The sequence below is a fragment of the Eublepharis macularius genome, chromosome 4 (assembly GCF_028583425.1).
Source record: "Eublepharis macularius isolate TG4126 chromosome 4, MPM_Emac_v1.0, whole genome shotgun sequence".
Classification (NCBI taxonomy): Eukaryota; Metazoa; Chordata; class Lepidosauria; order Squamata; family Eublepharidae; genus Eublepharis; species Eublepharis macularius.
The window spans coordinates 157,011,898-157,083,395 of record NC_072793.1 but is presented as its reverse complement, the minus strand read 5'-3'; the positions used below and the strand labels follow the sequence as shown (position 1 = coordinate 157,083,395).

The 71,498-nt window shown below is 45.5% G+C and overlaps 2 protein-coding genes across 2 annotated transcripts; one reads left to right on the top strand and one right to left on the bottom strand.

Annotated features, from left to right (window-relative positions):
* The first annotated feature begins 17,459 nt into the window (after window positions 1–17,459).
* Window positions 17,460–30,589, top strand: NRM (nurim). The gene is made up of 4 exons (XM_054977186.1): window positions 17,460–17,625; window positions 24,416–24,618; window positions 25,916–26,092; window positions 28,286–30,589. The coding sequence occupies exons 1-4, from the start codon at window positions 17,475–17,477 to the stop codon at window positions 28,604–28,606; spliced, it is 852 nt and encodes a 283-aa protein (XP_054833161.1). The 5' UTR covers window positions 17,460–17,474; the 3' UTR covers window positions 28,607–30,589.
* Window positions 30,590–35,053: 4,464 nt separating this feature from the next.
* GNL1 (G protein nucleolar 1 (putative)) lies at window positions 35,054–68,159 on the bottom strand. The gene is made up of 12 exons (XM_054977079.1): window positions 68,017–68,159; window positions 52,930–53,098; window positions 52,657–52,793; window positions 50,409–50,560; window positions 49,705–49,776; window positions 42,385–42,583; window positions 41,523–41,618; window positions 40,901–41,098; window positions 38,631–38,809; window positions 36,979–37,141; window positions 36,724–36,864; window positions 35,054–35,839 (listed from the first exon to the last, which is right to left on the bottom strand). Exons 1-12 carry the CDS (start codon window positions 68,090–68,092, stop codon window positions 35,556–35,558), a joined length of 1,866 nt encoding a protein of 621 aa, XP_054833054.1. The 5' UTR covers window positions 68,093–68,159; the 3' UTR covers window positions 35,054–35,555.
* Between the last annotated feature and the right edge of the window lie 3,339 nt (window positions 68,160–71,498).

The window sequence follows — 71,498 nt, the reverse complement described above, 5'->3', positions numbered from 1 at the left end:
CCTCAAGTACCAACAAAACCGTTCTCAGTAAAATAAATAAAAATAAAAAGCAACCAACAAACTACAGAATATACGGAAGGAAACTGTATACCATTATTGTCCTAAAACCTGAATTAGTGAATTGTGTGAGATATTTTTAATTCAAACATAACTTTTCTTGCCACATATAATTAGGAATCAATCACATTCAATGTCTTTGTCACTGTACACAATAGATTTAAGATTCATATGTAAAAGAAATGAGTAAAGGACCAGGCTGTGAGGATAAAACAGGGAAGAAGACCCATGCTAGTCACTGTGGGCTCCTTGGAAGGAGGGAGGGAGAGCTACAATTTAAATGAATGAAATATGCCTTGAGCTACAACCGGAAACACAGAAACTGGCATTACTCTTCCACCCCACTTCTATTTCTGTTTATCATAGATGTGGAGGTGCCATGGTTCAGTGGTAGAGTATCTGCTTTATATGCAGAAGATCCCAGGTTCTGTCCCCAGCATCTCCAGTTACAACTATCAAGTAGGAGATGTTGTGAAAGATCTCCGATAGATGAAAGATCTAACAGTAGAAGGCTGCTTGGAAGCAGGGCTAGTAATAAAACTTGACAATCTTGAGAAGGAGGAGAGGATTCAGATCGACAGTTCTTCTCCTCATGAAGACAAGGACATACCTCATAAAGTCACAACCAAAGTTCATGAGACTCAAAATGGATGTGATGAATGCTATGGAAGCCACATGATGCCGCTTGAATGATAGGATGGTAACTGTCTTCCATAAATTACAAGCAGGGGTGCAGCCATGTTAGCAGTTTGAGCTGTCCTGCAAATGTGACTGCCATTATTTATGTAAAGCTTGAGGCCTGGATTAAATGTGACTTGAGGTGCGCAAAAAAATATTTTTTAAAAATTCCCTTTACAAATTGAATAAGAAGAAAACAAAGATAATGTTACTTTCGACAACAATAGAGGAACGTGAAAACATTGGAAACATAATGGGCTGTGCTATGACTACAAAGCTGATAAAATATTTAGGGATAAATGTATCATCACGAAATGAGAATCTCTACGAAGATAATTATCAAAACGTTTGGACAAGAATTATTGAAGATTTGCAAAGATGGGAAAAATTAAATATTTCATGGCTAGGAAGAATTTCAGCTGTTAAAATGATTATCTTACTCAAACTGAATTTTCTATTTCAAATGATTCCAATTTATATAGAACAAAAGATTCTCAACAAGTGGCAGAAAATAATAGATGACTTCATATGGAAAGGAAAGAAACCAAGGATAAGATTCAAAGTACTACAAGATGATAAAAAACGAGGGGGGACTTGAAGGACCAAATATCAAATTGTATTATCAAGCAGTGGCGTTAGTTTGGATAACAGATTGAATTATAAATCCAGGTAGCAGACATATCAAATTGGAGACAGTGGACACTAAAGAAGGCATTCATAATTATTTTTTAAAAAAGGTTAAAGTAGAGTCCCCTGTGCAAGCACCGAGTCTTTACTGACCCATGGGGGCACGTTGCATCACGACGTTTTCTTGGCAGACTTTTTATGGGGTGGCTTGCCATTGCCTTCCCCAGTCATCCACACTTTATCCCCAGGAAACTGGGTACTCATTTTACCGATCTCGGGAGGATGGAAGGCTGAGTCAACCTTGAGCCGGCTATCTAAACATGCAATACAACAAGGCAATACCCGGTATAGAACAAAATGTACACAATGAAGAATCACCCGGATATTAAGAAAAATATTCTATTATTATTTCCTAGCAAAAGGACAATCGTTATATCAAATATGCATGGAAAATTCATACAGTGTGCAAACAGTGCATTCATATACTTACATTATTTCTAAGAATGTCCTTTTCTCACAGTCCAATCCATGCAGGGAACTCCATGCCCCGCTCTGATCCTCTTTGGAACAAGGCAAGTACTCCACGGGCAGAAGAGGTGGTAAGTATGAATCACTTATGATCCTTAGTGTGTTTTATATCTTTTCTTCTCTTTTCTTTTCATACAGGTGTCTTCCCAGATATTTATGAATTTTCCACGCATATTTGATATAATGATTGTCCTTTTGCTAGGAAATAATAATAGAATATTTTTCTTAATATCCGGGTGATTCTTCATTGGCTATTTGAACCTGGCTTCCGCCAGGATCGAACTCAGGTCATGAGCAGAGCTTGGACTGCAGTACTACTGCTTACCACTCTGTGCCACGGGACCCCATCATAATTATTTATGGATAAAGAAATCATGGGAATCCATTCTCAAACAGGATGGGACCCATATTATAAGGGATGGACTGCTTAAAATATGGTTCCAATGCAGAAACAGAGTCCACTAATCTCCCCACTGATGTCGCCAATTAATGCTCACTATGACGCAGCCACGAGAAATAGAATTGATCGGCTCAGTTATAAATCAATGATGGATAAAGAAGATCATATGTGGTGGACATGTGAGGTAGCCAGGCAGTACTGGGGGGAAATAATAAGAGCAATAAGCAAGATTTTACAATTTCAAATTAATAAGAACCCAGAACTCCTGCTACTAAACTTGGGAATGGAGGGAATTCCAGCCCATCACAGGACGTTGTTATTTTATATGACAGCAGCAGCTAGACTTTTGTATGCACAAAAATGGAAAGTACAAGAAGTGCCAACTATTGAAGACTGGATCTACAAATTGCTGTATATGGCAGAAATGGACAAAATGACAAGAAAACTGAGAAACCTTGACCCAGGACAGTTTAACACAGACTGGGAGAAGCTGAAACAATATCTGGTGAAGAAATGGGAGGTGGGAGGTGAACTGTGGCAGTTTGAGAACTATTGAAATATAATAAAATGCAGGGGGGGTGACTTTACCGGGGGGGGAGAATAGGTAAACGTGAATTTCTAAGCAGCTAGGTTACTAGATTGACATATACAGAAAAATAAATAGAATATTGATAGAAAATATCTAACTATAAGGGTTAATTATAAGGATTGACTAACTAATAATATTTTCTTTCTGGTAAGATTTGTATAATGTACCAAACTGAATATGTTAACTGAAGATATATATGAGTCAAATTGATTGATATCATATGATGACAGATATATAGATTTATGAAGGGAAACAGAAATATTAATGAAACCAAATATAACTAAAATATAATTAATATAATTAAAATAGAAAGAAGAAGATAGAATGAGTAATATATACAGAGTATAAGTCAAAATGGCTGATCTACATGAATGTATGGTTCAAATGGTTTATGATCTATGGAAATAAGTGAAATGGGAATGATGGAAAATGGGATAAATTGTTTATCTAATAAGGAAAAAGGGACGTATAGTTAGGGTACAGAGTATTAAAAATAGTTAAAGAAGTATTGCTTAGAATAAAGGGAGAATATACATTTGTTAGATAGAGGAGATTAAAAAGAGTAAGGGAAAAGGGACAAAGGGTTGGAAAACTGTTGGAAGTCAATAAAAGGGGGGGGAAGGGAGGGGGTTAGAAATTAGGAATGGGGAGAATCGACTGTAATGTGAAATAAAACTGATCCTAACCCAATAACAAATTTTCAAAAAAAAAGTGATGGATAAAGAAGGAAACATAAACACCTGGCAAGAAATCCAAGCCAAAGGTAAAAAATATTCCATGGTGGATAAATCACCAAACAGTATCAAGACTAAAGGAATAAATTTTCAAAGAAGGAGGCAGGCTGAGAGAAAAAACACAGTATGAACTATTAATATCTGGAGATCTGAAGCATCTCTTGGGGAAGAGTTATAAAATCTTACTGCAATACCATACAGAAATGGAGCAAGTAATAATGTGTATGATAAAATGGATGGAAAACTTCAGAGAAACTATCCTGATGAATTTACGGGAAAATTTATGGATGAAGGACATAAAATTCACAGACTGTCAGTTACTGAGAGAGTATTGGTATAAAACGTTCTTTAGATGGTACACTACTTCTAAAGACATTGGCAAATTTTGAATGTATTCTTTACTAGTTCAATGTAAGTTTAAACGTAGTGCTTGTACAACTCTCAGAACTATTCTATATGTACTGTATATATAGGATTGTCAAAAAGAGTCCAGTAGCACCTTTCAGACTAACCAATTTTATTATAGCATAAGCTTTCGAGAATCAAGTTCTCTTCATCAGATGCCTGATCAAAACAGTTTTTGATCAGGCATCTGATGAAGAGAACTGTGATTCTCGAAAGCTTATGCTACAATAAAATTGGTTAGTCTTAAAGGTGCTACTGGACTCTTTTTGATTTTGCTACTACAGACTAACACGGCTAACTCCTCTGGATATAGGATTGTATAAGTCTCAACTTAATTTCTAATCTAGTATTTGTATAATCTTTTATTATGCACTTATTTCTCTTTTAAATAAAATCTTTTTTTAAAAATCCCTTTACAAGGTTCAGAACAGCTGGAGCGTCACGTTGAGATCAAGGCACTGGTGCTTAAGCATGCAACATTAATACACACTAGAGATCTATGGGCCAGGTGTCTGCTTGGCAAGTATGCAAATACCACTTGCGTAAGTGCTAGCAATACCAGTCATGTGAAACTGCCCACAAATTCAATGTTTTTATACATTTGGCTTAGCCTAAATCAAGGGCTTAGGTCATGTCGATGTTCAGCTATGCAGCGCCGAGCGCATCGCTTTGGCTCTGGGTGTTTCTTTGTTTTAGAGAGCTGGGGAAGACTCAGGTTCCAATCCCCCTTGGTTGCCAAAATTAGCCTTGAACAGTCCCTCTCTCTGTCACAGACCAGCCTCTCTTGCAGGATTGTTTGGAGGATAAAATATGGAAGAGAGAACCATGTAACCTGCCCTGAGGATAAAATGAGATAAAGATGAGACAAATTGATTATTATTAGGCATCCATGTTTCTCAATTAAAACGAGTACAACATGGTTACACATACCCCACTTCCCTAAGTGGTTAAGAATTGCCAGGGCTACACCTATCAGGTTGGTTCCCTTTGAAGGAGAGACTTCTAGAGACCTGTTTTTGTAGTAATTGCTGTCTGCCTCCATCTCTTCCAGCACTAGACCTGCACCTTCTTTTTATGCTCACACACACACACCTGTCTACTCTTCAGCTGAAACGGTGTCACCTCCATCAAGCCTTGAGGGCTTTGACCAGAGCCATTAAGGCCCATGAAGGAATGTCTACAATTGGTCAGAAACATTGCCATTCCTTTTCATCATGAAAAATGGACAGCACATGTGATCAGAACTGGTTAGCTACACTACCCCCTCTTTAGAGGAAATCTTGTCACTAACTACTGCATACCAGCTGCTTCCTGTACAAAATGAACAAGTCAACAAGATTTTTTTAAAAAAAACATGCAGAATGATTAATTACACATTACCAAAATATTTCTCCTCCCAATACAAAAGTTGCTTCCACACAGCAACTTTTCCACACATGGACAACAGGAAGCCTCCCTCCATAGTAAAATGAAGCAAGAGGACAATGTAGTGCCTGATATGAGGGGTGATTCCTCTAGATGCTCCCACATTGCCATCATGGGGAGGGAGGTAGAACTAAGCCCTCCCCATTTAGCCCTTTAAAAGGCTTTTTTGGTTTTTTGCGGAGCTATACTTAGCACTACAGAGTGGCTGGGGAAAAGAAAGGAAGAAAGCCCTTTAAAGGGTTGGTTGCAGGCAGGGTGATTCCCTTGAGTAGTCTTTACACTGAGCAAAGCCTTAAGACTGAATTTCTGACACGCTTAAGAGACTCAGGATAAAAAAATTCCTCTAATGTTGTCATGTTTGACTGTACCCATTCATCCATGCCAATAGTTCTTTTGTCAAGTATACGCTCAATTGCCATAACTCTGTATGTATAAGTATAATAACTTAGTATAATTCCACTTCCTGTTGCCAGTATTCTAGTGGGTTCTCACACGTTCCCAGGTGGCTGTCTATTTACAACTTCAAATCTTTCTTCCAGACTATGATGTGTCTTCTCCCTTCGTTATGTGATAGCACAAATATGCACAGTGTTCTCACATGGAAAGAACGACGACGAGTTGTTTGGGAATTGGGAGGGGGAAGGAGAGCCGGGTAGAGAAGGTATGTGTATTTCCTGTGTTGCCATTCTTGTCAAACTTCTCCTAGCCCTACTTAGCTACTTGCTCCTAAGTAGACCTTTGGACCTGAATATGGAAAGAACTGATTCCTGAAGAAAAGTCATTTAACCAAGAACCTGTGTCTTGCTATAATGAACCAGGGGTTTGTCTGCTGTATTCTGTCATCCAGAGCCTGACAAATGTATCCATAATAGCTGCAATCCAGAAAGAAATATGCTGGTTAAACACTGGACATTTCACAACTTTCTTTACCATCCCCATTGTTTTTTCAGTCACTTTGTGCTCCTGCATTCAAGCAACCCACAACAGTACAAGGCAAAAACCTTAACAATTACAACTGTATGTGAAATTACTTTTATCTAGTTTCCTCCCTGAGGCTTCCAGCACTCGTGGCTGTAAAGCAGTTATCAAAGCACGTATTTCCAAATGCATGCCAACCTTGAAAGCACCCAGGTTGTGTTTCTCTTTCTCCTGGGGTGATCTCCTCTACTTGCAGAAGGAGCTCCAGGTATATTTCCATTATGACCAAGTGGAATTTCCAGTCAACATGTCTCTCTCTGGGGCATGTTGTAGAAAGAGCCTGTCCCTCTTGCTGCTCCTGGATGGGTTCTCGGGCCAATCTAACAGCTCTGGTTCTAATCCAAACTTAACACTTACCTGGGCTGTGTTCCTTTGGAGGAGAGAACATTGGAGACATGATATTTTTGGTAGTATTTGATTTATTTGCAAATATGCAGATAGAACACAGGTGGAGGCATAAGGGCATTCCTACAGGGCAGCAGATCTGCCAACCCACACCATATCTCTAGGGAATGAAAGAGACCCCAAGGTGCTTCCACTAACTTCAAGCAGAATCGTTCTGCCTGTCTCTTCCATCGTCAGAACAACGCTTCCTTTCCACGCATACACACACCTGCTCACTCCCTTCTGCTGGGAGGGAGGGGGAGGTCACCTGCCTCAGCCACAGCAACAGGCACCCAGCTCATTAAAATACCTAAGACTTTCTCTGTCTTCAATAACAATCCTAGGAGGAAGGTTAATATTATACCCATTTTGACTTATGTGGTTTCTGCTGAGTTGATAGCCCATGGCTAATGCAATAATAATAATTTATAAAAAACCTTTCAGTGATAATTACACTCATTCCACAAATGGGAACCGAGGCTGAGAAAGTATTATTTGCCTTGTGAGCATATTGGTTGGGAAATGATTTGAATGCATAACCCACTGATTTATACTAAGGGCTGGTTCACATATTATAAAATTCCATGTGGCTGCCATAAGGGCTTTGGGACACATGTACTGTGCAGGGAGCTCAGGGCCCAGTTTGGATCAGTACCATGAAACATAAGGAGAAAGGGCTTAAGCTTTCCATGAGCCTTTTCCTGGCATGAAACACCCCTGGGGAGTCACTATTTGCCTGGAAAGGGAAATTTGTGTATACTAGCCATGAGTACATGTAATTTTCCCCTTTTTGTGGGTCAAAAGGTAGGGAGATCTCCAGGCCTCACCTGGAGGCTGGCAACCCATATTGGATCCTATACTGTTTTTTCACTCACAGTAATATTATTATTTAATTAAATGTATACTGCTCTCCCCACAAGTGTGCTCAGAGTAGATAACAGGGAACATAAATACAAAAAGATAAAAACATGGTAAGGTAAGATAAAATAAAATCAGCAGTAATACAGTTAATTAAAACAATCTGTTAAAACAATAGTGCACATATTGCACAACCCATTAGACATCAACAAAACCCGTGGGGTAGAGTGGCCAGCTGCCAGATGAACAGCAGAAACCAGGAGGGCAAAGCACACACACCCTGGTGGCAGGAGGCTAGTTTCATGGCTCGCCCGCTTCAGCCACCATATGCTTGGCAGAACATCTCCGTCTTACAGGCCCAGCAGAAAGATGGCAAGTCCAGCTTGGGTCCGGGTTTCCACAAACAGAGAGTTCCACCAGGTTGGTGCCAGGGATCAAAAAGCCCCGGTCCTGGTCAGGGCAAGGTGAACCTCCTTGGGGCCAGGGATCACCAGCAGGTGCTTGTCTGCTGAATGGAGCACCTTCTGGGGAACATACGGTGAGAAGGGGTCCCAAAGGGTTGCCAATTCCAAACCTCAAACCTGATCCAGAATTCCATGGGGAGCCAGTGCAGCTGGTGCAGAACTGGTGTTATATGAGCCTGAAACGGAACACACACCACTGCATTCTGGACCAGTAGCATCTATCGGAGCAGGCCCAAGAGCAGCCCAGCATAGAGTGAGTTGAAGTAGTCCAGCTTGGAGGTGACCATTGCATAAATCACTGCAGCTAGGTCGTGGGTCAAAAGGTAGGGAACAAGTGGGGTCCAGAGATCGTTTATTTAATAGAGGCTGCACCACCATTTCTTTCTATAGATGACTATAGTGGAAGGAGGAGCAGAAAGTTACTGGTTATGCAGCACAACTCTACCTACACCGCACAGGAGTCAAACCAATATTTCACTGTTGGTAAGCACCCTCCACTAAACATGCCACTTTGATTCTAAAATGGGCAACTTAATTCGGTAACATAGGGAACAAATGGGGGAGAGGGGAGAGAATTAAAAGGAGGGAAGGACAATTCTGAAATCCTATCCTACCTTTCGAAATCTTCCCTTTCTGGATTCTCGAAGCTCTGTGGGCCTTGAGCATCTTCTTTCCTCCCAAACTCCTTTTCTCTTTTAAATTACTCTCATCTGCTGTCAACATTCCATCCAATTGCTCTTAACATTCCTTGCTTCTGGAGCACTTTAGTTCTCACCAGGCTATTTTTAAGATTCCTTCTCCCTTTTTTGGTTAATTTACAAAGTAATGGCCTGCCACTCTACTAAACAAAGTTTGAAGCCTTCCTCCAGCTTAAGTGGTTCTTCCTCCAACAGAAGAGCCACTTAAGTTGAAGGAAGATCTTTTGGTGTAACTTCCTTCAGCCTATGGTAGAATGCCACCCAATATTTTTCTGCCCCCATGTAGGCAGAGATCCCTATCTTGTTCATGGGTGGCTTGGTTTTACTGCTTCTATCATCTCTACCAGGGCCACCCAAATTAGATATAGTAAGGGTTATGCTGCCAGATTAATCAGGGGGCACATCTTATAATAAATTAATCTAATTGATTCATTAACAAAACACTTCAACTCTACCATATATTTAATCCAGTTCACATGATACAGTCGCCTTGCTAAAGCTGAACAGGTCTGCAAGCCTGGCGATTGCCTAAGAGCCAAGCTACAAGTGACGCCTCACACAGGTTGGACACTTGTCAGCTTCCCTCAAGTTTTGATGGGAAACGTAGGCATCCTGGTCTTGCAGCTGTAATGGAGAGCCAAGCTGTAAAACCAGGACACCTACATTTCCCATCAAAACTTGAGGGAAGCTGACAAGTGCCCAACCTGTGTAAGGCGTCACTTGTAGCTTGGCTCTAAGATGTAAAACTCCCAAGGAACCCTAGTGTATACAATCACGAATTCCATGAGGGCCTGAATTGGAATATCAGTGTTATAAATTCTTATGAACAAAAGTAATAATAAGGGGAGGCAGATGGGTATGATGAGCCACGAATACACAAATAGCAGCTACATATAAATATGTCATTTTCCTGGTGACAGGAGACATAGCCATCCGCAGTTCTAACAAAAGAGCTCATTCACATTTGAATAAACAAGCCGTGTATTTCGCCAGACAACTGCCAAGTTAACCTGGAAATAAATAACTAGGGATTAGGATCCCTTGATCTCCTACTTTAAATTACTTCCTCTGAGCTCATGAAGCCTAATTAAGGTTCCTTTTAATTGGCTGACTGCTGAGCAATGCGCTTTGAGTTTCTCCGATAAAAAGAGCATCAGAATGGGTTGGTATCATTACTGTCAACTGGATCAGAGCAACTACTTAATATCTGGTTACCTCTCTATTATTTGGGTCCTTGGTTGTGCTTTTGTGATCAAGGCCAGTACTGCAGTTTCTGTAGATAAGGCCTTGCGGCTCTTACATAACAATAGAGCTCTAGGCTGGGAGTATGGCCATTACATTCTGCTCAAAGAATTTCTGTCTACACACAAGGTAGACTTGAACAAAACATAGGCACGCAACCAGCCAAGGGCTGCCGTCCATGAGTTGGGAAATTCCAGGAGAATTTGGAGGTGGAACCTAGGGAAGTCTTAGGGAGGGATGTGATGCCATAGAACCTACCCTCTGAAGTTGTCGTTTCCACCAGGGGAACTGTCCTCTGTAGTCTGAAGATCAGTTGTAATTCTGAGAAATCTCCAGGCTGCACCTGGAAGTTACAGGCTAGAGATACAAGATCTTCCATGGGGAACAAACATATACAAGTACTTAATTTTGCAATGTTCCATGAGGTAAATGAAATGCATAAAGTCAAAAGGAAACGTATATTGCAGTGTTGAAATTGAAATTGTTTGTGTATATCTGTGACATCCTTGAGAAAGATACCCTGAAACAGGATTAGAGCCAGCAGCCTGTTGGACATTCATGGAATCTAATCCTAGATTTGGCACTGTAGCAGCTTGGAACGCAGTTTGGAGAGATACAAACACTGTGGATCAGTTGGTCGGTCTGGCAATTGACAAGTGCATAGGTGTATTGAAACTGGAAGGACAGAACACACACATAAAGCAAGTAAGGGATTTAGTACTCACCTATACTGGTCATACCTTTGAATCCAGAGCAATACATTGGGATGTATTTCCAGCTGTCTGCTTGTAACTTGTAAGCACTTTTATGAGGAGAGAGAATTTTCTGTGGTCCTTAAAAACAGTGATTTGGGACTTTAAGTGTTGTAGGATGTGAACATATTTATCGGTATTTATTGTAAATATTTATTGGACATACTGTGATATTTATTGATCTGTATATTTATTCATGCACGAGCACTGTGCACTTTCATTATTAAATTAAGTACTTGTATATGTTTGTTCCCCATGGAAGATCTTGTATCTCTAGCCTGTAGGTTTGTGTCCACAGTCCCCTTTAAGAGCACTCTTCACCTGGAGGTTGGCAACCCTAATCCAACCTCAGGCCCTACAGTGTAAAGAGCCTTCCTCCAACTTAAGTGGCTCTATGATTGGAGGAAAAGCCACTTAAGCGTAAAGCTTAAATGAAAGCTTTACACTTTGCTCAAAAGACTGGTAGGATATAGACCATTTCTCAAACCAGCTTACCTTACTTTCAAGATCAAAAAGAGTCCAGTAGCACCTTTAAGACTAACCAATTTTATTGTAGCATAAGCTTTCGAGAATCAAGTTCTCTTCGTCAGATGCCTGATACAGAGACTGGTCAAATACAGAAGAGGAGGAGAGAGAAGAGGCAATTAGGGGGAGGAAGGGGGAGGGTGCAATCAAAACATTCCTTTGCTAGTATATGTAAACATCTCCTTTTAGTGTGTGTATCAGTTGGCTTCAAAGGAGTTTGCCCTGTTAGTTTGTAGCAGCCAAACAGCTAGACCATCCAATTCCAATGCAGTATGAGCCTTCGATAACCACAGCTCTCCCTGCCAGATGCATCTGACAAAGAGATCAGGGTTGGCTCAAGACATTATGTCCTCCTTCCTGCTGCCCCCTCCAGTTGTAATGTAGACCGCCGAAGCAGCTCCTCTACAGCCCACTTTGGATCCCAGCTAAGCGGCACTATCAGCTGCAGGGTGCGTGCGCCTTCTCCCATGTGATCCCTGCTGATTTGGTGCCCCAAGCAGCCACCCACAAGTCTCTTGGGGTTCAAAACAGCCCTATGTACAGAGTTGCTATAAAACCGAACATGCTAGAGACATAATAAACAACGGTGATATGAATCATCCCAAAGTTGAGCACCTTGAATATTGCAAATGCAATAGGAGTAAATGACATTGGATGCAGAAATGTATGATTCAGAAAGAAGCATGCATAGCATTGAAGTGCAGGACTGTAATGCTACACATACTTAGTTGCACTGAAAATAACAAGACTTACTGTTGTGCAACTACTTTGGGGATTATGTGAGCGGGGAGGCTGTGTTTACACCTAAAGTACCTCCATTGTTCTGTTCAATTAATACCATGCAGAAAACTGTAAGATGAATTTTGTTGTGCAGCAAAGGGTCATTGTACTGAACAGGAGTTCACACAAGCTTCAGTGAGGCTTTGTCGGGATTCAGGGAAGGACAGACAATTGACATCCTGATATTTAGAGCTCAGTACATTAGAATAAATCACTGGTGTTTGCCAATTCACACTTTGATGAACGTGCATTGATTAGCTGAATTAATCAATTGACCCACCCTCATATCTAATCTCAAACTTCATACCTGAGTGCCTATCAGTAGATCAGTGGAATGAGGCCACCCACGCATAAGATAGTGGTTTCTGCCTACTAAGAAGGTGCTCCAGTTATGAAGAAAAACAAGAGTGGATCAATGAAAAGATCCCTGGAAAACTGGCCTGATGAGTGCTGAGCATGTTCCAGGAGGCATGGAATTAGGGTTGCCAACTTCCAGGTGTCGGCTGAAGAGCTCCCAGAATTACAACTGATCTCCAGGCAACAGAGATCGGTTACCGTAAAGAAAATGGCTGCCTCGGAAGCTGGGTTCTATAGCATTATACCAAGCTAAGGTCCCTCCCCTCCCCAAATCCACCCCACAAATCTCCAGGAATTTCCCTGTCCAGAGCTGGCAACCCTGTGTTGAGGATCAGTTAAAGAAATGGAAATGGGTGGGTCAAGACCTGAAAAGCTGAAAGTACACCTAAGCTCCTAATAGCTTATAGCTATTATGCCACGGCCTTCATTTTGCAAGACCTGAGCAAGGCTGTCAATGATAGGATGTTTGGGAGGTCATTAATTCATACTGTTGCCGTAAGTCAAAAGTGACTTGATGGCACATAACACACATGCCATGACTCCAGTGAGTAAAGTTTGAAGTCTTTCTCTAGCGTAAGTGGCTCTTTGTCCAACAGGAGCATCACTTTAAGCTGGAGGAAGTCTCCTTAAGCTAAAGGAACTCTCCAGCCTAAGGTAGGATACATGACAATATCATAAAGGTACTGAATCCAATAAAATTATGATGCAAGCTTATTTCATTGGACTATGTACTAGCTACTAGTAGTACCTCTCCAGGGTCTAATGTTGAGGTCTTTCACACTGAGACTCCTTCACTTGAAAGACTGAGGATTGAACCTGGGACCATCCGCATGCAAAACACATGCTTAACCACTGGGTCATGGTACCTATGACATCTGTGTTTGTGGGGACATCTTTCCACCTGTCCTTTAGGAGCTGTAATCTTAAAAGAATGCAAACTCCCAAGCTCCAGATAGTTCATGGATTATTTTATAGGTAAAGCTTTATGAATGTTGCCTACCTAAATTATTGCTTCTTGACTTATGATGGTTCTGGAGACCCAAAGCTCTCTCACTTCTGGTATGTGAGAGTTCAGTAGTAAACATCAATGGAATGTAGAAAGTGCTTCACCATACTGTGCCCGTGATGGGAGGGGCCAAAAAGGTATTCAGTCCAGCCCTGCCACAAAGCAGGGACCATCCTCCCACAGATCACCTGTGCAATTCAGTCCACAGAGGGCAGCTGCTCTGCCCAAAGATGTTTACATGGCAAAAGGCTGGAAAGTGATTCATGAACCATACCTCAGAGGAAGGCTGGAGTACACACAAGCATCCTGCCCATCTTTGTCGGGGGAAATTTCTTCGTGATCCAAAACATGACCATCAATGGTATCATGAATGGGACCAAAACCTATTTACCAATTTATCCTGAAAGAAATTTGAGAACATCTCTATGCTACTCAAACATCCTGTCCCCAACCGTGACAGTTCCATACCTAGCAGAGGTATGGGCAGAGTGATAAGAGGTAAAAGAACCATTTTCTAATACGCACTTGAACGCATGATGCAGCCTTATACTGAATCAGACCATTGGTCCACCAAAGTCAGTATTGTCTACTTTGACTGACAGCATCTCTCCCCAGGATGGTCTGCTACATCACCTTTTACCTGAACTTTTTACCTGGCAATGCCAGGGATTGAACCTGGGACCTTCTGCATGCCAAGCAGATGCCCTACCACTAAACTACAGTCCATTCATTTAACAGAGTTGCTACCAGTTTTTTTTTTTTTACTATGGGCACTATGCATTTCCTTATTAAATTAAAATGGATAGCTGTGTTAGTTTGTCTGTAGCAGTAGAAAAGAGCAAAGGTCCAGTAGCACCTATAAGACTAACATAATTTGTTGTAAGGTATGAGCTTTTGTGAGCCACAGCTCACTTCTTCAGATACCAGGTACCAGGCCTTCTTCAGGTACCAGGTATCTGAAGAAGTGAGCTGAGGTTCACGAATGCTCATACCCTACCACAAATGTTGTTAGTCTTATCGGTGCTACTGGACTCTTGCTCCCTTATTAAATTGTAAGCCAATGTGGTGCAGTGGTTAAAATACAGGACTGGGGACACTTCCGTCAAATCCCGACTTGGCCACAAAGTTCATTGGGTATGCTTAGGCCATTTACCCTTTCTCAGCCTAACCTACCTCACAAAGTTGTTGTAAGATTAACGTGAAGGAGAGGAAAACCAAGTCTCCTGGGAGAAAGGAGGAATAAAAACATAACAGATGGATAGAAAATTGATTGCAGCTACTAGCTCTCCCCTTCTAATTAAACCATTTATTTATTTAGAGAATAATTTTGCTGCCTCTCCAAGTATTTGCTTGCAGAGGCTCACAAATGAAAACAATACCATAAAATCATGAAAACAACAACATGAATTAGCAGTATTAAAAATAAGCCATTAAAAATGAGTCCAGAGCATAAAACCAACACAAAACAAGCAATGAGCAGCCTAAAAATATCCATAATCAGTCCTCAGGCTGGTAGTAGACCATAAAAACAGCTCTACAAGATAACAACCCTTAGTTAGAAGCCTGAGTAAGAAGAAATGTTTGGGCTCAGTGCCTATACGTCAGTAAGGAAGGTGTCAGGCAAGCCTCAAGACATTTCAAAGTCAAGGAACCACTACTAGAAAACAGCTGATAGGCCATTATCCAGCAACAGCAGCCCCCAAGCTACAAGCCTGCTCCAGGACAGACTGAGTCCTCCATTCTTAAAGGGCAACAGCTTTCTTATCTGGATTGAGCAGGGCACTCATCACATTGCTAGTGTATATTTAAATGTGAAATTCTGGACATTTTACTATTTATGAAGTGAAGTATTAGCAGGCAATTTTCAAACTGCACATGTGTTTCATCTATGCATGCAAGGTGTGCTTTCTGATCTCAAAAGAACTATCCTGAGAGACATATTCCAAAGCACACAGATGGCTTTTGCTTCTAGACATCTCTGGAGATAGCCAGTTTGTTTTCTCTGCTCACTGTGCAACTCTTGTTCATACCATAAAACAACTGTATCATTCTTTCACTCTGTGGGATGCCATGCATATATGTGTATAATACACTCACCTGTATTCTCTCTCTGTGTTTTGAGCATGGGAACACAGCTCCACCCTCACCCTCATGAAAACCACAGCCAGCCCACCTTGGGTTAGAGGGAAGGGCCATGACATCTAAATATGTTCAAATTTTGACCTCTCCCTTTACAGATTAAGTCCTGCTTCTTTCTGGTTATTCAGCAGTAAGCTGATGAACTTGTGCACAGTGGCACCTTTACACATTAACCGTGCCTGTGTGATGTGAGTTTTGGTAGCTTGCACTTGCTTCCCCAGCTGACTCATTTTCCACGGAACTGATGGGGCCAGCTGTTTCCTCCCATAGGTCAAGTCACAACAAACCATTTCAAGCATGCCCAAAACAGGAAGTGAAAGAGGAAGTACTTTATAAGGTTGTCAGTGACACCTGCCATTGCTGTGGTTAGTTTCTCTCTGGATTAGTGTTGATTGGTAAAGGAGTCGAAACTCCGGCGAGGGGCTGGTGTTCCAGAGTGCGGATCATCCACAAGACACCCTGGTCAGGAACCGAAGAACTGTATGATTCAAAAGGCCACCCAAGGGGCTTTGGGAAATGTTTCTTAGCAGCCTTTGTCCATGTATATTCCATGGCAAATCTAAGAAGGCTCCAGAAGGCAGTCTGGGACACAGAATGGGTGATGTCTTCCCAACAGAGACATGATTTTTGCTTTGGGAGATGAGAGGTTAAGTTATAGCACAAGTCTTATCCAGCTAAGAAAGAGAGGCCACCAAAACCAAATGGCTGTGGATCGATGCTTGTATGCGTGGATGTATGCTCCACTTCCCAGCATTTCCAGTTTAGAAGGATCTTAGGCTGGGGGGAAAACTTTCTCTGCCCCAGGTGGCCCCGGAGAGTCAAAAGTCCAGATAGACTCATGTCTGAAGAAGGGAACTCTGACTCTTGAAAGCTTACACCCTGAAAATCTTGTGGAATCTATGGTGCCACTGGACTCAAATCCTGCTGTACCACTGCAGACCAACACTACCCACCTAAACAGTCTAGATGGATCAATGGTATGGCTTGTTATAACACAGTTCCATATATTCATATGGTGCTCAGAGCAAAAGTAAAAAGTAGGGCTGCCATATCTGCACTGAGAAATTCCAGCGGATTGGGGGGAGGGTAGAGGCTGGGGAGGGTGGGATTTGGGAAGGCAACTGACCTCAGCAGGGTATAATACCGTAGAATCCGTCCTCCCAAACAGTCATTTTCTCCAAGGGAATCAATCTCTGTAGTCTGGAGATCAGCTGTAATTTTAGGTGATCTCCAGGCTCCACCTGGAGGCTGGCAACGCTAAGTCTCATAGGGACATTTTCAAGTCTTTTGGTGCCCTTAAATTTGTTTGTTTGGATCCCAGTGTGTTTCTGGCAGCACCTCTTTAACCACCTGTGCGGGAAAATCGCCCCGCCCACGCGCCTTTAAACCAGGGGCATTGCAGCAAAAAAAAAAAAAAAAAAGCCAGTGTGTTTTGGATGTTCCCTATTCTGCCTCTATAGTTCTTGGCCATGTTTACGCCGGTTTAAGAGCAAGGCCTATGTGAAGTCATGCTAGCAAAACAGCAAGAACTTCCTATGAAGATTTCAGAATTCAGGCTTCTTTCAAAAGATAGTCCTTTCCAAGGATTTTCTCTTGCCCCGTGACGTGAGCAAGAGGGATCCCGAGAGTCGACCCAGCCTTCCCCCACTTTTGTGACGCCACTCGGGCTGTAGGCGTGCCCACGAATGCTAGGGGAATCCCCCTCCCCTTTTTTTCCGGGCCTAGGGAGGAACGCTCTCTCCGTTCTACGCCATTGTGATGTCATTGGGAGGCGTGGGAATTCCGGTGAAGGCCCCGCCCCTAACGGGGCGGCTCCTCCAGGCGGCGGGAGAAGCTCTTTTCCCCGCCATGGCGTTTTTGCCGCTCTTGTTGCTGGTTCCGGCCCTACTCAGTTTCCTTTTCACCTTTGCGACCGGCGTGGAGTTGATCCGCTTCATTTCCCTCCGTGCGCTGTTCGTGCAGCAGTCTACGGGGGCTGGCGCCCCCCAACACAGAGCCGGTGCGAGTCCGCGCGGGGCGGGGGGAAAGGAGCGTTTGGGGAGGGGAAATCAATGTCGAGAGAGCGCAGAAAGTTCTCAGTAGTGTCTTCGGAGAGCTTTTCTTAACATTATTTTTTAAAATTGCCTGTCGTATTCTGAAAACTCCAGATGGGTTACGATATATTGAAAGCTGCTGTAAAACAGCCCGCTGAAATGAATGAAACTGCTTGGTAAACTTTGTCTAAAATAGAAATACGATGTTTGTTAAGAGAATGTGCCTTTTACGTTGCAGCAGTTTGCAGTTTTAAAATGTGTTACTCCCCCCCCCCCGCGAGATTCTACAGAGTGGGGAGATCGTCAATGCACACGTGAGCCCCCGTTATCAGCGATTAAATGTGTGGTGACACCGCGGGGCCTGGAGTTGGATGATGCCAGCGGGAAACCGAACGCGCAGTCTGCCTGCAGTTTTCTGCCACGCCACAGGCATACTGCAGAAGTTCTGAGCAAAGTGCCGAGTCAACCCAGAAGGCAGTTTTTCACCATTCGTCTGCATCTGGTTCTTTTTGAAGGGTGGAGGCTCCAATCTGCCCAAGATCCTCCAAAAGCACTGTTGTGGAAATTGTTGCTCTCTGCAACCAGGGACTAGTCCACCAGCTGCTTGGGTTTGCCTCTTACCATAGGCATGTAAAGAGTGCAACTTCACTTGATCTTTCCCTAGTACTAAACTGATGTCTCTGCTGAGAATAATGTGTCAGCAGTGAGAAGGTCTTATGCGAGACTGGAAGTTCTTTATTTGTAAAGACATAATAATAATAATAATAAAAAGAACAGTTGGGCAAGGCACCAGACTTGGGCCCAGCCTACTGACTACTAAAGCACTATGAAGATAGATACAGAATACAAGTTAGCATGCACAATACAACAACATTACAAGATAACTACAGAAAAGAAAACTTACCCTCCCCCCATTCCAGAGCTCTGGGACCCCCCCCCCCCATTGCACAGCCGCAAAGGCTAGCACTAGCCTTTGCGTGTTGGCAAGTGAAGGGTACCGAGTTCTTGTTCCATCCCTCTTTTATAGGGAAATATCAAAGACTTGCCTCATTAACGTGTTAATCAATCGCATTGTCTTTGTTCTTGAAAGACAGTTCCGTCGAAAGTCCTTCATGTAAACACAGGTCTACACATCCTTTACCTCTGTGATAGACTGCATCTTTGATATGTATTTGACTACATTGTAAATTACACAGGAATGTTCACACTTCACTGGCTGAGGATTTTAGATACCTTGTTTTCCTAAAGATAAGCTGTTTGTTGTTTACCCTTTTGGTGATTTATATGTAGAAGGCCAGAGGACCCTTAAAGAGGTCTCAAACAATTAACTTTTATGGTCTTGTTTCCTGTGCAGGGGTGAGACCTTCCCAGGAACTGCGACTTTATTCTGCAGGGACAGAGCTTTTGGAAGATTTCTTTTTCCCCCAAACTCTAGCTGGTTCTTTATTTCTAACATGGGCCAAAAAGGCCTGGTTCCGACCCACTAACAAAATTCTGACAACAATTCCCCCATTTGGGGCGGAACCAGCCCCACTAACAAGTTACTAATATTTGCGCCATCCATCAATCATTTTTCTGGTGGGGTGTCAAACTTACTGAGGTTACTGCTGCTGCTCCTGAGGTACAGCATTGAGGATCACATTGAATAAAACAACAAACCGCACATAGTGCTACAAGAACTACTACCATAATTATAATAAGGGTGTATACTGATGTCTTTTACCAATTAGGCATGTCTGGGAACCAATCCCACCATGCATATTGGAAGTCTTGTGCCACTCTGTGGAATACTTTCACTGTGTTCTTTAGGTCCTGCAAGTGAGTGGTGATTCTGCCTGATTCATTGGCCGTTTTCACACTGCCTTATTTTAGTGGCACGTTTGCGGTGTTCTGCCGTTTTAGGCGCATTTGTTCAAACGTCTTCGCAATCGTGCCGTGTACAATGCATGAACAGCTCACTGTTCTGCCGCTTTAACTTGTAAAGCTCTTATTCCGCTTTTTCAAAGTTGTGACAGGTTTTTTCCGCTATTCACCTCATGCATGAGAACGCATGAAACTGCTTTCCCCCTGAATAGCGCCACAAATGGGTATTTAGCCACGCCCACTGTTGCTGACTTTGAGTCAAACCAGAAGAGACAGCGGGTTGGCGCAAGTTTATCTGGGAAATGTAGGAGGCTGGAACTGCTTGCTTCCTCCAGAAAGGGGGAAGGGGAGCCTCACTTGCTGAAGTCTACGAGACTCCACCCCCCACCCCCCCCACCCCGTCTCCCTTCTGTGACAGCAGCCTGCCAGCTGCAGGCTTCCCTCGCTTGCTGAAGAGCTGGAGAAAGCTAGCAGCTCCAGCTGAGGGATCTCCGACTTGGCATCTGTCTCCGTAGCAGCTCCGGGGGGGGGGGGGGCAGGCTTCCGAAAAGGGTTTCCTAGGCAACTGGCTGTTGCCATTTTAAAAAATTCCTTAAAACTCTTGTGCTATTGCAATGTTTTGTAAGGAAGGGGGGCGGTGGGTGGTGTTTTAAACTAATTCAAGATCACAGAAAGATCGATATAACACTATTCTGTCTTTAAGAAACAAAAAAAATTGTAGGCGTTACTTTGCTTTCGTCAGTGCTGACGTTTCTGAATCGTCCCGAGGAAAGGGCGCTCTTTTGAGCAGCGTGAGAACAGAGGGAAGCACGATAGAATCAGTATATTCCTGATGGTGTGAACACGATGGTGAAAAACCGGCATCAGGAATGGTGCAATACAAACGGAAAAATAAGGTAGTGTGAAAACGGCCATTGACATAGAAACAACATTCTTCTTTTATTAAAGCACACACTTCTCCTTGCTGAGCCAAAAGGATGTCTAGGGCACATCTATTTTGAATTGCACGAAGTAATATTGGGAAATACATATGCTAAAGTACACAGTCCAGCCCATCTGCGTGGCCAGGCTTTAAAGGCATTTTTGCCACAAACAAAACACAATCCTGGTGGTTGCAATTTTATTATAACAGCACTTTCCTGTTCTGGGATTGGAGCTGTTGTGTCCCACAAGCTGTTAAAGAGATTACTACAATCTAGATCCCTCATTTTATCTGAGGCTATGGCAGCCTCTTCCCAAATTCTATAATTCCCACATAACGCTGTCCTCTGAAAACATTCTACAGCTCCCCCTCAGATAACCTGGGTGCTGATACAATTGCGTGTTGGGTCTTCTAGTGGGGTATGGGTTGAGGTTGTAATACAAGCGTGTACCCCTATTTTTCATGGGATTTCCACATTAAAAGTAGTTGCATTATATACATCAATGCCCTTAGATTATTATTCCAAATACATAAAGGGTATACACATTTTTCATGGGTACTTCCCACCTCATTCATATCATATGTGTTGATAATTGATATCAAATCTGGGGTTTCCCAAATTTCAAATTGTGCAGGTACTGCAAAAAGGGTTGCTTCTTGTTAATTTTTCAATGCTCTTTCACAAATCCAGCAACCTTTTAACTCTGTTACTGCAGCTACGTTTGCAATACATTATAACAAGGATGTTTCAAGCACACAACAATAGTTAAAATACACATATAACTTAACAAACTGCCTCCCACCATCTTCAACGCTCAGGTGCATTCGGTTCTTGAAAGCAGTGTCCACAAATCCACTCCAACAGTTCTCCAAATTCCTCAGGGGCTCTTCTCATGTAAGGAATGGAGCTTCTTCTGATTAAGGGGATGTTGTATGCTTTACCTAATGGATCAGGATCTTCCCAAAATCCTGTGTACTGTGGCCTCAGCTGACTAGAGACCCAGAAAAACTTCTTAACTAGAGTGTTAGTAGCAAGAGTTCTTATAAAGAGAGTAGCAACAATGTCTTCTAAATAATCGTGCTCAAAAGCTTCTACATAGTAGTGTAGGCAGCCATCTGCTTGCCAATAACGGGTTTCTTCATAGTCATTCAGCAAATACAAGGACTTAGAAAATGATGCAAAATGTTCTGCTGTTGGATGATCAAAACTTGGGTGAAATTCAACTGCTGGGGCCTCTGTAGTCATGTGCCTTTTGGCGTGGTGGCTTCAGGGTTGCTCTGGATTGCAACAGGTACGGGTGTAGCTGGAAACTTTCATGTTCCTTGTCAGCAGTGGGTGACACAGCCTCTGCCTCTTCCTGGCTGCTGGTGCTGGCTTCAGGAAGCATCTCCGGGGAAACAACCTTTCCTGGCAGGAAATCCTATTGCCTCATTGGGGTGGGGGGCCTCCCTTCTGCTGGATGGTCGATCAGGCCTTTGGAACGCTGTTATGTCAGATTTTTATTTTGTTGCCCATTCTCTGGAATACCCAAAATGAATCTGCCAGAGAGCTGGTATGGCTTACTCATAAAATAGTATGATAGTGGGGGAGAGATGTGTGTAAGATAAAGGCCTTCTTAATACTAAGCCTTTATTTATGTCATTTATAGTCCGCCTTTCTCACTGAGACTCAAGGCGGATTACACAGTGTGAGTTTGGTACAGTCAATAGCAAGGACATTTCCATAAACAATGCCATAGGGTACATAAATACAAGTTTACAAAGGCATAGCATTAGCAAGAATCCAATACAGAGTTGAAGAAATGCTGAAACAACATAAGCAATTCTAGGACTGACATTAGACAACATGAAGCACAGGTAGCTCATAGGAGCACATATTTAAGACAACAGATAGTACCTAAGGCAACATGAGACCCCCCCTTCCTACCCAATACCCAAACACTATTCAAAGGTGGGCCAAATTGGCAAAAGTGCATTTTCTGTAACAACCCTCATCTTATGGAATGGCCTGCCTGAAGAGGTCTGAAAAGCTACCGCTCTCCTGACTTCCTGCAAACTATGCAAAACTGAATTATACAGGAAGGCTGTTTACATAAGTAATAGGGCTATGCTGTAAGAAATATCTCAGAGAGATGCTTTGTTAAAGGGACAGGGACTGAAGATTATACTCCTGAATACTGTCTGTTAGGGTAGATATGCTCCTACTGGGAGCTTTCATGTTTAATAGGTCACATCAAATTACTTCTGTTTTGTTTCAGCAATGTTTCTTGTCTGTATTCAGATTTATGCTTGCTTTTAAATTTCTGCAATCCATATCCTATTGTATTGTTTTTTTAATGTCGCCCAGTTGTGATCATAGTGACTTGCACTAGAAACTGAAAATTCTAATGGTCCAGCCCGATCTTGTCAGAACTCAGAAGCTAAACCAGGTTGACCCTGGTTAGTACTTTTGAATAGGAAATCACTGAAAAAGTCCAGGATCACTGTGTAGAGGCAGGAAATGGCAAACCACCTCAATTTGTCTTTGCTTTGAGGTTACTTTGCTTTGAGGCTACGAGGTTACTATAAGTTAGCTGCAACTTGATGGCACTTTACACATGCGTGGTAACACAAGAGCAGCATCTTTTCAGTCCAATGCTCAGGAATAGCCGCAGCTATGCGTGACAATTGCTGACTTTTCCAGTTAGCTTGGAAGAGATATCTCAGCAGCTGATATCATTGTATACTATAAATAGCAATTATTAGTCTGTTGGTGGCTTTCTAGGAAAAGAGTCTAAAATGGCTCCATGATTTGCACCAAGATTCCCTTTGAGAGTGCCTGTGAGTAGTCACAGATAGAAATGTGCAGACATAGATATGGTTTTTTAATTAAAATCATTGTATGCAATTCAACCCTCTTCTCTCCCCTGTCCCAAACCCTCTGTGTGTGTGTGTGTGTGTGTGTCTGGTACCTCAAGTCATAGCCGATTTATGACAACCCGTGGCAGGGTTTTCATGGCAAAAGACTAACAGAGGTGGTTTGCCATTGCCTGCCTCTGCAACCCTGGTCTTCATTGGAGGTCTCCCATCCAATTACTAACCAAGGCCAACACTGCTTAGCTTCTGAGATCTGATGAGATCAGGCTCACCTGGGCTATCCAGGTTAGGGTGCCCCCAAACCTACTCGACCTCATTTCCTGCATAGAGTTGTCAGATTACTATGCTGCATTATCAGTAGAACCCACAACTGGCAGAAATGTCCTGTGTAATTCTTAAAGGCATAGCTACCTTTTATTGGTTTAGCCCTAGAAGATCTATCTCCTCTTGGCTCCCTCAGACCCATTTCCAGTTCTGTATGGACCCACAAAGTTATCTTTTTCAATGCACACTGTGAGACGGAGGTCTTAAACCCAGCCAACTTGACAACTTGCTCTTTTCCCACACACAAGGTGGACAGGGACCACAATCATTCTGACACCTTTCATCACTGAGAAGCTGGGATGCTTACGAACATTCTGTACTTCCATGCCAGTTTGTCTCGAAGTGCATCAGAGGCTTCACCTCCACAAGTGTTAAACTGTATGCCTATTTAACAAATGTTGTTCGTTAAGCTTTACATTTCAGTCCTTTGCCCCAGCACAGAATTTTGCAGGGATCTACAGCAGATTTTTTTTTTTTTTAGGTGCCAGTCCTGGTGTGTGCTATGGACATTTTTTGATTTCCTAAATGCCCGTAACTAGATTTGTCGATCTCTTGTGATAAGATGCCTGGGTTTTTCTCCAGTTTGCTAATAAACAATACTATTTAGTAAAATATTCATATAGTCTTTATAGTAGGGCCTCATAAGCCTGATGGCTTTAGAAGATCTTAAGATGAAACAGAGGGAAGGGAAAGCTTCCTAAGGATGTGTTCTGAGTGACATGCCCACCACTATCCCAAGAGAGAACAAAATGCATTAGGTCCCTGCTTAATTAAGCCCCTTCTCTTTGCAGATGCTGCCCCCAGTTACGAATGGCGAGCTCTCGTGGGGGACCCCAAGGTTCTCCACCCGCTAATGATGGATATGGGTCTGATAGTCCTCTTCATCCTGCAGCACAGTCTTATGGCCACTGAGCGGGTCAAGCGCTGGACCGGCAGCTGCTTTGGGGTCCTGCAGAGATCTTTGTATGTCTTCTGCACAGCCTTGGCCCTCCAGGTAGGAGAGTCAGTTTGTGGAAATAGGGTGGGAAATGAGATACAGTGTGGGGTAGTGGCTGCAGTTGGAGCAGGAAGGGCATGGGCTTGAATCCCCCTTTGAATCACGAAGTCCATTGGATCGGACCACATTCTCTGTCAGCGGAATCCAATTCACAGGATTGGATCATCCCATCCATGTGTATACTGTCCTGAGCTCCTTGGAGAAAAGGTGAGTTATCAGTGTGAAGAAAAACTTAAATTATGGAAGCCTAGTGATCTAGGGAAGGTCCCAGAGGTGAAGTATAAGTGACGCTAGAAGTAAATGTTGTCCAAGCAAAGGAGTCCTAGAATTGGAAGGAGATCAAACTAGTCCCGCCCCTGTTCATTGCAGGAAATCCAAGGCTAGAGCAAATTTGAGATGCAAACTAAATTCCCTTGGCGTCGGGCCATTTGATTTCATTCGCTAGTTGGTTGGAAGGGCGGTAAGGCTGCTGAAGCAACTCGTCTTTTCAGATTTGGAATTTGCTGCTTTCTGCAGTTTTGTGATGGTGATGAGGCTGATGTGCCGCACTTGAGGCACATAAGAATGTATGAAGAGCCCTGCTTCATTTGGTCATTGGTCCGTTTATTCCCACAGTGGCCAACCAGATGCCCTGCAATGTCCCCAGCAGGAGCCAAAGTCTTTCCTAAAGACTTTTCTATTTCATTTGGCATACCCCCAGGAAATTCATATTGGCCCTCCTTCCTGGTTGGGTTTTTGTTGTATTATTAAATTGTGTGTATACATGTAAAATATTGTTTTTAATGTTTTTAAGTGCTGTAATGCCTGATGTTCACTGCCTTGGGGACCCTATTTGGGTGGAAAGGCAGTGTATAAATGTTTTAAATAGATAAATTGTCTGTCTTGTTGCACCGAACACCTGATGTTTTACCACGTTTTACCACAAAGTGAGCAGATAAGCCAGTATGGTGTAGTGGTTAAGAGCGGCAGGACTCTAATCTGGAGAACCAGGTTTGATTCCCTACTCCTCCACTTGAAGCCAGCTGGGTGACCTTGGGTCAGTCACAGCTTCTTGGAGCTCTCAATTTATTAATGATGATTTCACAAAGCCTTTAGAATTGCATGTTTTGGATAACATCTTCCACTAACACTAACAGTGAAATCATAAGCAGAGTTACACCAGTCTAAGTGGGCTTAGACTGGAGTAACTGCTCAGGATTATGGCATTTCCAGAATATGATTGCTGTCCTAGATACAACCTAGGTGTGTATGTATATATAAACTCCATAAATACATCTTCTGCTCTCCCCTGCAGTTGCTGATAAGGTATTGGCAGCCAGTACAAAATGGTCCCACTCTCTGGAATGCCCACACGGAACCCTGGGACACCTGGATTCCACTCATCTGCTTCATCCTCCATTTCATTGCCTGGCTGGTCATCTTTAGCATCATTCTCATCTTTGACTATGCAGAGCTGATGGGGATCAAACAGGTACCTTGTAAGCTTTTTCTGCCTAGAGAGTGCCAAGTCTGGTAAGTTAGCTTAGCAAGGCTGACTGATCCATGGGATGAGAAGTCAACATGGTGTAGCGATTGAAGAGTCAGATTAGCAACAGTGAGGCCCAGATTCAAAACCCCACTCTGCTGCGGAAGCTTGCTGGCTGACCATGGCCTAATCACCCTCTTTTAGCCTCAACTCACAGTGTAGTTAAGATACAATGGAAGATGGGAGGACAGTGTTGTAAGCCACTCAGTTCTCATTGTGGAGAAAAGCAATACACAAATAAAAGGTGTAAGAGCTTTCCTTCTGCAAGCAGTAGCATGTTTTGGAATAGGTGCTGTTTGGAAGCAATGACTTCTGACTTGGTAACCCTTTTTCCTACTGCCAGATATGCTGCGGCTTAAAAAAATGCTTTGCACATGCTCAGAGTCCTTTATTTCACGTGTTTCACTGATTAGTGCTGTGTGTGTGGTTAAAAAGTGTGCCAGTATGGTGCTGTGCTTAGAATGTTGGACTTGGGCCAGGGAAATCTAGGTTTGAATCCTTGCTCCCGCCATGAATCTTACTGGATGAGAGGGCAAGTCACACACACTCTCAGCCTACCTCACAGGGCTATTGTGGAAAAGGGGACAATCCCTTGAAGGAATAAATGAAGGAATAATCATCTTAGTAACGTAGAGATTGTCATAATAAGCTGTCAAGGGACGCTTAGGGGTATCTGCCAAGGCTAGAGCCTTATACTTTGTGTACTTAAGAGATGGCCCTGCCTGTCCCCCTCTACTCACAGCTTTTTCAGAATAAATTCATAGATCACCATGTGGAAATCAAAACAAGTCGTGTCACTTCTAACTAAGCTGGATAAGATGCTTCTCCCCCCAGCTTCATCACTGAAATCTGGTCGAAGATTGAGAGAGCAGCTGATACAGAATTGCTGAAACAGCTTTGTTCTCGTCTGAAAAGTTGTGGTGAAACTAGAATGATACTACTTCAAATATATTGTTAGCAGTCAGATTTGCCTTCACAATATTAAGAAGGCTTATGAATATGGCTGTGTCATAAGCCCCTTCTCTAAATGTGTTTCAAACACAAAATACTGCCCAAGCAGGCAGAAATATGGAAACCAGATCCTGGCCGGGAGAGGGAACATGTTAGTTCCTGAATTAATCACCGCAACACACCCTACCGATCTTCCCTGATCCACATGTTCCTGAATTAATCACCACAACACGCCCTACCGATCTTCCCTGATCCACTCTCCTGTTCTCAGGCGACTCAGGGCCTTATCCACCCATACTTTGTGAGTTGTCAATCATTGTTGATAACTTTAGTTCCGTCCAGGAAGACCTTATCAAACCTTCCCAGTTCATTGCCTCACCCTGGAGACAGTTTGCCAGTTCATTGCCTCACCCTGGAGACAGCTTCCCAATCCTTTCTCCCACTGTGGGAAAAACCATTCAGTTTTTGTTTGGGGGCAATCTTGCCCCTGGGTACATTCCACAGTCTAATTGGACTGCCCCTCTGCCGCATGCTCTCAGATCCACCATCCACCCTCAAACCTTCGTTCGCGCTTTTTTGCATTCAAGTGCTGGTTGCTCAGCGCTCTCTCGGACACTCTATTCTAGATAGTAACTATCACCCAATCCCTCAAACTCTATCCAAATTTCACCACTGCTTTCCAGTTAGCTCTGAGTGTGTGCTGTGTATGTTTTGTGCGCTGTTCTTTGTTATTTTCAATCAAAATTCCCTTTTGGTTGAAACCTCTGTCTGGTCATTGAAAGAGTTCTGTAGCCAGGACAATCCTCGTATACATAGGTGGAGATCCTGAAGTTACCCCCTCTCGCAGCCTCTCCTTGCACACTAATCCCCCCAACTCATAAGGAGACCTTCTTATTGGGTAACAGTATAGTTTGAAAAATAAGGTTAAGGCATGCAAGCCCTTTAGCAGAAAGAATAACTCAGAATTATTTATAATGAAATAGGATAGAAATGTGGTTTCGTTTGCACTGGATTCATGACAACAATTGGAGTTGTTTCTCCATTTTAATAATGTATGGCTGTAGTAATCCAGATAATCAGCAGTATGTTCAAAAGGGGTGGGATAACTCTTTTAAACACAAAATCTGTTTTCTACGGCACACATGAAGTGTGAACAGATGTTTCTATAACTGGCTTTTATCTCTTTAGGTTTATTACCATTGCCTGGGCATGGGGGACCCTTTGGCAGTGAAGTCCTCACGTGCCGTCCGCCTCTTCTCCCATCTTCGCCACCCCGTGTACCTGGAGTTCCTTCTCCTCCTCTGGGTCGTTCCCTGCCTCTCTCTGGACCGCCTGCTCCTTGCCTTGCTCTTCACAGCCTACCTTACTTGTGCCCACAGCCTCGATCAACAAGACTACCTCTACCTCCGAGCCCAGCTTGACAAGAAGTTTCAGATCTTCTCCCGAGAAGAAGCAACCTATGGTGACCTGCTGGCCCAAAATGGCCCCTCATCTCACAAGGAGAACTGAGAAAGTGTCCCAGTATGGTGGCAGTTATGGTATGTCAGGCCACGGCAGGCTGGTGCCCTGCTCTCCCTCATGCTAAAGCACTGAATGACGCAATGTGTTCTGTCTCCCTTTTCTCTTTATGCACTGAAGCTTGAGTGGCTTACCAGAAGAACCCAGGAGTTCTGGCTTCCAGCAATGCTACCTGTTACAGCACATACACAGAGTTGCAGCTCATGTCAGAGTCCTTTATAGGGAAAGTAGAATGCAGGATATCTGAATTCTCTTCCAAGTCTGGGGGAGGAATAGTATGTAGAGTGTCAAAATTATGTGTTCGCACTGCAAAGTTTGTCACCAGCTCTGGGGGAAAGAGTAGGATTTAGCTGATATAGCTGATGGGATCGTGAGTACAGTTGCCAGTATTTTTTCTGGAAGGCTCCTACATCTTTAACAGCTGTATGGCAGTCCAGAATTGTCCAGGCAACATGTTTCCCATCCTTAGATTTCTGCCTGTCACAGATGTTAAGGCACAGGAGTTCTGCCGATATAAAAGCTGGAAACCCTAGACCAGTGTTTTCCAGTTCTGTGGTTTTACGGTTTGGCCTATGAGAATGTGGCTAAATTCATTTTTTTTTTAAAAAAGAAACCCCTTTGCAGCAGCAATTGTGCAGAAAGGACTTTTAAAGCATAATGTTTTAACTTTAATACTGGGCAAGAATTGTTCTGAAATTAAAGGAGTCCGGAGAACTTGTTGAGATGCAGGTGAGATTTTTTTCTCTTCTTTATTCCTTTGGGACAAAAGCTTAAAGGCAATGTTTAATCTTTTGTCCACCTGCTTGTTTTCCTTCAAGACTTCATTCTTTGCCCTGTACCATTAGCACCCTTGATGCCGAGAATGGCTTCCAAAGGGCAAATGTCCCAGTTCTGTCCAGACTAGGGATGTCTTTTAAGCCCTACTTGTGAGAATGATTGAGCAATTTTTTTAACTCTTCCCCCAAATAATTGGAAACTTGCATTGATTTCTGTAAGCTTTAGATCAATTTTAAAGGGACTTTTTTTTGTTCCCTTATTGTGTAGGTCAATTGTATGCAATTATAGGCTTTTAACATTGGAAGTCAGAATTCCTTGGTTGGACTCTCAGATCTAGGGGCATAAGGGCTGCCGCTGTCCATTTGGCAAGCAGAACTCCAAAATGGGAGAATGCTTTCTAGTTGTAGAGTGCCTGCTTCCTGTTCAACGGGTCTTATTTCTTTGATGGGGGTTACACCACCCTAGAAGATGTAGGGGGAGGCTAGGAATCCAGCATTTCTACATTTTATAATGGGATTTGTGGGTAAGGTTATTAGGTCCAGCTCTTATGGGATGCCCTGTATCTCCCGAGAGAGAATTCTGCCATATTCAAGCATCACTGCAAGCACTCCGAGTGGAAACATCTGCCCCTAGTGTCATGCTCTCTTCTGGACAACTTTTCTGCACGCTTGTAAGATCTCAGCTTGACAACTGTTAACGTGGATGCACTGGTATTGAATAAGGAACCTGGACTTAATTTTGTAACCCAATGTGTTAACACACAGCAATTTGCCTTGAATGCTCACCTTTTTTTTTCTTTTTGCGATTTTGATACATGCTGATGGAGTATTTTTTAAATCTTGGATGTGAGAAAATTATTTTTAAAGTAGACTACAACAATGCCTGCTTCTCTTCTCTCTCTGTTTTCTTCTGCTCTGTCATATGGTCGAGAGTGCCAGTATCTATTGCTGTTAGTCACATCTCTTAAAACATGGAGGAGGGGCAGCTGGGATCTGATTTTGATCAAGATACAAAGAACATAAAAAGAGCCCTGCCTCATCAGACAAGTGATCCGTTTAGTCCCACATCCTATTTCACACAGCTGTCGACCAGTTATTCCAGCGGGTCAACAGGGCACTGAGACCTTGGTTTTCTCCTGAGGTTGCCAGTTAGCATGGGTAATCAGGGGTTTACTGTCTCTGGATGCAGAGGTGCCCTTTAACCACTGTGGCTGGTAGTCATTGATAGCATTCTTTCTGGTCTCTGGCTGGCATCCTATCAAGCTTCATTCAACGTATGGTGTAAAGCACTTTGCAAGAGCAAAACTGTCTTTGAGTATTGCTACCTGTTAGATGGCTGTATGTCTTGCACCGGCTGTGCCTGAGCACATGTCCTCTGCAACATTGAAGCCCCCCAACCAACCACCAACAGCTTCTAGATGATGCTCGTTTTAACGGAACCAAACCACTTGGGTGTGGGGGTAATTTTGTATAGTGAACTGTCCTCCCAGCCATCCTCGGTTGCCTTCAGAAGTGGATTGTCCCTGTATTGAAAAATCTGGGGGCACATGGAGCAGAGAGTGGCAAGATGGAAGGGGTTATTTAAAACATTTTTATGCCTGCTTTCCACCAAACAGTCTTCCAAAGTGATGAACAAAAAAACAGAACAGCATTTAAAATAATATATAAAGTAATTCAATAAAAACATATAAACATACAACACAAAAAGCAGCAAGGAGGGCCAGTAACAGTTACTGGGGGTATGTCAAATAGAACAAGTCTTTCCCCACTGGCAGAAGACAACAGTAAAGGGGGACAGACAATCTCCCTGGGGATAGAGTTCCAAAGTTTTGGTACCACACCAAGAAAGGCCTTTCTCGGGTTGCCACCTGTCTAGCTTCAGATGACTGGGGCATCTGAAGCAGGGCCTCCAATGATGATGGGAGCAGACAGGTAGGTTCATCTGGGACAAGCTTGGAGAAAGTGGGGAAGCTAGTCCCTTTATCAGACATGCATCCCTTAATTGCATCTCAGTACCTCTAAAATGAGTGATTCTGACCCAACAGCTATGAATCCTTGGAAATCCACATGGTTCAGCCAGAAGGGAACTGTGGCCACATATGTACATCATTGGGAGCTGTTCTATTGCACTTTAGCCATCTTTTGCAACTGGGTTTTTCTGTGTGGACAACATAGTCTTGCTGTGAATTATTGCTCTATACAACAAGAGGATGCAGCCACTGGCTTGGGATCCAGCGGAGCGTTTCTGCAGGCAGATTTCCACCTGCGGAGTGCGGCTCTTTCACCTCCCTGCTACAGCCCCCAAAGTGCCCAGAAATGCCTTTCCTGGGGGAGGTACAAAAGTCACACGCTGCAAGAAGAAATCCACCTGCCAAAACCCCATTGGATCAAAGCCTGTATTTGGGTGACAGAAATAGATTTGATCTGTTACAAGGCAGAAAGCATCACACTTCCTCCTGCAATGGGGGCTGATCTAGTCTTGAGTATCTTTAAAATTGTGCAATGTAGCTAAGACATCAATGTGACTCTTGTAATCAAAGAATAGAATGTTAGTACAGCACCACGGTTTTAGAGATACTAGTCATGCTCTCATACACCGTTAAGCACACTTCAGCCTACATGGAAGTACTCTTAAGCCAGTCCTGAGTTTGCACCTGCTGGCTTCATGATCATAAACAGAGAGAACTGCCTTTCTTTTCCCATTGTTTGAGCAGTACCACTACATGAAGTGACCTTAGACTTTAGTCTGTCAAAGTAGGTACTGTCTACTGTGGCTCTCCAGAGTCTCAGGTGGAGATCTTTCACCAACACTATCTTTATCTGTTAAAAATAATTGGATATGCCAGGGCTTGAATTTGGGGTCTTCTGTATGCAAAGCAGACCCTACCTCCCTCCAAATGGCACGATACACCATTTTTGAAGCTGCAATAATAGCTTGTGACTCCAAAAAATGGCATCTAATAAACTTAACATGTTGATCTGCAGCTTTGTTGCCTAATATCTTTGATTTTCCTGCTTTCCAGGGGTTGTGAGATCTGGCCCTGTACCTTCCTGCTACTAATTATTCCCAAAAGAAACTCACTTTTCCTGCTTAGGTGAGACCTTTGAAGCTGCCTTCACACCATTAGTCCATCTAGGTTTGCACTGCTTGCTCACAGCAGGGCAGTTCTCAGGCAGAGGAAAACTTTTCCTAGCACCTGGAGATGCTAAGAGTTGAACCTGAACCTTCCTGCATGCAAAGGATTAAGCTATGGCTCTGCTTAAAAGGCTACAGCCTCTGCCATATTTAAGGGTGTAGACAGGAAGAGTCTGCAGCTTCAGTAGCACTTTGTCCATCTCTCCAGACCAATGAGGAAAAGGGGATAGGCGGACCTGTTTGAAGCTGTGGGAGCGAGGGATTACTGCTGCATGTGCTTTGACAGGCACAATCATTAGGTTGGCAACAGGCAACTGGTTAGGTGGGTGCATATCTTCATCCTGCACAGCAGAAGATTGCTAGAGTGTCTTTGGCTTTTAGTTTAGGCACATTTTCAGCCAGCTGAAGAGGAAGCTGGCACAATCTGCCTGTGAGGCCCATATCATCCCGTATGCGTGGCAGTCCTTGGTCTGGCCCTCTTTGGGAGATTGGCATGTGAGAAATATGAAAACTAATTAAAGATGCATTCAAAATGCTCAGCTTCCTGCAGCGCCACATTAGCCTGCCTGTGTTTCTTGAAAACAGGGATCCCATCAGAATTACAGGAAATATCATTTTCTTTCTTAAAAGTATGAACACATGGCTGAGGGAGGCGTCCTACCACCCAGACAACTTTGGCAATTGAAAAAAATAGCTTGTAAAGAGGGACATAATTGCTAGTGCTCTACTGACAGGTTCAGTTTTTACTGTGAAAGTTGCTGCTTGGAGGGGGGATGTTTCAATACGCACCCTCTGCTCTTTCATGTATTCTTTTGCACCTCTTCCTAGCCATTTTTCATCTGCTATTACTTAAATCTAAGAGTGCTTCTTTACTGCATGTTCAAAGCCAATGTAGCAAGCACAGTATCACAGATGTAAAGATGATAAACATCACTCAGGGCAAATACACTGCAGGGGAAGAGAATGCATCCACTTTATTCTAAGCAACTAGACTGATGCTCCGACGTTTAGGCTGCTTCCACGTGGAGACACTGATCTGTGTTGTACTTGCTGCTGTAAATGGAGAGGCATTTGTAGTGACAACAGAGCATCCACACAGCAGCTTTCCCCAAATTTTGTCTCGGTCCTCTGTGGCTGTCCTTTTCCATCCCACTCTCAGGGCTTACAAAAAAACCCAGTAAAAACAATACTACCATAACATGAGAAGAATCTGTTGCAATAATCTACTAGTTCCCAGTTTGCTTGCCTTTTTTTTAAAAAAAAAGTAAGGCTGTATCCCTTTTGGTTGCTGAGTTACATGGGGAACAGTATAGTCTTCCCCAATATAACTCAGCAACCAAAAAGGCTGGCAGCTTCCCTTTTCTTTTTTGAAAAAAACAAAACAAAAACCAGCAGGGAACTACTAGATTGTTACAATGGCTAGCAATAGTATAGTGCTCTACTTATTACTAATAATTCTTTAAAAGCCCTCAAATCCCTCTGGGGGGAGAGAATGGCAGTCAAGAGGAAAACAAAATGGTGCTTGTGTGCCTCTTCTCATCCACAGAGTATCCAAAGGCATGTTGACTGTGACCTTTCCAAAAAGTGTACAAAACCAGGTTTGAGAAAGATCAGAACGGGGAGGGGGGGGATCACATAGAAACAGAATGAATAAAAATGTCACATGGCTGCTTCCCAAAATATAGACCAGGATGAGTATCTGAACGCACATCCCACAGAATGATAGGAGCAACTGGATCAAAGTGAGGGAGCATCAAAGTGGTTGCCTTGGCAGCAAGGATATCCCTCTCTCCAACTTCTGATTAGTCTCACATTTGCAAAGCAGAGAGGGCAAAAAGAAAAAAACACTACAGCAGAATTCCTCTTTTAGAGGGAATTACAAGGCCAGAATCAATAAAGTAGATCCAATCCTCATGGTTTAAATATGTAGAAAGCCCGATATAAAGTTCACCATGCAGAAGAGGCCTGGGTGCTGCAGCTCAAGAACATGAGCTCACCAAGGTTAACAGCAAGGAAAGATTCTCTGAGGTTAATAGCAGGGGGAGATGGTTCAGCAGTGGAATCGATTTCCTAGGGATGTGACGAGTTCCCTTTAACTGGCAATCTTCAAGGAGCAGCTGGACGAATACTTGCCAGGAATACTTTATAGACTGTTCCTGAATTGGGCAGGGGGCTAGACTAGATGGCCTGCAAGACCAGGGCTTATTTTCTGGGAAAAGAGGTGGTGGAACTCAGTGGGTTGCCCTCGGAGAAAACGGTCACATGACTGGTGGCCCTGCCCCGATCTCCAGACAGAGGGGAGTTTAGATTGCCCTCCACACACGGAGGGCAATCTAAACTCCCCTCTGTCTGGAGATCAAGGGGCGGGGCCACCAGCCATGTGACCATTTTCAAGAGGTTCCGGAACTCCGTTCCACCACATTCCAGCTGAAAAAAAGCCCTGTGTAAGACCCCTTCCAACTATATGAGTCTATGATTCTTTGAAGGTCACAGAGGCTGGCCAGGATTCAAGAACCAAGACCGCTAGGTTACTGGGACTTCATCTGCTATATGTCATTAAAACCTTTTTCATTCATCACATACCCATTTATCAAGGTAACGTATGTTCCAGAAGACTAGCATGGCTCCTGCTGTCCATAGAAGGTAAAGACAATTTTGCATAAGAGAACTCTATCACTGGCTATTAGCCATAACAACAGCAAAGAGGAATCTTCCCATTCCAAGGCATTATGTCTCCGATTTTCAGAAGCATGAACTAAAAAAAGAGGGAGTGCTGCCTGGTTATGAGCTTCGCAAGGACACCACATTGGACTGGCCAGAATTTGACCGTGAGTGCTGAACTGCATGGACCTTCACTGATCCGGGAAAGCAAATCTCACGCCATTAGCGATTAGCCACCTCCCCGCTCCAGCAATGGAGATGGGCCAGGAAATAAACATCACCTTTATTGATATACAGTGGCTCTGGAGCTCAGGAATGCACTCCGAGGCAGGGCCTCCCCCTCTCAGTCTGTTCAGTAGGGGAACTGCTAACACTCATCTTCCCCCAGCAAAGCAAACAAGTTCTGGCCAGCAAACTTTCCCCTTCTGGAGGGAATGGGCAGGCTAGGCCCGCTCTTGGGTGCTGTGAGGGGCTCCTCCTCCTCTCCTTCCTCATCAGCGTCCCTGTCTTTCTCTTCATCCTCCTCTTCTCCGGAGCTGGAGATTTCATCTTCTTCCTCTTCTTCCTCACCAGAGCTGTGCTTTCCATCCTGGCGGTGGGCCTCTTGCAAAGCAGAGATCTCAGTTGTCTCCGGGTGACGTTCCCAGGTGGCTGCAGGGAACGAGAAGGGGCTGTCAAAGGTCATCTAATCCACCCTCATAACCAAAGAACTATGCAAGACCTCCAGAGACATGTTTGACAGTGTTCAAGCAATGCTTGGTGAAATCTCTGAAAAGCCTGAATCTGCAGCATGCGTGTTGCGGAATAAACACTAAGAATTCTGCTGCTCATTCTCCAGTTTCTACAGTTTTATCAGTCATTACCCTCTTTCAAAGCTTTCTCTGCAGCCTTGAGGACTAGAAACTTGCTTTAACAAAACAAAACAATAGAGATTCTTAGTATAGTGAGCCTATATTAAATTTCACAGGACCATCTACAGAAACCACACCGCCTTCCAGTATTTGAACTTTTTTCTTCCAGGCTTATAGTACATACAAAACTAGCAGCAACATCGCCTTTCTCTTCCTGCCCAGTATTTATACTGAATCAGCCGTGTCCAGGCTGACATCACTTCCTGACTCAGCAGCATCTCCCTGCATTCTTTATTCCAGTACAGAGTCGCCTCGCTTGAACTGCAGAATTTACTCTCACTCGAAATAAAAGGACTGGGCTGTGTAAGAAAGCGCAAGCTCCAAGGCAGACAGATGTACGTTTCTGTGGGTGAGGGATGCTGACATGTAGAGCAGGCACCAACTCCAGAACTAGAAAGAATGCTGCAAAGGCAGTGCTGGGAAGTTAGGAGGGCAACAGCCAATGTAACTGGAGGCTTTATAAGTCAGGTGGCCCCCAAGAGGAGTGACTCGCTGCTACAAATCTGGTCCTCCAGCACCGCCCATCCAAATTGCTAAACATCACTTTCTCACAATTCTGGACTGCTGCTCTTTGGCCTAGTGGAATGCTGGGTAAGCTTCCCATAATCCCCTGCTCCATTGTACCTTTGTGTGCAGTGTAGCCTGGGGGCCTCATGCAGGCACAGAGGCGCCCGTCCACAGCCAGTCGCAGGAGGCTGTTGGCTGCTCGGTAGACATCATTGCGGGCTCCTTTCGCGGTCTTGTAGCCTCGTTTCTCAGCCCAGGCTGGAAAGGAGAAGACAGTATATCAAAGCTATAACCAGACTTTTCATGCTATGCTTTCCCCTAGTAACTGCTGTTATGACGTAGCCTCCTTGCTACACTGTTCAGTCATCTTACCTTCGCAGATATCCCAAGCACACCATGGAGGTTCGGGCTTGCCGAGTTCTGTGTCCGGATGCCGCAGCTTGAGTAAGGCCTGGATAGGAATTCGGACAGCCAGGTACCCCACAGAAGTGTAGGGCTCCTGGATCTGGGAAATAGGGTAGATACCAGCCAGGATCTAGAGTGAGAGGAAGGATACGCTGGTGTCAGTCAGATGCCTACCATTCTATCACTACCCAGAAGCAGGCAAAAAAGCTGGAGCACAGGAAAAAAAATAATTCCTTTCCAAAGATGGGCTGAGACCTCAGGAATCCCAAATCAAGAAGCCACTTCCAGCACATTCCCTAGTTCTCTATCTCCCCTCCCACACTAATGTTCAAATCTCCTCCAGAAGGAAAGAGAATATGGCTTCCATCACAATGAACCTTCTTTTATTTTGTCCATGGGGCCTACTGGATAGAGTGCTGGATTTCAACAAATTTCAGCCCCTAGCTGAAATCCCCTCCTGACATGAAGTTCCCCAAGTTGCACACAGTGTGCCACTGTACAAACATAAGGAGCTGCCTTCTGCCAAGCCAGTTCCAGGATCCACAGCCCAATAATTTCTTCACTGACCAGCCACGGCACTGCAGGGAACAAAGATCTTTGGGGGGAACAAAGATCTTTGCTAGCCCTACTTAAGATCCCTTTATTAAAAACGTCAGGGATTGATCTGGGGACTAGTCTCTAGTTGGTTCACTCACATATGTTTGTCACTTAGCGAGGGAGCTACATAACAAATTGCAGGCTCAAAAGTAGGCACAGGCTTTTGTGGATAGCGGCTGCTGAAATGTGAGGACTCGCGTGTGGGAATGAACCATCATGGACAACTTACAGAACTTTCAAATCAACTGAGATCAGGGCTTTTTTTTTTAGCTGGAATGCGGTGGAACGGAGTTCTGGAACCTCTTGAAAATGGTCACATGGCTGGTGGCCCCGCCCCCTGATCTCCAGACAGAGGGGAGTTTAGATTGCTCTCCGCGCCACTCCAGCGGCGCAGAGGGCAATCTAAACTTCCCTCTGTCTGGAGATCAGGGGGCGGGGCCACCAGCCATGTGACCGTTTTCTACAAGGGCAACCCACTGAGTTCCACCACCCCCTTTCCCAGGAAAAAAGCCCTGGCTGAGATCATCAGAGCTTTTCAGCAGAGTCAATTCACAAATTCATCAAACCAGTGCTAAGCCAGCAAATGATGTGTGAATGTGTACATTCATCTATGAAATGATGGTTAGTCCTAACGAACAGTATTACATTACTAGTGTTTCTTAATTTTTTTCTGAGGGGCCAGCATAGCTGCCAACAGTTTCAGCTAGTGCAGTGTAGTAGTTAGTAGGCCATCCTTAGACTCAAACTTGGATTCAATTCTGCACTCAGTCTAGAATCTGCAATCCCAAGGAGAGTTTACACTCTTCTAAGTCCATTGGCTTCAATAGGCTTAGAAGGGTATAACTCTCCTTAGGATTGCACTGTATGCATCCTTGGGCCAGTCACTTTCATGTTAGCTTCCACTGACATTCCATGGTCTCCCAAGTATTCCAGTCTTATCTCCCTGTCCTAGGATTCCTGGATCGCACATTCCCCGACACAACTCCATACCAATGTCCCCCCTCCCGCTATATTTTTTTTACCTGCTGCTGTCTGTCCACAAGGGAGGGGAAGATGAGCCCAGGGCAATCACACAGCTTAACAGTAGGTGTCAGGAAGTAGGTCTGGAAGTATTTGGTATGGCCTGGAGTGCGGGAGACGCTCACCACTTTGTGGCCCACCAGCCCGTTGATGAGTGAGGACTTGCCCACGTTGGGAAAGCCTAAAGGGAGGAAAAGCAGAGCAATAAGGATGGAGTCAGAATCAGGAGGGCCTTTCAGGATTCTGCCAATCAGAATATCCCTTTAGAAAGCTGGTTTCCCCTCTTCAAACCCCTGCGTAACCAAGCCAATGAGAATGAAGGATTCCAAGTGGTCTATATTTCCTCGCCTTTCAATTATTTTTTTTTAAAAGACTGCCACGCATTTATTTATATCTAACACTGTTGTGTTTTTCCTTCACTTTGTTGTTGATTTGTTTCTAACTTTTTGTCTTAAAAACAGTCCAAAATACTACACAGAGTTCTGTACAACTCAGCATGCTAAAATCAACGTGCTCAACAGTGCTTGAATCTCCATGGGATCAGATTGCAAAATCCTTATAAATCAAGGGTGGGGGGGTGGAGATTTTAATGGAAGTGGAAAATGTTCTCTTTTCATTCTGGCTAATCAATAGCTCTGCATAGCTCTAAAGTTCACACACTTCAACACTCAAAGAAATTGAGGCAATGTTTTAAAAAATGCTTTTCTCTGCACTATTCTTTATCATTTCAGTGCAGAGGGACTTTTTTTAAAAAAAACAGCTGATGGAAAGTGAGCTCATTTTAAAAATAAATCAGTGGAGTTCAGAAAGCTGTGTGTGATGTGCTGTAAGGCTGTTGTTCAGAAAAAGTTATCAAAACCCCCAATAAGCATGCTGATCTCTCCCTTCAGCTGCCCTGGACAGGCCTAGCATACTTCATTTTGCATCAGCTGACACAGAAACTAGCCCGCTTGAATGGGCCTATTTCAGTCACATGATCAGCAAAGTTATTGTTTTAAACATTTTGGCAACCTTTGCTGTTCATATGAGTGAGCTTATGGTTACGAACATACAAAGCTATCTTTTGTATGAATTCTACCTCTGACCTATTGCCCACTCACATGGTTTTTCCCCTTTTTGAATGCTGAAGCATTCCGTGCACCTCAGAAAGTTGCAGAATGGATCAGTAGCAGTGTGAAAATAAATGTTTACCAAAAGGCACAGAGTACTGGCATAAGAGACAGCGACAGTGCTGGAGTTTTAAAGTTCAAAATCACCTCTCTCTGCCATTTTCATCTGAGCAGGGCCATGGCGCCCAGAGACTCATTCTTCTAGTTGTCTTCTCTGGGTCACCTGGCCTGCAAGCTGCTGGCCTTCTACCAGCCTCTCCCCTCCTTGTTGATGCTACTTCTTACATCAGCATCTGCCACCTCCTCTGGCACAGCTGCTGCTGACACCATTTTCTTCACAATCTGAGCAAGTCTGTTTTGGAATTACATTATCATTATAACCAAGTTCATTTATTCTTCTCAAGAAGGGGGCAATGCTAAACTACTGCAGTTAAACGGGAACGGGGTGTGTGTGTGTGTGTGTGTCCCCACAGCCATGATCAACAGTATCTGCAAGAGATACAGGGTTAGATCCTACAGATGTTCCATTGACAGAGAAAGGTAATCTTGCCCAACTTGCCTTCTAATTGCAGCCCCCCTCCCACATGGCAACTTCTGTCTAGGCAATTTATACGTAACTAAGCAATTATTTTCTACAAGCCAAGAAGAAGAAGGCTTCTATAATGATTGGCTATGTTGCACCTTCAACCAGTGGGCTGGATCCAGCCTAAATTTTCTGCTAACAGTGGGTGGGGGAATTTCCACCTCTTTCCTTTTCCTGCTGCAGACCCCTGATTTGCCTCTTATGATGTTCCCGAGACCCCCTGGAGGAGCAATATTTCGGGATGATCAGTGGGCTGCTAAGGAAGGGAGAGACAGGAATGTTCTGTTCCGCTGACAGAAGAGCCTGGCGTGAGTGGAAACTTAATTTGGCTCCAGTCCAGTAGATGGTGCTATACTATTTCCTGATAGCTTCATTAACATTCTTTATATTTGTTCTGTGTTGAGAAGGATCCAAAAGTCCTGGAGTAATTACATATATTTACAGTCCAGTCCAGAATGAAGTCCACTGAAGTCTACTTATTAATACTAACATCACTTATCAACAAATCTTATTTCTTGAAGCAAGCATGACAGTGTCCATCTCCACTGGCTCCCTCCCCACCAGCAGATGGTGCACTCACCTACGCAGCCTACTGTCAGGACGCCATCCTTGTAGAGTTCCTGGGAAGGCTCCCCTGCCTCCATAGCCACATCTGTTTGGTGCTCCACCAGTACAGCAGCCCCTTCGTCATCGTCTTCTTCCTCCTCCGAGTCTTCCAGCGGAAGGTGAGCACTGGCTGCATCCCGCTCGATTTTCTCCTTCCAGCTGCTCAAGTCGACTGGAGGAAGGCCACGCGAGTGCAAAACAAAAGCACAAAACCAGACTGGTCAGATGATCCCATAATCAGTTTCAGAGTCTAAGGATACCAGTTTGTACTTCGAGATGCGTGATCTTGTCCTACTAGACAAACAGACCAGCTTCATAAAACAATGCACGGTGTAGAGAAAAAGAGCGTTTCTCCCTCTCCCTCCAATAAAATTGACTGGCAGTAGATTCAGGACAGAGAGCGAAGATGATACTTCCTCACACAACACACTTTCAGAGCAATTTCCCACTCACGTGGGCTTAAAAAGTAAGCCCAAGGATGGGATTTCCAAGCAAGCCTGAACTCCAGAAGGTCTTGTTTTTTTAAAAAAATAAAAAATACTAAGCCTCATTGATGAAAATAGACTGATCCTGCTAAGCAACACCACCTGGCTCACCTTTTCCAGCCGTGATGCTTTCGCAGGCGCTCAGTAGCTGATCCGGCCCCATGGCGGTGCTCCATCCCTTTCGACGCTTCCGCCGTTTCTTAAACACTGGTAAGCACGGGAAAAGGCAAGAAGATCAAGGCTGAACCAAGACTTTTTAATCAGGAGGTACGGGAGAAGTGTGGGGCCTACTGAGAGCCTGACCAAGATCTGAGAGAACCAGGTTCAAATCCTCACTCTGCCACAGGAGATTGCTGGGGTGACCAGTCACACACTCTCAGCCTAACCTACCTCACAAGGTTGTTCTGGGGATACAATGGAAGAGAGGAGAATGATACAAGCCACTTTGGGTCCCCACTGGGGAAAAGGTGTGGTACAAGTGAAATAAGAGTGTAAGGCAGGGCCAAGGAGGTTGGAACTACAGAGCATACAAAGTGCATATGTAGGAGGTGGGGCAGAGACATGAAACCAAACCAGCATCTCTGGCTTTCATCATCTGAGGGTTTTGATACTCAGGACCTTTGGGCCAGTCACTCTCATGTTGTAACACCATGTGGTGTCACTTGATGTTGCTATAGTACTATTGGCTTTTTTCTTGAATTGGTTTTGGCATTCTGTCACTCTTGCCTCTTAATGAAAGCAAGTCAGCAAGAAGCCTTGATCTCAGTAGGGGGCCAGCAACTCTTCCCAACACACTTCAGCTTCCATTTCCCCATCCGAACAAGAAAACAACGTAAGAGGCTGGAATGCAGAAATCTGTTATCCCATTCACTGTTATGATGTAGGCTTCTGAATCGTCACCCACAACACCACTGTAATTATTTTGGAAACTGGTCTCTTCCGGTGATGGTGAAGCATTATGAGACTGAAATACCTGCACTTGGATCCTGGTCTTGCTGTGGGTAGGAAGTGAAGCAGACCACGTGAACTTCCGGGAACCGGCACTTGAAGTAGTACTTCCAGGCCACCACCAGGCTGGGGGGTGCCAGGTCAATCTTGTTCAGTACCAGAATAAGGTTTTTCTTCATCTGCTTGGTCACAAAATCATAGAGGGCTGGAGAAAAGTTGATCACCTGGGTAAGAGGGGCCAGGAAGGCAGAGGACAGGCAAATTTCAGTCCTAATAATCTGGACTAGGAAAGTGGATTTCTTTTTTCTGTTTTATAGGCATGGGATTAGAGCAAGGTGGGAGCAGTCTTACACAGCATATATGGTTGCCTTTGACCAAACTCAGCATTAAACAGATCGTTGATTGGTCCTTGAATGTCTCTTGAGAAACATTTTAACATGAGAAAATGGAGAGGCCAGCATTTCTGGAAACACTCAGGAACCTGGGCATGGCCAGGACAGTTCCCTTAAGCATTTCCACTGAATGTTTACAGACACAGGCCTCCCATCAGTCATATATTGTTCTCCAAGAGACAAAGCAGTGAAGCAGTAAGCTCATATGTGGCTTAAAACTTGAAATTTTCCTTCCTGAGGGTGATTACCTGTGTTTTCAGGAAGATATCTGTAGGTGTACGTTTAGACTTGCAGGTCTCTAAACTTGGCCACGTGTTTTTATAACGCCCATGTATTATCACAAGGCATGGCTATAGTGCTCTTGGCTATTCTTTGATGAGTGAGAGCTCTGGCGTTCACTCACGCAAAACAGCTGTTTCCCTCATGCATTACATAGGGGATAGACAAATCAAATCTTTCCAGTTTCCCTAAGAAGTACAAATGAGCATGAGGGAAGTCAGGGAAGGGCAGCCATCTGAAAATATCTTCAAGGAGCGGGGAGGAATCTATGGTAGGGTACAACTCTCAACTTTCTCAGTTGTCTAGGTCCCAAGCTCTAGCCATTGCTCAGAAGCGTAAAACCCACTGTGCAGTTCTCTTCTAGGAATTCACATAAAATTGCTATCGCAGGACCGCATAGAGGAAAAATATCCAAAGCTACAGGAATTATTGAAGAACATACTATTGTCAGGGCTTGCCGCTGCTGCCGCTGGGCGTGGCCCTGGGCGGTCTGCTCCTGACGTCACAGGGGGGCCAGGGATTCTGCAGGACCCTGCTCTGTGGAAGGAGGGGCGGTATACCTCACCCAGACTCCCTCTCAGTCCACTCGCTGGCCTGCTCAACCTGGCCTGCTTACCCTCTGCATCCTCCTTCATCTCCTCCTTCCAAGACTCTCCTCCAAGCCTCCACCCTTGCATCTTACTGCTCTCACTCCACATCATCACTCCTCACTCACACCCACCACCACAGGGCTCTTCCCAGCCAGCTTTTATAGGGCTTCCTTCTACTGCCCCACCCCTCTTCCAGCCTGGCCTTGGGCTGCACCAAGCAGTTGCAGCTGGGGTAGCTGATCTGGCCCCACTGACCAGCACCAGCTGTGCCTTGTTCTCTGGCTGCCCAGCCTCCCTGCCTTGGCTGATTGCTGAAGGCCTGTCCAGCTGCAGTCCCCTGGCTAGCAGCTCGGCCTCCCTGGCTGAGCTGATGGCTGAAGGTGGGTCCAGCTGCGGCTCCTTGGCTGGTTGCCCAGGGCTTCCTGCAGAGTGCCTCCAATAGCCCCACCTGGAGTGGCTTGGCTTTTGGCAACCCCTGGGCCAGGCTACTATTTTCTAGCTGGGGCGTGGCTTTGGGTTGTTGGGGCTGCTGCTGCTTCTCCTCCTCAGGTAAGGTCTTTGGGTGGGTGACTGCTGGGCTCCCAATCCCTCTGCCCTTGCCCCCTTCTGCCTTGCCTAGCCCCCTTTCCCTCCCTAGGGGAGTGGGACTCGCTGGCCTCTCTCTGGCTCCCCCTGCCTCCTGAGGCCCTGGGCTTTTGCCCCTTGCCCCTGGCACCGGCAGGTTCTGGCTCCATTTGCCTGTGGGAGGGGTTGACCTGCTGTCAGCTGGCTGACCAGTTGACCTGCTGTCTGCTGGCTGCCCCCTCTGTTTGCCTGTCAGCCCGGCTGACCTGCTGTTCCCTCCTACCAAGTCTGGGGGCTGGGACTCAGACCCCGGACACACCCCCCCACTTAGCTTTGAGTTGTGGGGGTCAGGGTCAGACTCAAACATGCGGGACATGAAGTCCGCATCCACATGCTGCGCCCCCTTGCGGTACTTGATGGTGAACCGGAAGGGGAGGAGGGAGAGGTACCACCGCAGCACACGGGGGTTGTGTGCCTTCATGCGGTGGAGCCATTGCAGGGGTGCATGGTCCGTTAGTAGGACAAAGGGATTATTGGCCAGGTAGTATTGCAGGGCCCCCACTGCCCACTTGACCGCTAGGGCCTCCCGCTCCACTGTTGCATAGCGCCTCTCTGCGGGCTGCAGCTTCCGACTCAGGAAGAGGATGGGGACGTCGGCTCCGTCACGTTCCTGAGTCAGGACTGCCCCAAGGCCGGTGTCAGAAGCGTCTGTGGCCAGCGTAAAGGGTTGGTCAAAGTCCGGGTTCCACAGGGCTGTGGTATTAGAGAGGGCTGACCGCAGGTCCTTGAAAGCTGCTTCTAGTGCTGGGGTCCACCGGACTTGGTTGGGCAGCCCCTTCTTTAAGCAGTCTGTCAGGGGGGCGGCTCGGGAGGCAAAGTGGGGGATGAACCGCCCGTAATACCCCAGTAGTCCCAGGAAACGTCGGACCTGCTTCTTGGTCCGGGGCTGGGGGGCATCAGCTATCGAGGCCACCTTGTCTGGTGGTGGGCGAACTCGGCCTCCCCCGACCACAAAGCCCAGGTACTGGAGTTCCTGGAACCCCAGGTGGCTCTTCTTTGGGTTAGCCCGTAGTCCGGCTCGCTGGAGGGCCCCCATGACAGCTTCCAAGTGTTGGAGGTGGGTGGGCCAGTCTGGGCTGAAGATGATGATGTCATCTATGTACGCCATTGCATACGCCCGGCACTCTCCCAGCACTTGGTCCACCAGCCGCTGAAACGTGGCAGCTGCCCCGTGTAGACCAAACGGCATCTTCTTGAACTGGAAGAGGCCTCGTGGGGTGGCAAAGGCTGTCTTCTCCCGGTCCGCTGGCCGCACGGGCACTTGCCAGTAGCCCTTCGTCAAGTCTAGGGCCGACAGGTAGCGGGCAGACCCTAGGTGGTCTACCAACACATCTGCTCGGGGCATGGGGTATGCATCGAACTGGGCCACCTTATTCAGTTCACGATAGTCGATGCAAAATCGGGTGGTCCCATCTGGCTTGGGCACCAAGACTATCGGGCTCCTCCAAGCGCTTCGCGAGGGCTCGATTACCCCAAGCCTGAGCATCTCGTCGGTCTCCTTCTCCACTGCCTCCCACCGCTTCCTGGGGATGGGGCGCCAGGTAGCCCGGGCTGTCTGCCCCGGGGCTGTTGGAATGGCATGTTGGATCAGGCTCGTGCTGCCCGGCCTGCGGGAGAAGACCCCGGGAATCCGAGCCCAGAGGTCTTGTAGCTGGGCCCTCTGAGCTGGGTCGAGCTGAGGGTCCACCTTGGGCTCCTCGAACTCCGGGGCATCAGTGGTCCAAGGCAGCACACTGTCAGGGAGCTCTAGCGGGTCCTCAGCCACGCCGCACTCCTCTTTTGGGCGCTCGTGCCACTGCTTTAGGAGGTTCACATGCAGGGTCTTCCGCCGACGCCGGCCAACCCCACACTGGACTTCGTAGGTGGTGGGGCCCAGCACCCTTCGAATCTGGTAGGGACCCCTCCATGGGTCCCCTTCCTCTCTTGGGAACACCGAGTGATGCACGAGGACCTTCTCTCCGGCCTGGAAAGTCCTCATCCGTGCACCCCGGTCATAGGCGGCCTTTTGCTTTGACTGGGTGCGAGTCAGTCTGCGATTTGCCTCCGCTTGGGACTGTTGCACCCGGTCACGGAGCCGGCTCACATACTCCTGTATGGGGGGTGCGGGGCTGCTGGCCCGGGGCCCCCAGCGTTCCATCAGCCGGGAGAGCATCCCCCTTGGCTTGCGCCCATATAGCAGCTCGAATGGGCTGAAGCCGGTGGAGGCCTGCGTGGTCTCCCGGAGGGCAAACATGAGCGGGTCAATGTACAAGTCCCACTGGTGAGGCTTGTCCCGCGTCATCTTCTTCAGGGCCTCCTTGACGGTCTGGTTCAGCCGCTCTGCCAACCCGTCTGTTTGAGGGTGGTAAGCCGAGGTGAACACCTGCCGGATCCCCAAATTCCGGCAGAGCTGGCGCATGGCTGTGGCACGGAACGGGCCCCCCCGATCCGTCAAAATTTCGTCTGGCAGCCCCACCATCGCGAAAAACTTGGACAGGGCCCGTACCATCCCTGGGGTCTGCATGGTCTTCAGCGGGATGACCTCGGGGAACCGCGTGGCATAGTCCACAATCACCAGGGCAAAGCGATGGCCCCGGGGTGTGCGTGGCAGCGGTCCGATGAAGTCCATTGCGATGCGTTGGAAGGGCGTCTCCATGACGGGCAGCGGGGAGAGGGGGGTCTTCGGCGGGCGGCGGGCTGCCACCCGCTGGCAGGTGGGACACGAGCGGCAGTGGGCCTTCACGTCTGCATTCACGGAGGGCCAGAAGAATTGCTCAAGAACCTTCCTCAGGGTCTTGTGGTGCCCCAGGTGCCCGGCCCAAGCGTGCTCATGGGCCGTGCGGAGGACTTCTGCCCGATAGGCTGCTGGCACGAGTAGTTGGCGGACCTCCCCCTGGCCATTTGGGGCACGAGCTAGGCGGACCCAAACCCCTCCTTGCTTCTCGATGCGAGGGAGCCGTTGGGACCTCCGTTCATCCCGCACTTGCTCCTCCTCCCGAGCGGCTGTCTCTCGCAAGCGCTGCAAGGACTCATCTGCCCCTTGAGCCTCACGGAATGGGTGGTCTGCCAGGGTTCCAACTGCATCTCCAGTCCGTGGTTCTGCCCCTGGTCTGGTGGAGGGACCCTCTCCCGGGTCGTTGGCCTCCTCCACTTGCAGAGCGGTGGCAACTTGTGGGTCTGTCAATTCCCCTGCCGCCTTCAGCCGAGACCCGGCGATCTCTGGGGTGTCTCTTCCCAATTTCTCCGCTGCCTGCTGGAGGAGCCTGAAGAACCCCGGGGCATCTCTTCCCAGCAGTATTGGTACAGGTAGGTGAGCTAACTGGGCAACTTCCATTTGGTGGTGGACCCCTAGGTACTCTATTGTGATTAGGGCCGTAGGGTACGGCTGGGTGCGGCCCATCACATCTGTCACCGGGATCCAGCGGTGCACTGGGGTGGCAGCTGGGAGGAGCTGGGGCCGAATTGCTGAGACTGCACTCCCAGAGTCCAACAGGGCTTGTAGGATCAGCCGGCCTATCTTCACGGTGGCGCATAGACTCTGCACCTGCTTGCCAGGCGGTGGGTTATTTTCCCAAACGAGGGCGCAAACCCTTGGCAAGGCCTCAGTGAGCGCGCCAGCTTGCATCTGCAGCTCCGCTGTCTGTGCTAGTTCCACTGGAGCGGCTGGGTAGGCTGCCTCCAGCTTTCCCCACATCCTATCCTGGCGTTCCTCCAGCCACGGTCCGAGCTCCGCTGGGGCGGCAGCCTTGGGAGGCTGCCCCTTGACGGGCGCCTGCGTCGGAACGTCTCTCCCCGTACGGGCCACCAACTTGTCAGGGCTTGCCGCTGCTGCCGCTGGGCGTGGCCCTGGGTGGTCTGCTCCTGACGTCACAGGGGGGCCAGGGATTCTGCAGGACCCTGCTCTGTGGAAGGAGGGGCGGTATACCTCACCCAGACTCCCTCTCAGTCCACTCGCTGGCCTGCTCAACCTGGCCTGCTTACCCTCTGCATCCTCCTTCATCTCCTCCTTCCAAGACTCTCCTCCAAGCCTCCACCCTTGCATCTTACTGCTCTCACTCCACATCATCACTCCTCACTCACACCCACCACCACAGGGCTCTTCCCAGCCAGCTTTTATAGGGCTTCCTTCTACTGCCCCACCCCTCTTCCAGCCTGGCCTTGGGCTGCACCAAGCAGTTGCAGCTGGGGTAGCTGATCTGGCCCCACTGACCAGCACCAGCTGTGCCTTGTTCTCTGGCTGCCCAGCCTCCCTGCCTTGGCTGATTGCTGAAGGCCTGTCCAGCTGCAGTCCCCTGGCTAGCAGCTCGGCCTCCCTGGCTGAGCTGATGGCTGAAGGTGGGTCCAGCTGCGGCTCCTTGGCTGGTTGCCCAGGGCTTCCTGCAGAGTGCCTCCAATAGCCCCACCTGGAGTGGCTTGGCTTTTGGCAACCCCTGGGCCAGGCTACTATTTTCTAGCTGGGGCGTGGCTTTGGGTTGTTGGGGCTGCTGCTGCTTCTCCTCCTCAGGTAAGGTCTTTGGGTGGGTGACTGCTGGGCTCCCAATCCCTCTGCCCTTGCCCCCTTCTGCCTTGCCTAGCCCCCTTTCCCTCCCTAGGGGAGTGGGACTCGCTGGCCTCTCTCTGGCTCCCCCTGCCTCCTGAGGCCCTGGGCTTTTGCCCCTTGCCCCTGGCACCGGCAGGTTCTGGCTCCATTTGCCTGTGGGAGGGGTTGACCTGCTGTCAGCTGGCTGACCAGTTGACCTGCTGTCTGCTGGCTGCCCCCTCTGTTTGCCTGTCAGCCCGGCTGACCTGCTGTTCCCTCCTACCAAGTCTGGGGGCTGGGACTCAGACCCCGGACAACTATTATAGGTTTCTTTCAAGCATTTCCCCATTAAAGAACTGTATCTAGTGAAATAAACCGAAGCTATCCAGAATTTATTTATTTATTTATTTGATAGTCCGCTCTCTCCGCAAATGGGCTCAGAGAAGATTAACAGCATATGAATACATATAATAAAAACACTGGTAGCAATCATGTAAATACAACACCAAAAGCATACTAAGGCAGCCCACATCTCAGCATCCTGAAGATCGGTGTGGCAAGGGGGCTAAGATTTCGTAAACACAAGGCTGGGGCACATATCTCTCTGCCCACTGGGAGGGTCCAGTTTGTTTGTTTTTTTATAGTCCGGCTTTCTCACTGAGACTTAAGGCAGATTACACAGTATGAGATTAGTACAATTAGTATCAAGTCTGCCTCAACCCCCATAAGCCTGGTAACAGGTCTTGTTGAGACCAGGCCTCCACAGACAGAGAGTTCCACCAGGTAGGTGCCAGGACCGAGAAAGCCCTGGCCCTGGTTGAGGCAAGGCGAATTCTCCTCTGCTCAAGAGAAGGGCTTGTTCCTTCCCTACACTTTTTCCTTCCCTACACATTTTTGGGCAAATATGACTGAGGATGTGGAAAAACAGCCTGTCATCAACAGCACAAGCAACGTCTCCTTACCGGATGCCGGATGTCTGTAATGAGCAACACAATGTCTGACATCTCCAGTACACGCCACAGCTGCCTCCATGTCTGCAAGGGAAACCAGAAGGTTAGCAAAGGCTTGAGTAAATAGCGGCTATCGAGCCAACCAGTCACTTGACCTAGTCAGAATCTGTGCCCCTTTTAAGGCTGGCTTCCTTCCCAGCTCTTTCAAACACACAGCTGTTGGGTCACAAAGCTTAATTCCTGTTTGGGCTACCAGTTCCCACTCGCAAGGCAGCTTTCAGTGACATTCCACTGGAGAAGAATTCACAAAGCCACGCAATTTACTACGCTAAAAGTGATTATAACAAGACATACAGGAAAAAGTACAAAATGTACATTTAAATGAACATGTGTGGCTGTAGCAAACATGTATTTCATTGCACTGGGAAGTCACAGTCACTTGTGGCTCTCCAGCACATGCACAGTCAAGGAAACACGCATGCAACCACCACTTGCAGCAGTCTGAGCTTCCTCACTTCCTCATTTTCCATTTGTTCTCTTCCTGTGGTTTCAGCATCAATTCTGTGTTCACCTTTGATCCAATCTGAGAAAGCACAGAGGACCGATGAGGAAACCACGGAGAGACACTAAATGGAAACCAAGGCGTTTAGGAAGCTCAGAGAAAAAACACTGAAGTTCTGCACCCAAACTGCAGCCTCAAGCTTTTAAAACCTCACCTCCAAGTTGTGCTCGAAGTAACTCAGCTGGCTTGGCTGGAATGTAGCATAGATGTTCTCTAGATATTCCCGGAAACACTTCTCTTCTTGGGCCAACAGCTGCTCCTTGGTCATCTGGTAATTCCAGAGTGGGCGCTTGGGAAAGTCCAGTGCTGATAGCAGAAGAAAGGTGAAGATCAGTATAAGAAAGTGCCAGTCAGAGTAGAGAATACAGCCAAAGTAGAGCATACTGAGTGAGACGGGCCAGTGATGTGACTCTGTATCAGATCAGTGGTCTTGAGCCCAGTATTATCTACTTTGACAGTATTACCTGTTCTGACTGGCAGCAGCTCTCCAGGTCCTCAGCCAGAAAATAGTCTTTCCCAGCACCTGAGATCCTTTAACAGGAGGTGGCAGAGATTTGAGCTGGAAACATCTGTTTGCAAACCTTGTGTTCTATCACTGAGCTATAGAGAGAAATAATAATATCCTATATCAAGGAGATCCATTGATCGTTCTCCAACTCCCCACTGGTCCTCCCCCAGGTACCATCTGAGCATCAGAGCAGCATAAAAGTGATTACAGGAGACCAGGATGGAAACTTTACATCTCTGTACTGTGATACAATCACAGGCACAGGAGAGAGAGCTGAATCACGGTTGTGTCTGAATCAGCCAGTGAGGAGCAATGCAGCAGGAGGGACGGGAGTAGAGGAAGATGGGTTTCCAAAAGTCCAGAAACAAGGTGACCAGAGCACTAAATGAGGGGTTTAGTCTTGGATGCAGTAACTCCACAGGTTAGTGTTCCTCAGCCTGGGGTTTTGGGGACCCCAGTTTCTTAAACTGGGGCAATGGGATAGAGCATCTGCTCGGCATGCAGAAGGTCCCAGGTTCAATCCTCAGCATCTCCAGTTAAAAGTAGCAGGCAGTAGGTGATGTGAAAGACCTCACCTGTGACCCTAGAGAGCTGCTGCCAATCCGAGTAGACAATACTGACCTTGATGGACCAGAAGTCTGATTCAGTAAAAGGCAGCTTCATGTGCATGCAGGTCATTTGTAAGGACAGAGGATAAGGCCTCCACACTACAGTAACCAAAAGACATGCCGAATGGTTGCCAGAAACCAAGAACTCAGCATAGGACATCTAGTTGGTTGAGGAGCACCAAGACATTACTGTCCTAATGCAATTATTTCTGGTATAAAACTGCTTTTCACTCTATTTTCCGGGGCCAAGGAATTCAGCCGAGAGGCAGAGAGACACACGCCCCTCTGCATCTATAGACCAGTAACAGCCAAGGGCAGTTTTCAACTAAATACCAGAAATGCAGGTTTTGTGCGATGCTGGTGTTTTTCTGTTTCTGTGGCACTTCTGAAAGGTCTTCCAGGCCCCTTCCAGACGACCTCTCTCTAGAAGTCATTAGCCAATTAAGACATTTCAGGCTGTCTTTGGTGCAAACTCCAAGCTAGGGGAGGGGGGGTCATGGCCTTGTGTGTTGTGGCCCTATAGAATCAGCAAACATATGAGACTTACAGGTCATGCTCAAATTAGAATTTTTCTTAAACTTCATTTTAAAGTGTAGCTGATAAAGGGTCTCACTGTATTGTTTTGTTGTTTTGAAGATTTAAAGGACGGAAGCCTTCACAAAGAAAACACAGCTTGCCAAATACACTTTGAAAGGAGGCTGTCTATCATGCAGTGTGTGCCAGTTTGTAAGAAGCAGAGGATTGGGGGGGGGGTTGTGCAAAAAAATGTTAAAATTAAAATAGGAGTCCAAAGGTTGCTCTAGTTTGATAACTGCTGCTATACTTTTCTTTAATGAAGAAACAAAGGAAATCTTTGCACAGTAATCCCAGGGTCCTGGACTGCCAGCATGCAGTAGTCGTTAAGAGAGTCAGACTAGGATCTGGGAGATCCAGGTTTGAACTGCCACTCTGCCATGAAGTTTGCTGGGTTACCTTGAGCTAGCCACACAGTCTCAGCCCAACCTACCTTATAGGGCTGTTGTGAGAATAAAATGGAGAGGTGAATGGTGTAAGCTGCTTTGGGTCCCCATTGGTGACAAAGGCGGGGTATAATGACTAACAAACAAATTAAAAAATGTCAGACTATTCAAAGTTCCTCAACCTAGAGGATACGTCCATCTCAACTGGACTAAAGGTGCATTTTTCTGCCAGCCAGGAGCAGTGGTGTGTTAAAAGGAGGAGCTCTTCATTGTCAGCCACTGGCAAAGACTTTGCAGGAACTTCTTTCCCAGAACCCCTCCACTCACCCGAGCCAGGCTTGTAAACATCCTCTATGTCCACCTCCATCTCTGCTTCCGGTGCTGGCTCCAAGATCTTTTCCCGCGCAATCTTCTTTCTCCGTTCCACCTCCTCTCTGCTCTCCCGCTCAAAGTGCAACCGGTACCTGTCAGGGTCAGAAGGGAATGGCAATAAAAGGAAATGAGGGGGGGGCAGAACCAGAGTACTGGGCAGCCTCTGTTCCTCTCCAAGAGTCTCAACAGCTACTCTTCAACCAGTGCTGTGAAGTATTCCCACGTTACCTGTTGGGATTGTAGCCAGGCTCTCCTGGCTTGCGGACCTGAGGCTGCTGATTGATCTTGCGGACCTGGAGGGAGAATGACTCGCTGTCCGAGGTGTCTGTATGGTCCTCGTGCCTGTCATGGCTGCCGCTCCGGCTGTTTGAGCTCGATCTCACGCCATCTTGAAAACCTGGGACGATGGCAAAGGAATAAACAAGGAAACTGTTACTAGATCGACTCCAAGATGGTGGATTTCTTCTCTTTTCCCCATCTCTCCAGTTCTCACTCCTAAATTCCAGGAGCCCTGCCTTTTCAGGTGGAACATTTCCAGAGACCTTTAGAGAAATCTGATGTGGTGCAATATGGTGCATGGCTGACATCTAGAAATCTGAGTCATTTATCAACCTTGCCTGATTCACTATTAGAAACACTCTCGTTTCAGAACAAAGATCAGGATTCTTGAGTCCATCCCCACCCAAAGGACCAGTCTACAACTACCTATCAGATGCAAGAGCCGTATCCGGTATTTTAGGACCAACATCTTTCCCGGCACAGTTTTTATGAGTCCCTACTCAACCCTCAATCCAAATACCTGTCCTTTCTCTAAACTCTGGTCACCATACTCTTCTGCCCCCAGGAAAGCAGAGCTGAAGCCAGAAGTTCAGAATCCCGTTTCAGTGACCCTACAAAAGCCATCACCAGTGAATGTTAGCTCTAATCCATTTAAAGCAGCAATATTACAGCCTCTTCTCCACAAGTAAGAGAACTCTCTTTCTAGATCAAATTAAGGACCATCTACCCTTGTGTTTGGTTTCTCACAATGGTCAGAGGTTTCTAGTAACAGCATGCGTACAACACAACCCCCAACTCTTCCCCCCGCCAAGAAATACCCTGTTATTGAGAGGTTTACTGTCTCTGGATTTGACATGGTTATTGAAGCCTCCTGTCCATCAGTTTATCTATTCCCCCTTTAAAGGCATCAAAGTCAGTGGCCATCATCAGATTTGGTTCCAGCAAATTCCATAGATTCATGATGCGTCATATGAAGTACTTTTAGGAGTACTCCATTCTCACCACACTTTTCATAATTTTATAAATTCAGTTGTATCGTGGCAAGAGACTGAGTGCTGAGAACAGAGTAGACTTTTTCTTTTTTGCCAAATAAAGTTGTTTTGGGGGAACTCAGCAGATTCATTCATTCATTCCCTCCTTTTCTCCCCAATGGGGCTCAAAGCAGTTTACAACATCATTCCCCCTTCATACATTTTATTCTCTCAACAACCAGCCTCTGGGTTAGGCTAGGCTGAGAGAGAGTGAGAGGGCCAAGGTCAACCAGAGAGCTTCTAGAGTAAAGATTCATACCCGAGTCTCCCAGACCCTAGTCTGACACTCTAACCATCTCACCATACTGGATTATTTTTATTTAATCTCAAGAGACTGACTGGGAGGTCTGGAATAACCTGCCCCCTCCAGTTCTAATTGGCTAGTGACCCTGGAGGTTGGAGAGGGTGAGGTTCTCTTTCTCTGAAGAGTGCAGCTTGGCTCACTGGCTTCAGTAATTTGGAGCTAGCTGCTCTACTATCTCTCAGGCACTTTGAGCTGGCTGCTGCCCAAGTCACAGATGGGAAACTGTGACTTGACCTAGGCATTTCAGCCAGGGTTTGAGCCACGCTTCTAAGTACAACATTCCACCTGCTGGTCCCTTCCAAGACCCAAGAAAGAGGCAGAAATAATGGAAAGACCTATGCAATGGTTAACAGTAGGAACTGAAAACTTGAGTTCTCAGCCTAATCATGTGACCTTAGGCATACCACTCAGTGATGCCTACCCCTACCCCAATCTGTAATACAGGGAATGACTGAATACCAATGCAACAAATGGCATAGCGTTGATGTGCCCTGAGAAGACCCAGGTTCGAAATTTCAGAGTTCCCATTATAGGTTCCACCACTGCTGACAGCAGAGTGATTTTCCACCAGAAACAGTGTCTTCACAGCAGTGAATCCTGATATAAGGAATTTGCTTTTGAAGGATCTGTGCCTTTAGTCCTCATGGAAAGACAGTTAGAAATATCTCCCTCTCTCACACACACCATACAAGATGGTTATAAAGATTACAGAGCAACAGGACGGCACACACATAAATACTAAGTATTGTTAGAATGCTAGGAGTGGGAAAAGAGGCTCCCCGTCTTTTTCAGGACTCTCAGTTTTTAGCCTAAATGTTAAGAAGCAAGGGGATGGGACCAGCCAGGGGTAGTGCTGAATTACACCCGGGGTAGACTTTTGGTAGCCAGCTCTGTATTAAAGCAGTAGTGAGGCCTTGTGGTTTAAGGCAGGGGAAAGTTAGAAATGAAAACAACTTGGATTTTACTCTCATGCAGCATGATGAGAGAAAGCAGGGCTCCTAGATTTTTGAAGAAGGTTAATGGAAGCAGAACAGAAACAATTTTTGTAAGGGAATGGAACTATGTGAGGGTGATAGCCAGTTCCAAAAGAAACGGAGAATCTATGGTGTTTCCAGGGGGTAGGGAGAAGAGGACGACAGCCAAGACTTCTGGTTTCTATAGTAGACACTGCAATGGATCAGCAGCTCGACCTTGACAGGTTGTACATAAAGAGTCCTTGTCAGAAAGAACCGCATAAGCCTTGTTGATATTGGGGGAAATGACACAAGTATCAGCAAACAAGAAGGGGCACCAGAAAAGGAGCAGGTGACTCACCCGAGGGTGGGACTGCTACTCTTGCTATCAGCTGCTTCCTGCCCACATTTGTCTAGCATGGTTTGGAGCAGGGGGGATGGGCCCACTTTTCAGAGCATGCAGCAGAATCAAGAAAACAAAAATAAAACATACAGACGTATCATTTGCTTTAACTGCAGATGTTTATGGAGATGGTAGAAGATGGCAGTCCTCTCACTAAATTCTGCAGTACAGCTTCACTAGAGACCACATGAATGTATTGGCTATAACAGGAATGCCTCCAATAAGAACAATGTCTCAGGCTTAAGTGGTCCTCTGTATTCCTCTGTGGCAACCATAATTTGCCAGTATATCCAAGATATCCCTAGATTTGATCATAATTTATTCTTAATCCATCCCTTGTTAATAAAATCCATGATTTCTATAATATGCTCCTCTTGTTTGCAACAGAGAGCTGGTCTACAGATCATGACAACCATCAAGAACCTTTAAGCTATCTCCAAACCTTTGCTTGGCTCCTCGGTTTTAACCAGGGAACACATTTAACAATGAGCAAAGGTTAAAAGGCCAGCTCAACTCCGATACAGCAAAGGGTTCTCTAAGCCCTGGTTTACACACAAGGTGGCAGAATAGACTATACTATTAGATGCATTACATTCTAGTTCTGAACGTTCCTTTGCATAAAAAGTGCACAGAAAACTAGCACACCAGGAAGAAAGCTTCTACTCTGTTGCCAAGTAGGCCCCCTCCCCTGCTTTAAGGCCTGCCATGAACTGTGTTAAAGTTTCCTGCATTGCTGTTTCACTGCTGCACCAAAGACTGCCCTGCACGTGTGTGCTCTGATACACGTGTCAGTTTCCTGCCTGCGTGTCAATTACCCTGCTGCTGTAATAGACTGTGTAGTTTACTGGCTCCATGTTTGGATAACTGCACAAAGGACTCTCTTTCTGGGCAGCCCTGCCCTGACCTGTATCTGGAATTCCCAGTGTGTGTTTGGACTGTGTTTTAAAGTGTTGCCCCCCCTGCCTCCATGGAAGCCTGCCTCATATGGGCCCAAGCCGCTGCTAGCAGCCGAGCGCCTGCCGGGGAAACCTCCAGCGAGCCTGGCTAGGCGCTCCCTGGTCAGTTCCCGCCTGGAGCCTCCCGCGAGCCGGTCCCCGAGCTTGCCCTCGCTACCGGGCAGCCTGCTATCCAGCCCCAGCTATGCCCAGCCGGCATCCATGTTCTCAGGCAGCCAGAAGACCCTGGGAAGAAGACTGCTTTGGGAAGCCATTTCGGCGAAGCGGGCACACCACGTCCGCAGCGAGAGCCCCTCGCCCCGCTCTGCATATCTTAGGAGCCGCCCCGGAGAAGGAACTAAGTGCCGACCATCCCAAGCACTTAGAGAATGCATCTCAAAGAAACCTCCGCATTCCAGAAGCTGATGACATCAGGACAAGCCCTGTCCGCTGGAACATCCTTTCAGCCCACTTGGATTTCCCCCTCCCTCTTTTGTCCCCTCTTCCTGAGGTGTCACTTATCACAATCTGATTACCAAAGTGGCCCATCTAAGCCATTCAGTAGCCCATTAGACCCTTTGTTTTAATCTGTGAGAACCACCAAGTGCAGCACCAGCCCCAGGGTACGTTTTGGGGTATTTAAGCTGGTCTCCCAGACCACTCGGTGCTCAGGGCCATTCCCTATCCAGACCTCCTTGCTGTCCGTCTGTGGTCCCAGTGCTGGCATTGGGCCACCCTCGCTGCTGTGTCTCTGCTTCGCTCCAGGATTGTGAGTATTTCCCTTATCATCGTTGGGAACCCGCTAATGCGAACGTCTCTGTATTTCCTACTCTGTATTTCCTAGATCTTGTGTGTTCCTTGTATGATTGTGCAAGTTAGGCTTACGCCACACTAAATACACGTGTTTGGAACTTATTCTTGTCTGCCTCTTTTTCACTAGAGTGTCTGGGATCGGGACCTCCGTATACATAGGTTATGATCCGCGCTTAATATTAAAGTTACAGACTGCTATAGCTAATTCCCCATTATAATAAAGAGCAGTTCTGGTAACAACTCTCTCCTGGTAGCACTGCTTTTCTATGTGCAGAGAATTTTTCACAGGTTGAAAAATTCTTTGCACATAGAAAACCAGTGCTACCAAACTGTGATCTCCTCCCATAGTGTGACATTGTGCGGTCCATGTCACACCACGCATCTCAGCATTTTACCACTTTATTTCCACCCCATTTCTACCCTGTTTTCTTGCAGGTACACAGTGAACACATATGAAGCTGCCTTCTACCAACTCAGAACACTGGTCTATCAAGGTCAGTATTGTCTGCTCTAACTGGCAGCATCTTTGGAGATGCCAGGGATTGGATTTGGGACTTTCAGCAGGGCAAGAGGATGCTCTACCACTGAGCCATCCCCCTCCCCTACCAAGGCCTGGTCTACATATGAAGACAAATGAGGAGATGGAATCCTAACGTGGTATAGAAAAAAAGCACATTGCATATTCTTTATCTGTTATCACACCAGAGACAAAGATCATTGCCCAACATGTTGTGTTCACATTCTTCTTGCAGGGAATTGCTTACAAAGAAAACATTCTCAAATTTTCCTCCCCCACTGTCACCTATAGCTTGAAGCCTGATGGTCCATTCTACCATTTCAGAAGTTTAATTCATCCTGCTTTTCCTGTCTTCCCCAGTGTGAGCAGGAACTATGGATTCCCAGATCCCACATGAATCTCAACAGAACCCTACAGAAGTCCTTTCCAGTGCACCTCCATCCCATCTGCCTGAGGCACATGAGGCAGACTTTGATCAAACCTTTGTGCTGTTCAACCTAAGAGAACTGGCAATGGGCCAAGATCCATGAAAAGCAGTTTGGGAGGCTGCCATTTTGAGAGGAGGGGAACAGTGGGCAGCTTAATCTTTCCTGTAGTTTGTCCACTCTGCATTATTTCACTCCCCTAGCCTTAGCTGCTATCCCTGTCATTAGGGGCAGAGTCTTCCATGGAGGTTATCTGTCCCAAGTTTAAAGCTTTGGGGAAGTGGGTTTTTCCTGGTTCCTCAGCACCAGGGCTTTTTTTCAGCTGGAACGCGGTGGAACGGAGTTCCGGTATCTCTTGAAGACGGTCACATGGCTGGTGGCCCCACCCCCTGATCTCCAGACAGAGGGGAGTTTAGAATGTCCTCTGAGCAGCGCTGAGGGCGCTTTAAACTTTAAAAAACTCCCCCCTTGTTCCAGCTGACCCAAAGTGATGCCATTGTGCGGTCCTGAGTTCCACCGAGTTCCACCACTTCTTTCCCCAGAAAAAAAGCCCTTCTCAGCACCATGGTGCATTCATGCGCCTCCAGGCTTTTCTCCACTTTATGAAATCTTTTCAAACCTGCTTTGCTCTGAAGTCTTGGGAAAGATTGCAGTAAAGTCTGGATGGCTGCTATGCAGAAGTGTTAATTTCGATTTTCTAGCCCATGGCAGCTGTCTTCCATGATCCTGTCCCTGCAGCAGCCATTTCCCCCTCCCCCCACATCAGCAGTCTTTTAAAAAAACATTGGCCCTAGAATATCATTATATCACTATACTGTTGTAACAATAGGTGCAGCAGGTTTTCTGAATTCTCAGCTTTCATTTTTTTTAAAAAGTAACTCTGTAGCCCCTTTCCTTGTGGAGATACAAAGAAAGGGCAAATCTTCACAATGGAAGGGGCTATAGTCTTACCTTTTTTTTAAAAAAAATGAAAGCTAGGAATGCAAGAAACCTGCTATACCCATTGTTACAGCATTATAGCAATATAAGGATATTCTTGTGTCAATTTTTTAGAAATGGCAAAATTCCCAGTGGCCCAGGGAAGGGGGAGTAGCCACTTCCAGGGGATTAGGGCAGGGAAACCTGCTATGTGGGGGTTCCACTGTTGTTGTGCCTTATCTGCAGCCACACCAGCAATGAGGAAACCACCAAATCCCATCCCTGGGTGGAAGACACCCATATCTTTTCCTCCTTTGAGAGAAAAGAAGCTTGAGGACTATAACATTTGAGTAAAAAAAAAAACAGGAAGGGAAAAGGTTTATCTTTAATCTCTGCTACTTGCTGCCTTTCAAATTGGCAACCTCCCAAAACTGCTTTTCAGGGAAAAAACGAAAAAGAACTTGTCAAGAGATTGTTCACACATCTCCTGGGTAAAGTTTAGTTCAGCTATAAACCAGTCCCCCAAGTGTGAACACCACATACGGTCTGTCAGATTCTCTTGGTGTCATGATGAGTGACTAACAATACCATACAAAGCAGAGTTACACAAGAGTGGCAAGAAGTATGTCTTTAGGGAACCCTCTGAGGGCTAAATTACGTCCCTAGGCTGCCAGTAACTTATCCCTGGCCCACATCAATTTATCCTTGGCAACTGCTACCAATAAGGGACTGTTAGTCCCTCCTCCCCCCATTATCCAGTCAAGAAAAGAGTCATAGCAGCAGAGCCAGGTTTTGTTTAAAGGCAAATCATGAAGAAGTTCTCCACACACCAGGAACAGTCCACGCTACAGACCACCACCACCAGCCATATTTCAGCCACATGCATACCCTCTGTGGTTTCAAACACCTCCCCCAGGGCTGCCAGAACACATACACCAGCGTAGTATCTAACAGCTAATGATGCGGGCTTTATTACATTAACTATAAACGTTTAAAAAATCTTCAGCATCTCAAGTTACCTGTTGTTTTAACGAGCTATCAATTTGTTTGAGAACATTTGTCTTTCTCATAGAACAAATCACGCCTAACCTACCTCACAGGGCTGTTGTGAGGATAAATGGAGAAGTGGAGAAAGTTCTAAGCCACAAAAAGCCTCAGGAAGATAGGCATTCTAACTCTTCTGGTTTCTTTTTTCTTCCATTTCCTTTCATCCCCATTTCATCTTTATTTTTAAAGCAAGGGACAACAGGTTAATCAGTGGGCCTGTCTTGAGCAGAAAACAGAAGTCAAAAACTGGGTCCCTTCAATCTTGTTTTCTTAGAGCTGGCACATATGTTACATTTCCCAAGATTTTATTTATGTACTTTAAAGGCTGAAGTGGAGAGGCACAGAAGGCTGCAGTAGATACTTCCATTTTTAAAGGGAAAAATTACCCTGTAGTTTTGCTAATCACGAAATTAGCCATTGCAATTTTCTGTGCTCTCAACTCATATGTTGAACAGAGTTATTTAAATGGAAAAATCTACCGATACAACAATCCTCCCTAAAATATCTGAGGAATTCCTATTCTTGTGCAAGCTTACAAATAACTTTCCTGGCCATCAGTGTCAAGAAAGATTGCCTTCCAGCAGTAGAAACCTTGAATCGCTGCCTGACATCTGTGGTGAAATGGCTGAAAATGGAGCAAATTGAAATTGAACCCAAACAAGATCTAAGTGATGCTTGTTGGGATGGCACAAATTTTGAAGGACATTGTACTCCCCACTTTTAATGGAGTTCGTCTGACCCCTGCAGACTCAGTTAAGAGCCTAGGGGTTATACTGGACCCAGCACTACTACTAGAAAAGCAAGTTAAGGCAGCCACAAAAAATGCTTTTTACAACCTGTCCCTAGCCTGGAAGATGGTTTATTACATTGACATGGCTGACCTGGCCACCTGGATCAATGCTATGGTAACGTCAAGACTTCATTATTGTAATGCACTATACATAGGTCTCCCATCTAAGTTAACCAGGAGACTCCAACTGGGGCAAAACGCTGCAGCTCGGCTGTTATCAGGAGCAAGGAGGAGCATGAACATCACTCCCATCCTACAGTCACTCCATTGGCTACCTATCAATTACCATGCTCAGTTCAAGGTATTGGTTATCACATACAAAGCTCTTCATGGCCTGGGTCCAATACACCTACGGGACTGCCTCCCTCCCTATGTTCCTTCGCTCATCTGAACAGGGTCTCCTGCAGGTGCCACCATGCACATGGGCAAAAACTACAGCAGCCCGCACACATGCATTCTCTGTGGTGGCCCCTACTCTGTGGAACGGCCTGCCTGAGAATGTCAGGAGAGCCTCCACCCTCCTGGCTTTCCACAAACCACGCAAAACCAAATTATTCAAAAAGGCTTTTTACTCAGATAGGAGAGCTATATTGTAGGGAGGGGATCTCATATGCTTCTCTAACGAGTTAGCGACCATAGACCTCTCCACTATGTTGCCTTACATACTATCTGTTGCCTTAAGTATGTGCTCTTATGTGTGACCTATGCTTCAAATACAATCCTACTGGATAGTTCTATGTTGTCTAATGTCAGTCTCAGAATTGTTTATGCTCTGTTCCAGCATTTCTTCAACTCTGTATTGGATTCTGGCTGATGCTATGTCTTTGTAAACACTTTGGCACTGTTTATGGAAATGTCCTTGATATTGACTGTACAAATCTCACACTGTGTAATCCGCCTCGAGTCTCAGTGAAAAAGGTGGACTATAAATGCCATAAATAAATAAAACCCTGTCCTGGCAATGATATACAATATCCTGGGCCATGTAGACTAAAACTTAATCTCCATTCGAGAGCCGCTTTAAGGTTGAAAGGGACAGAGACAGTTGACTGCACAGCCTCAATGTTGCAGCTTAGTTTAACACGGGGTGATGCCATGGAGACTGTGCAAGGGCTCTCTTTCTCCCTTCAAGCCTCAGAGCCCATTCTGCAGCTGAGCTCGGGATACCTTCTTCCCTTGTAGTCTCAAAGTCCCAGAGTGGAAGCATGAGTACGTATGTGGGAGGGAAATGGCGCATAAGAGGGGAACCGCATCATTTAGGGAGGAATCTTGGCTCCGTGGTAGAGATCTGATTTGTGTTCAGAAGGTCCCAGGATCCACTGCCAGCATTTCCAGTTAAAAGCAGGTGATGGGAAACACCTCCGTCCCAGACTCTGGAGGACTGCAGCCATTCAATGTAACTAGTACTGAGCTTGATAGATCCATGGTCCACCTTGGTATCAGCCTTCTTTGTAAAATTCTCAAGAGTTGGACTGTACACTCCAGCCTTCAGTGTCACGCTGCATTCCGCTTAACTTGAACATGCGAGGCAGTTGGCAGCTTCTTTTCCCTCCTGAAGAGGCTGGCTGAGCCACACAGTTCCATTTATCTGCCAGGAAGGCAGGAACAACAGGCCAGACAGTCGAGGATCACAGAGCACCAGATGTCTGGCAGTACCTTAAAGCAGCCAGGGTTTAGTTCAGTCCTATAAATTGTGTTTTTTTAAAACTAGAATTTCTGCAATCCACCAATATGTTCTAAATCTTCAAAGCAAAAGTGCAAAATCAGTATCTAGCGACTGTTAAGCCATAACTCTGTTCAGCAACCCTGCACATACATTTGCTGGGGGGGCTTGCTGGATCAATCAAAGATGCCTCTACTCACAACATTTGTAGCCGAGATTCACTGGAAACTGGCCCCACTGCCCCCCTTACTGTGCAGTATTTTCACCTAGTGGTGAGAAGCATAATAAGCAAAGGGGAAGGGGAAGGTTGCCAAGTGGCCCGGAAAAAATTTCCTGTTCCTTTAAGAGAGGCTTAAAATGCAGAAATCTGCAGTTTAAGCTTTTCGCAGCATGAAGCTAAAAACATCGTAATTGCTGAAGATCAAACTGATATAAAAAAGACAGCTAAGAGGGCCACTTTAACCCTAGGGAAGGGCCTTCAATAAATCTCCTGGTAGACTCTGAGTGGAATTTACTTATAAGCAAACATAAACAGAATCAGGCCACCTCTGTAGCCTTACACAGTCATTTGATTTGGGACTATGGAGAAAATGCTGGTAACTGTCTACTTCCCAGTATATAATGTCCCTTCCCTCCCAGGAAACAAGGCCAAAGATGTCTCCGTGCAGACTCTTGTACTAAACAGAGTTCATCACCAGAAAGCATAAATCAAGCTGACTGGAATTTAAAAATAAACCTTTTGACTTTTTAGTAGTTATTGTGTAATATATTTAAAGTTATTTTCAGAACCAAGTTACTGAAAAGGTTTATAGGACCAGTCATAACAACATCCTTTTCCTGAAGGTAACAGAACAGCTCGGGTCATATTCACAAGTACTAGTTACTTCAGTTTATCAAAGGCACTTTCAACACTGACTGCTGCTTTCTTTATGCTTGGAAAGGAATTAAAAATGTGGAAGGAACTAGATTATAACTGAGGAATTGCTATCTTTTATATTCTCAAAAGATGAACTTTTTTTTTTTGCTGCTCTGTCCCCGTCATCTAGGAGCATCTTGAAAACTGTTTTGCACTCTTCTCTCCTGAAGAGTGAGCTAGATAACTCCATTATCTGCTAGGAAGGCAGGACAACTAGACCAGATAGTGGCTGAGTTACCACAAAATCTTCTTAAATCTCAAACGCATCCTGCATCTCATCAATTAAGCCTACAGACTGCAGGCTAGGGGAGCCTCCCTTATGCCCTGAAATATATTTTTCTTTTTTTGTGTGTGTGTATATTGAACATAAAATCTAACAAAGAGTTCTGTGAAGCTCCACCTTGCTTGATGTTTTGTGATGCTGTGGCTAGTCCTAATCAACAGGTACTGCCCTATTTTTAATTGTTTGCTTTGGTCAATAAAGCTCACTACACTCTTTTAAAAAAAACTTGAATAACATAACCTAATTCCTGCACAGTTCGTTCCAGCAACATTAAAAAACTAAAGTCAGAGGTTCCTCCATTTAGAGACAGAGGGGTATACTACTAAGGTTGCCAACTGGCCTGGAGATCCTATGTTCTACGGTGTTAAAAGAGGCTTAATGGGATGTTATTGATCAACATACCTTCAAAATCTTCACCTGCCCATTTCCACCCATTAAGCCTCTATTAAAAGGGACAGGACTTTTTTCTCCAGCCCTGTTGGCAACCCTATCCACTAATGAATACAGTAATGAGCAAAACAAAGATGATCTCTGGGGTATTTCCTGTGGCTTTTGCTGAACATGATCTTCTTGAGGGGGTGAAAAAAAAATGTCATGTAGCCCTCTGTGAAAACATACAGGAAGAATACAGGCATCAAGCATGTCCCTTCAAATACCAACCAGTTTACTTATAATTCTGTGAACACAGCCCCAGTTAGCCACTTTCTCAATCAGACTGCACAGCTTGAGAGCGCTATCAGTCAAGACAACCTCTGACACCTTTCAAGCATGCAGACAGGCTGAGGAAATGGACTTTTCTCTTCCAGGCTGCAGTAAGCATTCTTTTCTTTTTTTTTGCAAAGCAATTTTAAGGGTCACATTGAGCATACGAAAGCAATGTTCTTTATTTCCCCTCTAAAATATCTGGTATCCTGTCATGGACGAGGGTCACACTAGAGAGAGATCTTCAATTATTTATGTGATTGATACGGAAAATCAATAAAAAATTTAAAAAAGAGAAGAGCGATCTTCCAACATCTTTTATAGCTATATTTAGGGGGCATGGGGCTCTGATTTAGATGGAGCAGATTAATTCTTCTGCCTATGAAAACAGTCCTTCTGTTCTCCTATTACCCTTATCTGAAGAATGGCTCTCTTGACACTCGAATGCTAACACTGAAAATCTTGTTGGTCTCTAAGGTGCCACTGGACTCATATTCTTCTGAACTGCTGCACATCGACATGGCTACCCACCTAAAACTATCTTCTGTTCTCCTATTACCCTTGGAAGAGGGGGGGAAGGTGGATGGGAGTACACTTACTTTGATAAGCAAAACAGTACAAGGCAGAAGGATTAACCCTCCCCCAGATCTGAATGAGGGCCCTACACATCTGAAATTTAGGTTTAAAAAACACTGAGAAGCCTGTGGTCTCCACTGCATTTAGTTTGGTAACTGCATGAGCCAGGAGGTCTCTGGTTCAAATTTTGCAGCAGTCCTGAACTCATGAAATGGTCATAGGCAAGCTACCATTCTCTCCTCCTTAACTGTACCTTACAAAACTGGGAAACTATTACTGTGTCCTTGTAATGACAATCTGTGGTGTTAAGATCACTCAGAAATTGCTGCCAAGGGTTGTCTTCCTCAGTGAAACAATGGCAACATGTACTGTTCAATGTTATATTGGGAAGCCACAATATAAATATTTTGCCCCAAGGCTGGTTGTGCGCTGAATTCTGAGCAGCGTTATTTCAGTACCACGAGCAGACGATTCATAGCCTCTATGAAGCTTTTGCATCCTACTGCCTGTCATCAAAGCTCAGCACTTTTCTTTCAAACCATTTCCAGTTCACTTGGCACAGCAGCAGTGTGAGCTGATCTCATCTCTATTTTTTTCCCATAAGAATTTCCCTAGGTTCCTTAATGCAACTACCCAAGACTACCTTCCTCTCTTACTCTGTCCACCAAAGATGTTACCATCATCAGAACCTTCAAGAGATGAAGTGAATAGTTCAATAGCTCCCGGACCACGCTGGCTATTTTTAAACATGACAGCATAGAAACTGACTGTATTATACTGGTATGAATGGCTTAGCATTGATGCAGCTATACCAGCAATAAGCTCTTACGCATGCCTGCCTTCACTTAGACAACACTGGCATCTTTTTAAAAGATGTTTATTTGTTTAAGCCACATATTCCAAAAGGAAAAAAAAAACCCTCTCACCCGTTTGGCTAGAGAGATCATAACTACCAGAATCCGGCTCAGGATGGACATAAAGATCCTGCAGGTTTTGTGCAAAGGAAGTGGGGGAAGATGTGAAACAGGCCCACTCAACATGACTCATCAAGCTGAGCACTGCCCACCGATCACGCATGGCAGCCCACCAGGGGCTTGATTAATGTTCTGTTTTTCCTGTCTGCCTGGGATGGTGAGAGGCAGAGCGGCCAATTACTTGTCAAGTCAAAACTGAGGGCTGAGGGGCTGTATTCGTCTTGGCAAGCTGCAAGTTGCGCAGACTTGATGTGGAATCAAGTTCCACTGAAAGATATTGAGGACTACAACCCGAGTAGAATTACTAGACACAACCCTCCCCTCCTTCCAGTTTCATATCAATTCCTTCTCCTACAGACAGTGGGCTGAATCCAGTCACCTTTTCCACTCAATCTCACCTAATTTCGTCTTTATTTTAGTCCCTACCCTATATGGCTTTTGTCCAGTCAGGTTGCAGGATCCCAAGAACAGCCTTTTTGGTGGTCAAATGGAGTCCCCCCTCCCCTTTTCAGTGGAAAAGTTGTTTGGATCCAACCCAGTAACTCAGAGCGAATCTCGCTGAATAAACCAAGACTCACTTCTGAGCAATGACTTGCTTGCCCATATCCACTTAAACTTACAAAACTCAACAGAATACATATGAAAAGTCAAAGAGAACATTTAGCAGTCTAAACAAAAATATTTAGGTAGTAAAAGAACATTCAGCCATATTCAGAAAGCTCGTTGTGATTTTCCTCCAGTTATGAGTGTGTGTGGAACACATCACATTTTCAGATATTTTGGAGAAAGAGGCATTTCTCTGTCAAACAATGTAAGCGGAAGAAGAGAGGGTGATAGAACGTTCACTGCATTGCAGATGAGAGGAGTGCAAAGCATTCAGTTAGCACCCCAATGCTTTGCAACAACAGTATCAGTCTTCAAACATGGGTTTTGAAAAAGACCAAGGAAGTTATAATCCAACCATCTGGGGCTGGGGGAACCACAGATTTACACTGCACAAGGAATTCAGGCCAGAACCAAACAGTCTGATCTGTAGCTGTTTCAAGAGCTTAATTTTTTAAAGGTTTAATTCAATAGGCAAAGTTAGGAGCTAAAAACTCTCTCTGCATGTGTGTGCGCACGTGCGTGCATGCATAGGAGTGTGTATATGTAAATCATGGGCGGGAGTCCAATTTGCATAAGTAAGAAAACAAATCCTAGGGGGAAAAGTAATCAGGGTCACCTTTCTTCAGAAGTTGAAAAAGAAACTGAATATAGATTTATTTTCTCAATCTTTTAGGAAAAGGAATATTCCGTTTTCTATGATGGCTCATCCACCCATCCCTCTCCAGATGTTTCAGAAAGGGAAGGTAGGTGCATTGTAGGCGTTTCAGGAAAGAGATTTACCTCTCTGCAAATGTTTTACACAGGACCCAGGTTCAACCCCTCTCATCCCCTTCCAAGTTGTTTTAGGGTATGACAGGGTCACCCTCCTCAACGTTTCAAGGAGAAGGAGGAGTGGCCTCTCCTGCCCAGATGCTTAGGCACTATCAGAAAACTCCCAGATGCTGAAGTGCGAAAAGGACACAACCTCTCTCGTCGCCCCCCGCCTCAATTATCAAGACAGAAGGATCTCGGGGAAGGAATGGGAAGAATCCGAAAGACCGAAGGGGGCAACTCCTCCAGACGTTCTCCTGGAGGAAGTGGGGGCTGCATCTTTCCAGATGTTCCATGACGGGGGAGGGGCTGCGCCTCCTCCTCCGCCCCCTCGCTCCGGGCCCCGCCCCCTCGCTCGCGCGCCACTCACCCTGCCGCTTTCGCTCCCGTTTGTCCTGCAGCTGCTTCTTCTTCTGTTTAGCGCTGAACGGCCTCTTACGGGGCATGTCCTGTCCCGGCAACCGTCCCCTCCTCCTGCTCCAACACCACCGACTCGCAGAACCGAAGAAGACAGGAGGGGGTGGAGCCAAAAGAAGAATACTGCTCGGCGGGGAGAAGAGGAGCCAATGAGCGTGGAGCAAGGGGGAGGAGCTGCAAGCGTGAAAAGGCGGGGCCTGCAGGGAGTTAAAGAATGCGGGTTCGTGACGTAAGAAGGTAAAAACCACTGAACTCGAGGGGAAGGGGTGGCTGGACGAAACCATTGGGGATCAATGGAAACGTGTGGGAAGACAGTGTAGTGCTACGTTCTTGGAAGGGCTTTGTGAACTGTACCATTCAGAAGGGGGGATTCACGAGTCAGCTCTGCGAGCGAGTCAGGTTGTACCATTTCGGAGGAGGACGCTCAGAAATTAGCGTAGTAATGCAATGTTATTGACATCAGTGCATTTAATTCTGAATAGGATTGCGCTGTAGACCCCTTATGGGGGTATGGGGCTAAACCAAACCGCCGGATTCCACCCAACCTCCTCCAGTGGTGGAATGGTACAGAGAAACAATGTGTTTTATTTTGTTTGTTCGTTTATAGTCTGCCTTGAGACTCAAGGCGGATTACACAGTGTGAGTCACTGCTGTCAATTTCGAAGACATTTCAATAAACAACGTAATTGGACAAATTTGCAAAGATTTAAAGCCAACAGAAATCCGATACAGAGCTGAAGAAATGTAAGGCACCGTCCAAACATGAAATAGCTGCTTTCATTGGTCAAATGGAAAATTGTATGGGATTATATTTAACACTGGTCAGGCTTTGTGAGTGATCATCCCAAATATGACGCTGTAATTAGTTAGCTTTCTTGTTGCCACAGAATTCTTGATCAGGCTGGATAATATCCATTGGATATGGAGAAAGGGGAGAAGAAAAATATGTTTCAGTGCATGATGGAAAATTCCAAAGTCTGCAATTGAGTGACTGTATTAGCCCTTGATCCTATGGGCTGGGAAATTAAGCATACTTAGGTGCAGTGCAGTCAACTAATCCTAGATGTACTTTTTAAGACGTTGTAGTGTTGGGTAGTGGATAAAGTGACAGACTATGGCTAAAGAAAACTGGTTTCCAGTACCCCTTTGCCATGAAATTCAATGAGTGTCCTTGGTCTTGTCACGGTCACTCAAAACCTTCCTTACAGAGTTGTTGTAAAGATAATATGGAAGAAGGAGTCAACCTGAGTTCCATGGAAAATTGATTATAATAAATGAGGTCCACTGAGTTCAATAGAATCTCCCTGGTGGTTGAGGAAAGTGCCATCAAGCCACAGCTGATGTATGGCAACACCCCCCAATAAGGTTTTCTAGGGAGGAGATGAACAGATAGTTTGCCATTGACTGCCTCTGTTTAGCGAGGCTGGATTTCCTTGGTGGTCCCTCATCCAAGCACTAAGCAGGGACCAATCTAGTTTCACTTCCAAGATCTGATGAGATTGGACTAGGCTGCCTGGGCCATCCGGGTCAGGAAGAACCTCCTTAGTGAACTGTAATTCCAGTGCACATTTACTTGGAAATGAGGAACATAGGGCCTGGCCTGTTTCTTAGCAAACAGTGATAGGAGCTGGCCACATGTATTCAACTGAGCTTTGTTTAGCATTTTAAACTTTTCAGCCACAATTCTGCATTCCTGAGGTATTGTCGTAATAAAAACAAAAGGCACCTTAAAGATCAGCAGGTTTCTTGTGACCAAAGCTTATGCCATAGTAACTATGCCACAAGATTTGCTGCGCAAGATGAACGTGGCTATCACTGTGGAATTTGTTCTTAGGGTAAATTAGTGGTGCTACATGACCTCTGCATTATTTTATTCAAACAAAAGAAACACGGCTTCAAAAGTGCCAAGATGTAACTCAGCTTTACATGAAATATAATTTTCTGTCCTAAATATCGATGCACACTGCTAAGTTCTTTAATAAACTAAAGCTGCCTGAATCTCACTAGCTGCAGTGTCATGGTCTAAATCTGCAATGTGCTTGCTTTGATGTCTCAAAGCCTAAGCCTCCCCCCAAAGCACATCTGCATCTTGCTTTTGTTATGCTATGTGCTGTCAAGTCACTTCCAACCTATGGCAACCTATGAATGAAAGACCTCCAACAATCCTTTCGTTAATAGACTTTCTCAGATCTTGCAAACTGGAGGATGTGACTTCTTTCACTGAGTCAAGCCATCTCATTTTAGGTCTTCCTCTTTTTCTACTGCCTTCCACTTTTCCTAGCATTATTGACTTTTCCAGAGAGTCTTGTCTTCTCATGATGTGACCAAAGTATGATAGCCTCAGTTTTGTAATTTTAGCTTCTAGGGAGAATTCAGGCTTGATTTGATTTAGAACCCAATTATTTGTCTTTTTGGCCATCCATGGTATCCTTAAAATTCTCCTCCTGCACCACATTTCAAACGAATCAATTTTTTTCCTGTCAGCTTTCTTCACTGCTCAACATTCACATCCATAAATAGTAAAGGGGACTACCATGCTTTGGATTAACTTGATCTTGGTCCCCAGAGGGACATCCTTATCTTTAAGGATCTTTTCTAGTTCCCTCACAGCTACTGATTCTGGTCTTCTAATTCCTTGGTTGCAGTCTCCCTTTTGGTTGATGACTGAGCCAAGGAATAGAAAATCTTGAACAATTGCAATTTCCTCATTGTCAGCTGTAAAACTGTGTGATTCTTCAGTAGTCATTACTTTTGTCTTCTTGATGTTCAGCTGTAATCGTGCTTTGGCACTTTCTCCTTTAACCTTCATCTGTAGTTGTTTCAAGTCTTCACTGTTTTCTGCCAGTAATGTGGTGTCATCTGCATATTTCAAATTGTTAATTCTTCTTCCACCAGTTTTCACTCCACCTTCTTCTAAATCTAATCCAGCTTTCCTTATGATGTGCTCTGCATGGAGGTTGAACAGCTGGGGAGATAATATGCATCCTTGTCTGACACCCTTGCCAATTGAAAACCATTCTGTTTCTCCATATTCTGTCCTGACAGTAACCTCTTGTCCAGAGTACAAGTTGCGCATCACAATAATCAGATGTTTTGGCACCCCCAATTCTTTTAACACTATCCACAGCTTTTCATGAGCTGCACAGTCAAAAGCTTTGCTGTCTTCTGAAATTCCCTGGTATGTTCGATTAGCCATTGTAAATTTGCAATGTGATCTCTAGTGTCTCTTTCTTTTATGAATCCAGCTTGAACATCTAGCATTTCTCATTCCATATACAGCAAGAGTCTTTGCTGTAGAATTTTTAGCATCACTTTGCTTGCATGGGAAATTAACACAATAATTCGATCATTGCTGCACTCTTTGGCATCTCTTTTTTTTGGAATTGGAAAGTAGACCGAGCGTTTCCAATCTGTTTTGTTTTCCATATTTGTTGA

Coding starts and splice junctions, on each gene's coding strand:
- NRM (XM_054977186.1), top strand. CDS start 17,475: ATGGCGTTTTTGCCGCTCTTGTTGCTGGTTCCGGCCCTACTCAGTTTC. Junction 24,619..25,915: donor GCACAGCCTTGGCCCTCCAG/GTAGGAGAGTCA, acceptor TCTCCCCTGCAG/TTGCTGATAAGGTATTGGCA. Junction 26,093..28,285: donor AGCTGATGGGGATCAAACAG/GTACCTTGTAAG, acceptor TTATCTCTTTAG/GTTTATTACCATTGCCTGGG.
- GNL1 (XM_054977079.1), bottom strand. CDS start 68,092: ATGCCCCGTAAGAGGCCGTTCAGCGCTAAACAGAAGAAGAAGCAGCTG. Junction 52,794..52,929: donor CCTGGCTACAATCCCAACAG/GTAACGTGGGAA, acceptor TGACCCTGACAG/GTACCGGTTGCACTTTGAGC. Junction 41,619..42,384: donor AGACCAGGATCCAAGTGCAG/GTATTTCAGTCT, acceptor CGTGCTTACCAG/TGTTTAAGAAACGGCGGAAG.